The sequence below is a fragment of the Garra rufa genome, chromosome 23 (genome assembly GCF_049309525.1).
Source record: "Garra rufa chromosome 23, GarRuf1.0, whole genome shotgun sequence".
NCBI classification, from domain to species: domain Eukaryota; kingdom Metazoa; phylum Chordata; class Actinopteri; order Cypriniformes; family Cyprinidae; genus Garra; species Garra rufa.
Window position 1 is genome coordinate 14,551,832 of NC_133383.1, and position 72,089 is coordinate 14,623,920.

The following is a 72,089-nucleotide window of genomic DNA, read 5'->3' on the forward strand; positions in this document are numbered from 1 at the left end:
ATTACACTTAGCCTCCAAACCTTGACCCGAGTAAGAAAACACAAAACAAAGTCATAATTTATTTTAAAAAAAAAAGATTTCTACTGATCACTGGTTCAAACTGGTCTAGTGAACACAGTCAAAGCATCAATAGCTATTTAGCAGTCCAACTCAATAAAAAAATCCCATTAAAGACTTATAATGAGATTTTCAGCCTTTTTATAGCATCCCTTTAAATAGCATTTATTACTATGTCCTAATGAAGAGCATTAGCATATGTATTAGGGCTTGCTTTCCATAACCCTTAAGTTTAAACACTGTGTGCTTTAACATTATCGATCAGGCCCATCCTGCCCTTTAACTTGTCCCTAGTTTGAGCACAAAGGTCATTACACCAATGGCCAAATAAAACGCTTTTAATGTATCCTACATCTCAGCCATCTTGCATATAACAGATATTGACTATTTTCCTCATTTAATGCCACAGCGTATTAACGACGGCTTTAAAAACTGCTGAGAGAGCTGAGAAAGCATGACAGCGACTTGAAGACATGACAACTAAACTGGCATCCCTACCACAAAATACCCTATAAGCTTCGAGCCATGAGCCAGGGTGCTCTTCGGCTTGCCGCAGTATAACGCTGGAACAAGAAAGCAGCATTTTTTTCTTGAAAGAACTATTAGCATTGCCCTATGTGCTGACTTGCCATGAAGACCATCCTGGTGGAAATAACTTTTTAGATCTTGTGCAATGAGATCACAGAGCAGCTGACAGAAAGAGCATATGGCAAAAATATCCTTGCATGCATTTGTTCAATTAGGGTGGAAATGCTTCACTAACATCACCTGCAAAGTGGCATTCGAATCAAGCCGGCTAAGAAACATCACCAAGGAGGGAAGTGAATCAAAGCTGAACAACTGCTTTGATGTCAAGTCTCCAAATTACAAGATCGAGGAGGATGAGATTCCACCCACATCCAAAGCCAAAAATCAATATGAGATTGTTGACATCTCTGGGGTATGAGTTTTATAAGCCATTCTAGTCCCAATGAGGTTTTGAATAACTGCTGCAGTTCTGAATGACGCATCTTTTCAAGATGTTCTTTATATACAAAGTCAGCAGAGAATCTACTTTTTAAGATGGAATTAATTCCAGTATTGAACTGTGGGTGATAACAAACTCTCTGAAGCACAAATACTTCAGAGAAATTTTAAATTAAATGCTCATGCTCCCTCTTTAACTTTTGGGAGCAAATCGAATATCTTGTTAAGATAACATGACTTACATTTACAGATAGCACAAAGCCATTTGCTATCTCTAAAGCACTTTAATCCTGTTTAATAGTGCTTTTTATTCTAGTCATTTTTGTAAATTATAGTTTTATAAATAAATGGATGAAGAAAGTAAGGCAAGTTCGCATTAAACTACATTTGCACAGAGCAATAACCGATAGCATTGCTTCATTAGTCACGGTTTAACTACAGGGATTACCAATCTTTTGAAAAGACCTTCTAAAGCAAAAATCAATTTTAAATACATTAGTCCAAAAGAAAAGAATTACAAAAACAAGTTTAATCAGATATGTATGGTCATTTAGCAAATTTAAAAAGCACTGAACTCAAATAAAAACACATGAAAAGATTTGCTTTTTAAATGAAAGGACTGATTCAATTAAGAGAAGTTAAAACAGCTGAATCCTAAGGCGTGATATTCATGAGAGTACTTTTCTCTACGCTAGTTGGAAAATTATAGCATTCTCCTATAGATAGCAGTAAGAGAGAAACACAAAATGTTTGAAAAACTTTGAAAACAGGTGAAACCCCAAGGAGACATTTATTGGTGAATTAAATCAGCAAATATCTCAGCAAGAGTGCAGTCCTTGTTATAAATGTTGTCATTTTTGCTTTCTTGCTGTGAGTCACTTTACACATATAAGCTCAAATCCTGAATGACGCCCAAAACATCCTATTTTCTTTTAGCTCCTTTGTGCTTCTTTTCCTGGCTCTGCTCAACCACCAACAGTAAACGATTCAGGATTTGCTACAGAATACTCCAATTCCAGAACAGAATTGCCTTAAAGGGTTAGTTCACCTAAAAATGAAAATTCTGTTATTAATTACTCACCCTTCAGTCATTCCAAACCCATTAGACCTTCATTTTCATTCATTTTCCACATTCAAGATCCAGAAAGGTACCAAGAACATTTACAAAATAGTACAGTGGTGCAACCGTAATTTTATGAAGCTACAAGAATGTTGTTTATAATCAGCGCGTGCGTTGTGATATTCTCCAATATGGCGCTATTACTGTAAAAAATGACATTGAGTTTAAAGGCAAAAAACTGTAAAAATGCTGCAGTAAAAACCTGTTAAATGGTTAACTAAGTTTTTCTACTATATAAAGTGTAAAACTGTATTTTACGGCAGTATACCGTTTTTGGAAGTGAAAAAGAACGTCCATTTTATAGTGAATAACTGTAAATTGAAATTCCCAGAAATCCCTGCGTTACATTTTCAATTTTTTTATTTTTTTTGGTTGAAATAACTGCTTGTGATGGTCTTTGGTTCATCATGTGACTTTCTCATAACCACCTGCTTTTGGTGGTTATCAGTGTATTACAAAGATACAAAATAGATTTCAGAACTTCAATAGGTTGGTACATTAACATTATATCAGTTAATGAAATTACGGTATTTAAGTGTAAATTGAAGTTAAAACCGTAAAACTTAAAGCATTGCTACTTAAAATTCTGGCAACCTCAGCTGTTGTTTTTTTTTACCATAAATTTCACAGATTTTTTTTTCTTTTTTTTTTACAGTGTGGGGTAAGTTTTTTTTTTTTTTTTTTTTTGTATTCTCATATAGTTTAATTAAAATTACAGTTGCACCACTGATGTCACATGGACTATTTTGTATGTTCTTGGTACCTTTCTGGACCTTGAACGTGGAAGGACCCTTGCTGTCTGTGGAGGGTTAGAAAGCTCTCAGATTTAATCAAAAATATCTTTATTTGTGTTCCAAAGATGAACAAAGGTCTCACAGGTTTGAAAAGACATGGCAGAATTTTCATTTTTGGGTGAACTATCCCTTTAAATCATCTTCTTTTCTTGTTTTCTCAGACAAAGATGCTTGTATACATCATCTGGCAATGGGTACAACAATGTACAAGGACATTCTAGTTTCAAAAAAAGAGAAACCTCAATCAAGTAAATGGAGACTTTCTAGGGTAAATAAGAGTGCTTCTAAACTCACAAAGCTGCCAACTCAATCCTATCAGATGCTGCCAAGCTATCGGAGCAAAATCTTCAGTCTTCAGGGGAGGGAAAAAACCATGATGGTTTAAATTTCCCTTCTGCAAAGGAAAGCATTGGCTATCCCTTGATAATTTAGCACATTTCATTAAAAAACACAGATGGCCCACAGACCTCCTTGTAATAACATAGTTGAGGTTGGTGGTGATATAAATAAGTGCATGAATGACAGATAGATCCTTGTATAAATCAAAAGCTTGAAATAATACATAACTCATTCTAATGTTTGACACGTATTTTCTGCGGCATTAAGTTTTTAAGGCTTAAAGGATTAGTTCACTTCCAGAAAAAAAATTTCCTGATAATTTACTCACCCCCATGTCATCAAAGATGTTCATGTCTTTCTTTTTTTTTAGTTGAGAAGAATTTAAGGTTTTTGAGGAAAACAATCCAGGATTTTTCTCCATATAGTGGACTTCAATGGGAACCAACAGGTTGAAGGTCTAAATTTCAAATCAGCTTCAAAGGGTTCTACAGGTTGGATAATTTTGAAGACAAAATAAGATGAGGAACTAACCAAACGTGATCTTTCCAACATAGAAAGTATATCAATTTAATAAAAAAAAAAGACCGATCACTTCGCTAGATAAGACCGTTATTCCTTGGCTGGGATTGTGTAGAGTCCTTTGAAGCAACACTGAAACCTCAATTTAGACCTTCAACCCATTGGTCCCATTGAAGTCCACAATATGGAGACAAATCCTGGATGTTTTGGTTTCTTTTCAACTGAAGAAAGAAAGACATAAACATCTTGGATGACATGGGGGTGAGTAAATCAAATTTAATTTAGGTTCAGATGCTGCATTTAGTCACAGCTTACGTAGACAGAACACTTAGCTCGCTAGATTTTGGAAGAGAGCTCATGTCTCCACTCCAGAGCTTGTTAGAAGTCCAGGAGGAAAACACATCATGTTTTAACCATAATACATTTTATCCCATTTCTAAACAGCAAAAAACACACCAAAATAATAAATGCGCCTTGAGGGTCTTTAACTGAGATGTTATCTATTTCTTGTTGTTCTCTCTAATTTCCATAGGGCTTTGAAAGTTCACTAAATTCTTCTCTTCATTGTTCCAAGGTTGCTGTTCTTTTTCAGTGCTCACTCGTTCTGCTGTCAATAAGTTGGCACTTGAAAAGACAATGAGGACTATTCTTTATATTGAGAAATTCACCGTGACCAGCCAAATGATGATCTCTGAGCTAAGATGTCTCATTTAGTCCAAGTGGAAAGTTCAGGTTTTAGCCTTAACATGCCTGAGTATGTTCTGGGATGAAACACTATGTTATCCTCCAGCAGCTTAGTCAGTGATATAAAAGGTAAAAAGGGTGGCCGGACAACACGCATGATTAATTCCTACACAAACAGGGATTAAACCATTGGCCGTACATTTGACCCTGTCAATGTGTACTCTTGAGTAAAATATTGCAAGGCAGAAGCTATAAATTAAGCAAACCACAAGCGAATAGAAATTCAGTTCTTCACAGTGTTTTTCCTTATGTACAAGTCCTTAAGTTTAATACTGGAAAATCTAAATCAGAAAGAAAAGCATGACCTAACAAACAGGTGTTAAACTGCTGTTTTTTTTTACGTCTTATCCAAGTTTTCAGAATGAGGAAGTTATAAAAAGTAATTACTGTTGAAAGCACAGAAGTGAAACGCTGATTCTGTGCACCCGAAATAAGTGAAGAAAGTCCTGTGTACACAGGGTTTCTGCAGGTTTTATAATGGTAAATTTACGACTTTTCACAGAACTGACGTTCTTCCTTAGCATTTTTATAAATTTAATTGAGAAGCAAAATGACATCAGACATGAAGTTGTATTTTCAAATTTCTCAGAAAAAGACAATGTTTAAACAATACTGAGATATTTGTATTGAAAACAAGAATTTCTGCTCCAGTTAAAGACCTTGTTAAGCCCTAAAGGGGTAGTTCACCCAAAAAGGAAAATTTGATGTTTATCTGCTTACCCCTAGGGCATCCAAGATGTAGGTGACTTTGTTTCTTCAGTAGAACACAAAGATTTTTACCTCAAACCGTTGCAGTCTGTCAGTCATATAATGACAGTCATAGGGGACCCATGGCTTTGAGAGTCAAAAAAAACATACACAGACAAAACCAAATTAAACCCTGTGGCTCGTGACGATACGTTGAGGTCTTAAGACACAAATCGATCAGTCTGTGCAAAAAGCTGAACAGTATTAATATCATTATTTACCTTTGATCCATTGCAACGTTCTACTGTCCTGAGAGTGTTCACCTAGTTGTAAATAATGCTATAAATGCTGTTTAGTTTCTTGCACAGACTAATCTCTTATATGTCTTAAGACCTTAATGTATCGTCACGAGCTGCATGTTTTAACTTGGTTTTGTCTGTGTATGTTTTTTTACTCTTGAAGATTTGGTAACCATTGACTGCCATTATATGACTGACAGACTGCAACGGTTTGAGTTAAAAAATCTTTGTTTGTGTTCTACTGAAGAAACAAAGTCACCTACATCTTGGATGCCCTGGGGGTTAGCAGATGAACATCAAATTTTCATTTTGTGTGAACTACCCCTTTAATTTGTGAAAGGGTGAGAGACTTTAAGAGTTTTTTTGTGTCATGTTTTGATGTTTAAATACGTTCTTCTATTTCATCTTAATATGTAGTGACAACTATAAAAACCCATAAGCTGATGTTTTCTTTCAAAAGTAGTTATGTGGAACAAACATGTGTTTAGGGCAGGACTATGTGCTTGTAACAACTAATTGAAGACAGGAGGGGTGTTCAGGAGACCCCATTTTGTTTAAATATTTTTTTAAACAAAAAATATTACAACCAATTATTTATGAATTTCCATTTGGTGCTTTAACTGATAAAACATTTGCTTATACCATTACATAAGTTTCACATTTAAAGAAAATGGGAAACAGAACTGAAGCATAAAACCACAAAAACATATCCCCAAGATGCATAATTTGTCAAAACGGTATCTGTAATGCATCAAATGAGACCACTTTCCAAACCATGCGTGGAATATTGTGTCCCTGGGCGTTGTGTTTATTGCCATGCAACATGCTTATAAACAATTTAAACTGTCACAGTAACACCCTCTTCAAGATGAGGTCAAGTTTACTTTCAACTTTTAACTTTTTTTTCTTTCAGTAGTTTTTATTAGAACAAGGTTTTGTCAAATGCACAGAGAGGTGAAATGTGATTCAGCTTCTTTTGTGCATGTATTGACAGCTACATTTCTGTTTTATGGTAGTCTAAATTGTTTTAAATCACTCTGCCTTTACACACATTCATAGACAGAGATTAACAGTGATATATAACGTCGTAAATGGTGCATAAGTATCTCAGGTTTCTTTATTGTAGAACAGACAAAATTATTTATACGTCTAGTGCACAAATAGATATGTATAAGTTTTAAGCTTTAATTTCAATGATCAAATCAAACACCATCTGTTTAACACCATTGTAAAACAGAGAATGTATCCGAAAGCACCCAATTTATCTAAAACCACAACTTCCGTTCATAACAGCATCATCATTATGAATATGACAATTTATTACCTTAAAGGATCTACCAACCTACAAAACATGAAAAAAAAGAACAACCTAGTAACTTTGTTTTGGTAGGCCTTTTTCTGCAAGCATGTACAAAAATGAGCCACTCAGATTTCTATACATATTTATTTACTGTATATTACACAGCTGCCACACAGATCTAATATAAACATGCGATTTCTTTCCCAGCTGTTTACCTTCACAGACATAACCAACTGTTTTTGTAACTCATGTGCGTTTTGAACATAAACGTGTGTGTATTTGACAGTTTAAGTGCAATAAGACATGAAAGAAAACTTAGTTTAGTACTCCATGTGACAGCCGCTTTTGCGTGTTCGCTTCGGATGTGTGCATTTTAAAAAACTTATATCAGAAGTTTAAACTAATAAGCTTTAAAATGCATGATTTCAGCATTATCATCAAAAACAAACAGATGTTTTTTAGCAGAGTATCCGAGGTATGAGCTGTGAAGGCACAGCCTTGTTTCAGAAAAAGGGGCGGGGAACAGCAGCTCATTTACATTTAAAGAGTCATGCACGAAAACAGCATGTTTCTGCTTTTACTCAAAATAGGCATTTTCAAAATAATATAATCTAATAATAATAATCTAATAAAATAATATGATCTGTAGGGTATTTTGAGCTGAAACTTCACAGACACATTCTGGGGACATCTAAAACTTATATTACATATTGTAAAAAGGGGCATTATAGGTCTCCATTAAAGTCAATGTGAAAAAGTCAATATTTTACAAAATATTCAACAATAAAAAAAATAACATGAGGTATGCATTTTAACAAAACATAGGGTACAATTTGATTTCATGCCGCCTTTAAATTCTTCTTAAATGATTAAATTAAATACACTCACTCTAAAAGCTCCATCTACAGCTCCTCTCTTGTCTTTGTGAGCGAGTGTGGTCTTCTCTGGTTGGGCTCTGCAAGCCAGTGCTGGTAGACGGCCACAGGGTTGATGTTCCAGTGTTTGTGGAAAGAGATTGGGCTCTGTCGTGCCAGAAGCTCTTTTACATAATCATGTGGACGGGCCTTTGGTCAGAAAGAAAACCGTGTGGTTACACCAGCAGTTTCACACAGCTCAGTATACAGATGGGACCTCATTTATAGACGCGCAAGAACTTGTCCTAATTATGAATATAATAATTTCCCAAATGTTATCTGGACAATTTATAAAATGATGTACATACATGAAAAAGCTTCCCGCCTTTATTATTGCTTTTGCGACTCCTACACCTTTTAACGGAATATTTCACCCAGAAATTAGCATTCTGTCATAATTTATTTACCCTCTTATTGTTTGAAACCCATATTATGTCTTTCTATTTTAGGAAAAAAATGTATAGCTGAAAATGTAGATAGAAAAATGTTTGCCAGCTGATTTTTTATACAAAGTGAAAGTGATCCCTAGTATATAAAAAAAACAGTATGCCATAATTTTCTTAAAATTCATTTATTTCATACTAAGTATACTTCAAATCTATTAACATTTTTACTGACATTATGCCTAAAATGTGTTTTAATATCACTACTAATAAGGACTGTATGATCTCTGTATAATATCAGTCTTTAAATTAAAGATATTTAAAGTGTACCTGAAAAAGTTCCACTTTAGCACAACTAAATATGTGACCCTGGACCACAAAACCAGATTTTATACATAAGTTCTTAGCAATGCATATTACTAAACAAAAATTAGGTTTTGATACAATTACAGTAGGAAATTTACAAAATATCTTCATGGAGCATGATCTTTACTTAATATCCTAATGATTTTTGGCAAAAAAAGAAAATTTGATCATTTTGATCCATATAATGTATTGTTGACTATTGCTACAAATATACCCTTGCTACTTATGTTTTGTGGTCCAAAGTCATTTAGTTGGACCTCCACATTACTTCCACACAATTAAAATGCATTAATCATAAAATTAGTTGTTCCAGTTCAGCAGACTTTAAGTACACCAGTTTACTATATCAAAAGTATAATTGCAGGGTATTTTTTATAAAGCACATAAATGTGTAAATGTATATACTTAGCACAAAACAAATGTATTTAAAATACATTTTAGTTTTTTTTTCTTTCATTATGGAACTCTTGACAACACTACAAAGTTATAGGGTCAGTAAAGTTATTGTTTTTTAAATAAATTAATACTTTTAATCGGCAAGGATGCATTAAATTGTTCAAAGATGACAGTAAAGATATTTATAAAATTCAGTTTCAAGTAAATGCTGTTTATAAATGGTCTGATGTCTGATTTCTGAAGGATCATGTGGCACTGAAGTCTGGAGTAATCGCTGACTAAAGTTAATCTTTGACATCACAATAAAAAAAAAATCATATTTTAATATATATATTAAAACATAAAACAGACATGTTAAACTCATATTTCACAATATCATTATTTTTACTGTATGTTTGACCATATAAATACAGCCTTGGTAAGAGATTTATTTTAAAAACATTTCAAAACTTTTGAGAATTAAATTTCTCATATAATCATCTATTATATGGCTTCAAACGACTAGGAACAAGTTGTACGGACAACTTTTAGAATGATTTATGGTGCTTTTTTTGAGCTTGACAGCCACTGGTCCACATTTACTTTCACTGTATATACAAGAGCAGTGTGAACATTCCCCAAAACTACTTCTTCCACAGAAAAAAAGGGGTTTAGGGTGAAACAACATGAGAATGATAAACTGCATAATTTACAATCAAATCCATGGAATTTAGGATTGAATGGCATATTTATTTTATAAATGAAGCTAAGGGTTTTGGGATTGCAAGCCAAAGATAAATGGACCTGTCTTCCTGTACTCTAAATTCTGCTGTGAAATATACACAAGATTGCTCTTCACATTTGTACTAACAGGTTTTCTTAACATATTTGTTGTTCTTCTTGGGTGCCAAAACCATGGCACACATAAAAAATAAATCTCTGCCTCATTACTTGGTGTTTTTGCTTCTGGAGAGTGGCACAGAAAAAGACAACATGTGATTCGAGGCTGTGCGTGCGTGTTTGTTACCTGATGGAATAGTGGGCTGTGTGTGACTGGGAGTCCCAGTGTGGTTAGACACATCCCTAACACCATGTCATCAGGGGCATCAGGACTGTGACAGCTGCAGCCACCTGCTAAAATATTCTGCACCGCTACTCTACTGAACACCATCCTGTATGAATATAGATGGAATAAAACAGTTACTCTATGAACACATTCTACAGGACATCATTTGGTTCACACAGACAAATTATAAAACGTTATAATGATTCAAAGCAGCTAACAATGTGACAAGGTTACATGTCCAGTCTAAAGTGGGAGTGAGTCACCAGTGTGAGAGTCATGACACCATTGTGTCTTTAACTAAATAACCACGTTGCAATGGGAGGTCACTGTCTGCTAATTAGAATGCTACATTAGAATTAAGCAAGCAGAAACCTCCTGGGAACAGTTACTAAGCAGCATACTGTCAGGACACAAAGATTCCAAAACCAAACAAATCAGTACTAAACTATTTCACACCACTATTAAACTAAAAACTAAGTGGTGTTTAGCCAAGAGGACGTCTGAACTATGTACTTAAAGGGATAGTTCACCCAGAAATGAAAATTACTCGATGATTTACTCATCTTCAAGCCATCCTAGGTGTATATGAATTTCTTCTTTCAGACAAATAAAATCGGAGTTAGATTAAAACGTGTCATGGCTCTTCCAAGCTTTATAATGGACTGCCAATTAATGGCTGTTAAGATTTCGAAGTCCAATAAAGTGCATCCATCCATCATAAAAAAGTACTAGTGTTGGGGAAAGTTACTTTTAAGAGTAATGCATTACAATATTGAGTCACTCCCTCAAAAACTAACTACATTACTTAGTTACTTTTTATAGAAAGTAATGCGTTGTTACTTTTGCGCTACCTTTTATCTGGGCAGGGCTTGCTTTTTTGTTTTTAAAATAAAAGGTTATATTTTTGGCAAATGTAAAAGCCTTTTCACACCAAAAGTAAATTTACGTCTGTACGGTAGACCGCAGAAGAAAAATAAAAAAAGGAAAACAAATGTTAGATTATATATTTTTTCTTATTAGTATAGATGAATTGGATCATCAAACGGTCGGCAGCAAAGACATCGGTTAATAAAATGGGATTAAACACATTAAGGATATTTGTATTATTTAACATATTTAAGTGGATGTCGTAGAATGTAGACGTAGCGCAAACTCCATTGAGAAGTGATGAACGCAGTCACAAATTAGAAATACAAAACGAGGAACTGTCAGAAGATTTCTAAATAAGACAAAAGGAGACTGGTTTTCCTTTGCTGTAAATAAAACTTGGTTCTCGTGAGACTAGCATATTCTCACCAGAGCTTACGCTACGTCTATGTCCTATGTCACTTGCTGGAACGACACTCGCTCGTGAACGTGTGTATGACAGTTAGCGGAAGCTAGAGATTACGCGTTTATCTAGTTATTAATATGGATATTTTTCTTACACAAACATTACCTTACCTTACCTTACCATTACCTTAGATATTATTACCTTGCAATAATGAACATCTCAGTCTAAAATATATTCACACTGGTGCTTTAAAAGCAAAACAAATTAGAATATAATATTAATAACAATTTTATATTATTGTTATTCCTATGACAGTAATAGCCATGTATTGTAATACAACTGCACTGTAAAATAAATGAAAATGAATATTTCATAGATATATAATTTTTGTTTTACACTACACTAAGGAAAAAATACTTCTTTCCTAATTTCTACACTTAAAAAAGATATTTTGAATTTGGACTGCAGTAACGTTACCCATTCAAACCACTAGTTATCAGCAATTTATACTACGCTTTTAAGCTTTTTTTTGACGGAAACGACAGTAGAGCTTTTATTTTGATGAAAAACTTCAGCTTCAGCCTAAACAGGCTTACAAAAATGCGTCTCACTACAAATCTAGTGAAATGCTGTAATCATCTGCCACAAAAATAAAGCATAACTGGTGGCCGTTGTATTCCAAAACACACTCTGAACAGCACATGCAATAAACGAGTTTACTGAATTCACTGTGAACTGAGCCGTTCTGACATGCGGAAAACACCGGATCACAAGTTGATTGCCTGAACGAAGTGTGTGCTTCGCTTTGAAACGTGCAATGAAAGCAGACTTGATGAAGGAATTAAGTTATATTGTGCTTTCGGTTTTAGTTCGTTTGACAGATACTGCGCAAAAGCATAATGGCCCAAAACATAACTTCAAAGATATTTTATTTTAGAATAAGAAGTTTAAATATATTTTAAAAATGACACTTTTTGATTGGAAGACCTGTCGTCTTATATATTTATGTGACCACGATAATAAGACAGTTTTGCTATCACGATACCACGATATTGATAATACCATTACATCCCAAACTTTTTATGATGGATGGATGTACTTTATTGGACTTCAAAATATCAACAGCCATTCACTGCCATTATAAATCTTGGAAGAGCTAGGATTTTTTTTAATATAACTCCGATTGTATTCGTCTGAAATAAACTCATATACACCTACGATAGCTTGAGGGTAAGTAAATCATAGGGCAATTTTCATTTTTAGGTGAACTATCTCTTTAAGTTTAATACTTGGGGGTAAAGGTTTAGAACAAACCCATAGACCTAAGTATGGGCAACAGTAATATTTGAGCATGCTGTATATGTAACCCACCCTCCACCTCCTGTGATATAGCTGTAACCGTCCCTGAGAAGCCCATAACCGTAACGTTCTCCAACACTCACAGCTTCATTTGGATCATAACAACTCAGCAGCCTTCGGAGTCTGAGTAGACTGGAAAACAGTGGTTATACAGTACATTATATGAAAAAATATGCACAAGGTCATATTTACAAACTAGTGCCATCTATATTTCTCATAAACTGACTATAACAAACATTGGGTGCCAACTTTTTCATGGGTTAATAAAGAGATTTTTCTCATTCCTCTATTTTTTTTATATTTATTTTCTACCTATTCGGTCTGTGCTCAGGCTGTATTGGCACATTTAAATGAAAACACAATACATTAAAATAAACATGGATTTAAGTTGACCTATTTTTAAAAAGACTTGAAAATGTGTTCCAAGGTTATCTATCAATGTTGTCTCCCTTAGTTTTTTATCTTGTTTAAAGTGATGAAAGTCTTTTTTGATTTAGAAAATAGTTCTCAAGTGCCTTGCAAGTGTCCTCTGTGGAGGAGTAAGGAACAGTTAAAGTCTTCCGTTTACTCCAATGTGATGCTTTCTTGTCAGCAGGGATGATCTTACAACATCGACCCAGTTAACAACTGATATATTTGATTTGATATTTGTAAAAACACCAGTATTAAATTATCTTACTGAGAGGTGCCTTGTAGTTTCACGACCCTGCCTACAAGGCTAATAATGTCAAGTTAAGACTGTAAAATTTTCAACCTTGTTACCTTCCTAAATAGCATAATGCAATTTATTAACACTAAACACACCACATACAGTAATATAAACAGAAGTACATGAAAAGATACGCAAAGAGTTCAATGTCAAGGTTTTTGGTTGTATTAAAGATTCCGATAAATCTGTCCAACTTTCTGAGAGTCTTGAGAGATAAAACAGCACATATTTCCCAATAGAATATTCACATGGTTTTGTTGTTCGAAAAAGGTCACAACTAATAAGATTTACAAGACAGACATGGAACGCCCCAATTTTCCTGTTATAAAGGTTGCATTAACGGAGCTAGAATATCTATGGGTGTAATTTGTAAATGCATTTAACAGACTTCACAGCTGTGTGAATCCCAGTCCAAATTTTGCTCAGATTTCAGGATCACGACCTTGTGTGCTCTGCCACACAATGAGAGTATTTTCGTGGGCGTACTTGATTTTCAGGTTTCTGGCAGACTGCTGGATTGTAATTCTGCAGACGGCATGTGAGATTCAAGATTTCCAATTAGGTACGTGCATTTTAATGCAAGTTTTTTTGTAGTCTAGTAGTAAGCTCTCCTATATCAGGTCTGCGAAGAATCTTTTACCAGGTGTAAAGAAATCATTCACCTGATCAGTGTGTCATCATCCACTATGAGCAACCAAGGAGCTTGTGTTACTGTCCCACTCGCAAACCTCCTCAGGATGGCAAATGTTTTCGCACAGTGCCCTGCAAATAAAAGCAGTTTGTAACTCATCTAGACAGGCTTCTGGACAATGTTCCTTTAATATGTTGGTAAAGGAAAAACAGCAGCTGAATGAATTGAAGGAGATATGAGACTCAACTCAACGTGTCTTTATGTTCCGTCCAAGAACTCTGAGCAGACTGAAGACAGAAATAAACAAGGAGACTGTGGGGAATGTCTTACGGCAAAAACCTTATTCTCTTACCACCAGGGGGCACAGAAACAATCATGAAAAGTAGGGAGTGGGGCCTTATAATCCTATAATCAGCCTGGCTCAACAATATAAATTACCTGAACAATAGGTGTAAAATAGTTATTTTTGAATTACCGCTTGCCAGTCGGTACCAATTTACGGGTCTTAAAGCAATTTTTTGCATTTGGTTACAATACAACTGCACAAACAAGTGTTTTAAATACAATACCAGTTCAAAGTTTAGAATAATTCAGATGTTTTTAAAGGTTTTTTTAATGCTCACCATGACTGCATTTATTTGATCAAAAATAGAGTAAAAAGAGTAATGTTGTTTTCTCAAAATATTATTGTGTTCAACACTGATATAAGAAATATTATTAATAAGTGAGCACCGCTAATAATTCTTTATAAGTGAGCAGCAAATCAGCGTATTAGAATGATTTCCAAAGCATCATGTGACACTGAAGACTGAGTAATTATGCTGAAATATCAGCTTTGCCATCACAGGAATAATTTAAATTTATGGTAAATACTTATTTTAAAAATGTTTTACTTTAAAATTAAATATCACAAAATGTTTATATTTATTCATTTTTATATTTAAATACTACTATCATAAAACTATAGTTTTTACTGCATTTTTTTATCAAATAAAAGAAGTCTAGGCTAGGTTCACACTGCAGGCAACTGTGGACTCAGATCTGTTTTTCTCATGATAGTGTGAACAGCACAAACTGCATGGAATCTTCTGTTTTCAATTCCAATTTGGGCCACTTCCATATCATGGATATGTGGACCACAAAACCAGTCATAGGGGTCAATTTTCATCATCCGAATCATCTGAAACCTGAATAAAAAAGCTTTTCATTTGATGTATGGTTTGTTAGGATAAACAATATTTGGCCGAGATACTACTATTTGAATATCTGAAATCTGAGGGTTCAAAAAATCTAAATATTGAGAAAACCACCTTTAAAGTTGTACAAATGAAGTTCTTAGCAATACACATTACAAAACAAAAATTAATTTTTAATATGTTTACCGTAGTAAATGTACAAAATATCTTAATGATTTTTGACATTAAAAAAAATCCATAACTTTGACCCATACAATGTATTTTTGGCTATTGCTACAAATATACCCGTGCTACTTAAGACTGGTTTTGTGGTCCGGGGTTACATATCACATACTAAATGCAATACAGGTCAGATGTTTTGCAAAGCGATCGCAGTCTGAACAGTCGTATCGGAATTTATGCGACTTTTACGTCACTCTATTTGACACGATTCTGCACTCATGGGAGTTACTTCAAAGAACACACTCAAAGTTATGAAGACAGTTGCAAAAGATAGTCAGTGTAAGTACAGTGATGTATCCAAACTCATAAGTATTACAGTGACAACTCCATTTACAAGCAAAACATGAGGGCTTGTATCATAAAAGTTAAAAAAAATCTGCTCTCTTGTGTCACATCCTTGTCTTTATTTTTCATATTGCCTGTGTATAATTTCACTGGCTTCTGCAGCAGATCACACAATAAATAAACACATAATCACTTACTTTGTGTTCTCTGTGTTTACTTCCGTATGACAGCATGCTGCGCAGGTCTTGCCAAGTCCACAGTTTTCTCATGGAATTGGGTTACTTTTTCACTGTTGCTGCGGGTTGTTTTTCAACACTGTGGGTTGAAGCGACCCCACTAACGCTATATTGACTAGTTTTGAGAAGCAATTGAGCGGATTTTGTTGCGAAAACCTGGCAACCCTGTTTGCATTGCATATGGGTCGGTTCACACTGGAAATCTGATATAGAGTGTTTTCACAACGCGTCATCAAACGGCCATATTGGCGACAGTAAACGTAAACAATGCCACTGAACCGAATGAAACTAGCATATTTTGCTGATTACTGCTGCTGAAATGGTTAATTATTGTCATGTTTTGGGCTTTACTAATCTGTTGGACCTGGGAAAAACATTTGGAGAACTATAGATTATAACAAATCAAGGAGAAGAGTGCAAAAAACTGTCTGAGGAACAAAAGGTGTTTGTGGTTGGCCAAACTGAACCAGGATTTCAACATTTGTGTTTGTTCTTATCATTTCCAGTCCGGTAGGTGAAATATTAAGCTAATATCTTAATTAATACTGCTCTGGAGACTTTCGGGTTTCGATATGAGGGAGTAGCTTGCACTTCACGACGGCTCTATTAAAATCTTAATTAACACTGCTCGTACCAATCTTTACACCTATTAACTTTTAGTTTGTCAAAATATTGCACCCTTTCCTGCTTACTAAGTCCTCTTCTCTATATTATTTAGCAGCATTCACATGTTTTTTCCATGGTTTAGACAGCATAAATTAGCAAAATATCATACCATCAGTAGTACCTTAAACGTGCAATCCATGCTGTTGTTTACATCTGAGTTAAATGGCCAATATGGCCGCGCATCCGGGTAACTGATCAAATCGTGACGTAAGTGCAAACCCTCTATTGGTCACATTAAAAACTAAAATGTGAACAGCTAAAAACAAAAAAATCAGATCTGAGCAAAAAAATCCGAATTGAGCACCAAGGCTCGCAGTGTAAGCGTAGACTTCTTTCACAAACATTTAAAAAAAAATCGTAAACATAATCAACACCAACAAATTCATACCTGCTGCAAAACAAACTAATCAAATTCAATGAGTAAACACAAAAGATCACAATCAAGTCAAACTGGCTGTAATCATGAGCTTGGCCTACCACTCTAAATATCCCCCTCACCATGAGATCCCCGCTAGAGATTTAACTGGGCCTGAACAACAAACAACGACAACAATACCACCATTGTGGTTCATTCCAAATGCCCTTCTATGACTTTTCTGGAACGACTGCATCCTCAGTGGTTGGAAACAACTGAGATCAAGAGAAGCTCGAGCTACCTACCACACAACATGCCTGGCTCTTCTACTTCTTCACTGCACTGAATTATGCTATTTTCTTGATACAAAAAGGCCCTGATGTTCGAAAGGACTATCAGGAAAAAACTGCACAAGAATGAATCAAACATGAGGTCAATCATAAAATGGTGCTTATATTAACAGTATGCCATTGTTCAGGCACATTCCAACATTTCTGTGGTCCATTACAGGATTTGAAAGAAACCACAAGGATTAGGCTTAGCGTGGTTTATAAAGCCCTAACCTTCCGGTCATTGTAGATACGTATCAGCAAAAATTGCCTGGATGTACGATTTTCATCCAAGAACTCAGGGGAGATAGTGCAGAAAATCCTTTCTGCTCTGGTTCAGGAGGTTAATAATGGCTCTGTGACACTGCAAGGATGAGTAAAAGAGTGGTATAACAGAGCGGCAGAGGGAACGAGAGGTGCCGCAAAAGCTTTGCAGCACCCATGAAAGGGAAGTTCTCCTATGACAGTCGAATGAAAAGGTCAGCCAGACATGGGCTGAGAGCTGGGGAGCGGACAGGATAGAACAAAATATACTGAAAGAACCTCCGGAACACAGACTCTCTGGATCTGTGGGAGTAATGTCCGACCAGTGCATTACCACAGCACAGCTGCCTGAGCTCTCCTGCACACACACACGCATACATAAAGAAAAGACTGCTCACTCCCCTAGACCCTTAGCTTTTCATCCTGGTGCAGAGTCAAAAAGAAACTGAGAGAGACAAAGCAGGCTGCAGAAGTCTAATTTAGGGGACAGGTGTTGAGAGTCCTCAGGGACTATTCTCAGCTTCTTTATCAATAGCGAATTTCCTGGAGATCGACACTGGATATATGAAGTTATTGAGTTTTGGCTCCAGGGGAGTTTGTGAAAGGAGTAGAATGTCTCCAGTCTGACGGTGCAGCCAGGTAGATTGTGTGTTTGAATGAGCATACTTCAAAATTAAGAATGTCCTACGTTTAAGAGTCAAGCAGCATGACTAATTAAAACGACTGTCATGAGCAGTCCTGGGAAGGTTACTTTGGAAAATGTAATAGGTTACAAATAACAAGTTACCCTATTTAAAATGTAACTACATTATAAATAACACTTGATTATTTTTAGATTACTTTTCTAAATGTCTAACAAATGTTTTCAAATTTTAAACATTTTGAAACATTTAAAGCACGCAGGGTTAACCTTACAGTAGTACGCAACACTGACTACTACCAGACTTTCAAAATCGTTTATTACTTGCATTAAGATTATAATAATTTAATTTTAAAGCTTTTTAAATCAAATCTTTGCACAGATTTGACAGGAAACACTGTCATCTTACAATGCTTTGGAAAAAACGGTTAATCTTAAAAAATAAAGCATATCTATCCATCTATCTATCTTTCAGTGGTGTTCTGAAATGAGAGAAAGTCCTCAGTTTTTTTAATTAAATGTAAATCCGTGACCCAGTCACATTTTCTTGATTAAATAAACATTACTTACACTATCAGAAAAAGAAAAAAAATGTATCGCATTAACTAATCACAGCCAAACATATCCATTCATATGCAATCATATCGTAATGGAGGCATTGCCTCCTCTCACGTCACTTTTTCCTATTCATTCTCTATTACACCCCCCCCCAACGCATACTTTAGGGGTTCTGTTAAAACTCAATGGGATCGGGGAAGGCCAGAGAAGCAGACTCCTGCTGTTGGACAGTGTTTCTTTAGAAAAACAAGTGATTTATACACTTTCTAATGATATATAACATTTAACAGTTAACATCTATCCATCCATCCATCCACAGTCTATACGTCTTTTGAAAGAAGGCTTTATTATTTCTGCCTTTGCAGCTAATTTGTCAATCACAAGTCCATTACCAAATGCATGTAAACAGCAGAGGAAAACTGCAAGGATAAAGGAATATTTACTGCGAGGGGTAAACTGAAGTCAATCGACTGGAAGCAACCAATGCCTCATCCATTAGGCTTGCCGCAGTCAGGCTATGAATAAAACAAATTCTCTGACTTCACAAAATTGGACGTCGGGTTGTCACCATGGCACATTTTGCACATCACAAAGACAAGAGGGAATGATCAGTGCATTTAAATGATCCGTTTCAGTGACTCTGTACTTTTATATTGCTTTGGCTCGCAGGTGGATACAACGCGAGCCACCTTCTTAGAGGATACAAGGACATTATGACAAAAATGTCTTGCTTTTTTCAAAAAAATCCCACTCGTAATGATTTTTTTCACGGGCATATTCCTGTATGAGCTCAGCCTGAAATTCATTTTGACAAGTTGATGCTTGTTGGAACACAGTAGTTGATTAGAAATTTTATATTAAGATATGCTGCATGTCCCTCGGAGATTATGATGGATAAACGATCTCAGTGGAACACTGAACCTGTGTCATCCCAAAATAAAAAAATGAAGAGACAAACCTCTCTCCGTGTTAGGGACTCCCAAGTGGATTGTGGGTATATATGGGTCTGCGATGTCACTGTAGTATTCCAGCAAGGCAGCTTCTTTTTCCCATGTCTGTTTAACTAAAGGAACTGAGAAGATACATACTGTTTAAGACTGTTAAACATTAGGGCTGGGTAAAAAATATCGATTCTCCGATTTTAATCGATCTTCAGTTTAACGCAATGATATCGATTCGGGAAATCCCCGAATCGATTCTTAATGCACGTGCTTCACGTAAGAGGATATGAATATTCCCCTCTCATCCTGAAGGTGTCACTAGTGTTCCTGCTGAGAGTTTTCTCAACCGCTGGTGATCTAATCACAGTGCAAAGGAGCTGCCTTAGATCAGATCAGAACATGTTGATCAGCTGCTTTTTTTTTTGCAGAAAAATCTGGTGATCAAAAATTTTTAGGCTGTAGTTAAGAACTGTTAGTTTTATGGACAGTTAGAATGTTTTGTATACGCAGACAAGGGCTTTATGATGGACCTGTTTTGAATTTAGAAAAATGTTTTATTTCTTAAACATGTTTGAAGTTCTTAATAGATTTCACTGTTGCACATTTACAGTCTTTTTATTTTTTTACAGTAATGTGCATTTTGCAGTTTGTTTACATGGTGAACAATGGATGCACATAATTTTGAATTCTTGTTACAGTGTTCATTTAAAATAAAAGTTGTTTAAAATAAACAATTGTGCACCCTATTATTAATGTTGATGTGTATTTCAGTAATAAACTTAAGTAGGAGAGTTTCAGTTACCAGCATTTATATCAAAATATGGATCCCATGTCTGCAAAACTAAAATTTTAAATGAAATATTGATAGCTAATCGATATCGAATCGAATCGAATCGAAATCGAAATCGAATCGAAACCATAAAAATAAGAATCGAATCGAATTGCCAAATTGGTCACAATACCCAGCCCTATTAAACATCCATCTGAAGAAGCAGTAAGACAAGCAAGAGCAAGTATCTTAGTTTACTAAAAATATTCCAGTTTCAAATTTGCAGCTGTTTTACCTACACTGATACTGATGATCTTTTTCACCACACACAAAATGTTGTATCATTTAATGCTGCCTTGAGACTGTTTATAAAATCAAACTCTAAACATAATCATGCAAATCGATGCAATTATGCCTGACCAGCTGCAAAATGGAATTTCTTCCGGAATATAAAACAGCATTTATACCTGTCCTATTATACAGTACAGAAGGGGAGAGGAAAGAGATTTGTCTTTGCCACGATGGAACTTTGTGGGACTACAATCAATGTCATCAATTCACTGTCAATTACAGACATCACACGTAGGCTGAGATGCAAAGCGACTGACGGCTGTAATTATTCCTTTGTATTATTCTCGATCTGTAATCCTCTCAAAGCATGGTTTAATGGGCTCTTTCTGCTTTGCTGAATTGCATGGGCTTACTTTTTTAATCAAGATGGAATGATCCAATTCAACTTAAACACACCGCTGCTCATAATCTAATTTAAAAAAGAGCTAAGCTAAATAAAACATGCAGTTACAGATATTTGTAAGAAGCAAAGATTTCCCTCTCTTTAAACAGCATATAGTGTATCTCAAAGTGATAGTTTACCCAAAAATGAAAATTACCCCATGGTTTACTCAACCTCAAGCCTTCCTAGGTGTATATGACTTTCTTCTTTCAGATGAATACCGTCAGAGTTATATTAGAAAAATGTCTTGGCTCTTCCAAGCTTTATAATGGCAGCGAATGGCTGTTGAGATTTTGAAGCAATATAAAGTGCATCCATCCATCATAAAAAGTGTACGCCTGTTCATGAGAGAGTTGCATTCCAGCAGCTAACAAATATGTTTTATTGTATATTATGTTAACTAAAATGCACTTCACTTTTAAAGTTTGAAGTTTGATCAGCGATGATTCATTGATGGTCTTTATCTGTTTTTGAAAAACAGGCTTAATACACCCACCTCTGTCTCCATGAAATCTTTGACACGTTTTAACAGCAACAAAGATGTCCTCCTTCTGCACAGGGTTTCCCTAGGAAAAACATACAGTGAGGGAAAAATTATTTGATCCCCTGCTGATTTTGTATGTTTGCCCTCTGACAAAGAGATGATCAGTCTTTAATTTTAATAGTAGGTTTATTTGAACAGTAAGAGAAAAAACAACAACAAAAAAATCCAGAAAAATGCATTTCAAAAAAATTATAAATTGATTTGCATTTTAATGAGTGAAATAAGTATTTGATCCCCTATCAATCATCAAGATTTTTGGCTCCCAGGCGTCTTTTATACAGGTAATGAGCTGAGATTAGGAGCACTCTCTTACCTGTATAAAAGACTCCTGTCCACAGAAGCAATCAATCAGATTCCAAACTCTCCACCATGGCCAAGACCAAAAAGCTGTCAAAGGATGTCAGGGACAAGATTGTAGACCTACACAATGCTGGAATGGGCTATAAGACAATCACCAAGCAGCTTGGTGAGAGGGTGATAACAGTTGGTGCACTTATTCGTTGATGGAAGAAACACAGAATAACTATCAATCTCCCTCGGTCCAGGGCTCCATGCAAAATCTCACCTCGTGGAGTTTCAATGATCATGAGAACGGTGAGGAATCAGCCCAGACCTACATGGGAGGATCTTATTAATGATCTCAAGGCAGCTGGGACCATAGTCACCAAGAAAACAGTTGGTAACACACTATGCCATGAAGGACTGAAATCCTACAGCGCCCACAAGGCCAATCTTAAGTTTGCCAATGAACATCTGAATGATTCAGAGGAGAACTGGGTGGACGTGTTGTAGTCAGATGAGACCAAACTTGAGTTCTTTGGCATCAACTCAACTCGCCGTGTTTGGAGGAGGAGGAATGCTGCCTATGACCCCAAGAACACCATCCCCACATTTAAACACGGAGGTGGAAACATTATGTTTTGGGGGTGTTTTTCTACTAAGGGGACAGGACAACTGCACCGAATCAAAGGGACGATGGATGGGGTGAGAACTTCCTTCCCTCAGCCAGGGTATTGAAAATGGGTCATGGATGGGTATTCCAGCATGATAATGACCCAAACCACACAGCCAAGGCAACAAAGGAGTGGCTAAAGAAGAAGCACATTAAGGTACTGGAGTGGCCTAGCCAGTCTCCAGACCATAATCCTATAGAAAATCTGTGGAGGGAGCTGAAGGTTCGAGTTGCCAAACATCAGCCTTAAAACTTTAATGACTTGGAGAGGATCTGCAAAGAGGAGTGGGACAAAATCCCTCCTGAAATGTGTGCAAACCTGGTGGCCAACTACAAGAAACATCTGACCTCTGTGATTGCCAACAAGGCTTTTGCCAAAAAAAGTCATGTTTTGCAAAGGGGTCAAATGGACAGACTCTCTAACCATTAGGCCATGACTGCCCCACTGCAGTTTGTAGCAGACAACAAACTGCTTTATGCAAGTGGGACTTGCATAAAGCAGTTTGTTGTCTGCTACCAGCTTGGGCGTTAACAGTATTTGGTTGAAAACCAGAGTACCTCCTGTTCTTACTTTAAGACGTCGTAGGACTTCCATTAAGTTATTACAGTATGTCTGTGTGTCAGCTCTGAGAGGACACTTTGTAAAGGTGGCTTATTTTGAGGAATATGCACTCATACGCATCTGATTATCACTCAGAAAGAACAGCAAATGCAAAAAGCCACAAGCAGGAATTTGGGGATCATGTTTAAAGACTGTCATTTATTTGGGCATTAGAGCAGGAGAGTTCACTGACAACTGACTGTGAGATATTAATACAGGTTGACTTTCTCTTGGCAGTCTCTTCTGAACAAAACGGTTTATCATAGTTTCATTAATTCACATGCCTGAGAGCTTGTATAAATCTCTTTGAACAATTGTAGGGATGCTTTAGCTTTAATAGTACTTACACAGGCAGACAAGTAGGTGTTGACGGTCATAGCACAGTCTCCTGTTGAGGACGGGCTGTGTGGCTCTGAGCAAAACTCATTCACCGCAGTCAAAACAGGACCTCTTCCTTCCTCCCAAATGTAGAGGCCAATCTGAAACATCAATAAAAGAAACAAAGCATGACTTCTACTAGGAATCAATGACTATTAAAAGTTGTACTGAAGAAACAGGGCGTAATTAAAACACAAGAGTTCAAATAATGAAGCACTTAAGAGAACAGAGAAAGAGAGTAAGTATCTTGTAAATGAACAGTTCACCCAAAAATTAACATTCTGGGATCATTTAGTTACCCTCATATCATTCCCTTTTTACTTTCATTTTCAAAAAAACACATTAAAAAGCAGTCCATACAACTATTATTGCTATTATTTAAACTATCATTATATCCAGTCATAATATGAATTTAAATCAAAGGTTTTTTTAGAATAAAGATTCAACTGCACTTTTAATACTGGCTTTTTGGAACTTGACAGCCCCTGGTGACCATTTAATTTTTATTGTAAGGAAAAGAGCAGTATGATATGGAAGCCAGTTTCTGCCACTAAATAAAAAATAATAAAAGTAATTTGCGATTGCGATTTTTTTATCTCACAATTCTGACTTTTTTCCTCAGACTCGCAATTCTTAGAAATATAGTCAGATTTGAGAGAGATAAACTCACTATTGCTAGTTATAAAGTCAGAATTGCGGGACATAAACTCGCAATTGCAAGAAATAAAGTCAGAATTGCAAGATAAAAAGATAATTCTGACTTTCTTTCTTGCAAATGCGAGAAATTGTATCTTGCAATTCAGACTTTTTTTGCAAGTTATAAAGTCCAATTCTGAGGGGGAAAAAGACTAAACTTGCAGTTTTGTGTTATAAAGTCAGAACTGTGAGTTTTAAACACGCAGTTGCGAGTTATGAAGTTAGAGTTACGAGAAATAAACGTACAATTCTGACTTTTCTCAGAATTGCTCGAAAAAAGAAAAAGCAAATTGCAAGAAATAAAAGACTTCTTTCTTGTAAATGCAAGTTCATATCTTTCAATTCAGAATTTTTTCTTGCAATTGCAAGTTATAAAGTCCAATTTTGAAGAGAAATAAAGATGACAAATAAAGTCGGGGAAAAAAATTGATATGTTCTCAGAATTGCGAGTTTATATCTTACAATTCTGACTTAACTCACAATATTGTGTTATAAAAAGAGAGAATTGTGAGATTTAAACACACAATTGCGAGTTATAAAGTCAGAGTTGCGAGAAATAAACTTACAATTCTGACTTTTGAATTGCGTGATAAAAACAATTGTGAGAAACAAAAGACTTTTTTCTAGTAAATGCAAGTTTGTATCTTGCAATTCTGACTTTATTGTCGCAATTGCGAGTTATACAGTCCAATTTTGAGTGGAAATAAAGATAATAAAGAAATCAAGTCGGAATTGCAAGATAAAAACGCAATTCTGATTTTTTTTCTCGCAAAAGAGAGTTTGTATCTCGCAATTAAGATTTTTTTCCCTTGCAATTACGAGTCGCAATTCAGACTTTTTTGCAAGTTATAAAGTCCAATTCTGATGGGAAAAAAAGACCAATATGTTCTCAGAATTGTAAGTTTATATATCACAATTCTGACTTAACAACTCACAACTGCATGTTATAAAGTCTGAATTGTGAGAAATAAACTCACAATTCTGACTTTTCTCAGAATTGCGTGATAAAAACTCTTAATTCCTAGAAATAAAGTCAGAATTGCAAGATACAAACTCACATTTTCAAGAAAAAAGTCAGAATTAGGAGTTTTTGTTTTGCAATAATGGCTGTATGTTGAGTTATTTTCAGAGGACAGTAAATCTATACTGCTATAAAAGCTGCACAGTGACTACTCTAAAATATATCAAAGTTTCATTTCTATGGTATTGTCCCTTGAGAAGATATACTAAAATGGTTGCTAAAATGTGAGGGGTGTACTCACTGTTGTGAAATAATCTCACGTTTCTGAGTTTTTGTTCTTGCAATTGCGAGGTTATATCACAAACTTTTGAGAAAAAAATCAGAACTGTGAAACTACTGACTTTATAACTCGCAATAGCAAGTTTATGGGCTGGCTGCAAAAACTGCTAAAAAGTCAGTCATTTAATTTGTTTTCTTCAAGACTTGTCATGAACAGTTACAAACATTAGATTGGCCCAATCTGACTCAGAAAATAAAGACTGGTCCTCTTGGCTAACTGCTAGTTGGTCAAACTAAAAAAAGATCAGAATTGTAAGTCTTTATCCCACAATTCTGAAAAAAAAAAGAGTCAGAATTGCGAGATAGAAAGTCGCAAATTTTTATATTTTTTATTTAGTGGCAGAAACTGGCTTCCATTCTGATAAACATCTTTTTTGTGGTCTACAGAAGAGAAGAAGTCAGATTTGGAAGACATGACCAGTGAGTTAATGACAACAGGATTTTCATTTTTGGGATAACTATCCCTTTAAGATCCAGACAGATGCCTATCAGTAAGACCAGAGGGTTCTGAGCAGACTCTTAGAGTACTGCATCAATAGAGATCACTAAAGTAGCACTGAGAGTTCTCTCCGGAACATAAAGTCTCATTTTTATCAGCGAGAGAAGCAGAGAGAAGCAATGGCAAAAGAAAGAGAGAGAGTGAGCGTCATTCAATGTCACACAATTCAAAACACTTTAATGATGACAGCTCCTCCATAAAAAAATCAGTGAGGATTAATATATACACAGATATTCCCATATGTGGCAAATTATTTCAACAGGAGACGCCAGACACCCTGAATTGAGACGTGACGTCGAAGGAGAGTATAGATAAAGTGCAATTCAGAAGAGCTATGATGATAGATCTGGATGAGGGGAAAAAGTCTATTATCTGTGTCTGGGTTATTTTGGAAAATAACGTCTTTGGTGAAGATGCTGATGCATCTAGCTGATGCATTAGTGCTACTTTCATTTCAAATTATTCATATTTATTACAAAAAAAGTAAGCACTTCCATTACCAGATAATGAATATTTAACAAACGAAAAAAAAAGTATATAAAATGCTTCTAGCATATGTAGAAGAACATTTACACCAAAATATTTTGTGATCTTTCTCACCTCATGTTGAAGGTCAATCGTGAAATCCGATTTGGCCGGCTCATAATTCACACGTTCTGCAGTTCTGAGACACCAGATCAAATAATATCTGTTTTAAATATGTAAAGTAGCAGCTCACAGCAGATGTACACAAAAAGCACAGAGATGAAATCTGACCGCTTAGCCAGTGGGCAACTGAGGGCCCAGCCAGCCATGAAGTCAGGATAACTGAAGCTATAGGGGTCCTCTGAGAAAGCGTAGTGGTGGATAATTGTTGGCTCATCATCATGGAGGGGTCTGCCCAGAAACCACTCCTATGGAGTAAAAACACTTGGATAAGAAACAAGATTTACCTCAAATCTGCAGAAGATGGTTTTATGTATTGCATTGACCTATCTACTGTTTCTCCAGGGAATGTTAGTTTGTGAAGAAGTAGCACTTTGAAAGAATCGATGGTGCTTTAGTTTCAGATTAAATTCACATGGCCTAAAAAACATTATCCAAGATGTTGTGGCACAACACTTTGTTTTAGTTCAGCAGCAAAGAGAGTCAAGAATATATCAACAGGGAGGACAGAACAGCCAGTCCTGTTTATAATTTATGTGTAAGATCCAAATTTTTGTGTCGAAGATCCAAATCCTTAATGCCCTCGCATTCAATTTTTTTTGTGCACTGACATGATGTTTGGGTCTCTAAGGGATGAAAACAGTACAGGTGACATTTCACACAATCAAGAAATATTTTACGAGAGGACAGACCTCTAAGGGCTTCCTCGCAGCTGCTGATGATTAAATGTCTAAAATTAAAGTGACAGAGAATTTCAAGTGCAGTGTGTCCACAGATTGAAAAGCACATTTTGCTGAGAAAGTAACTATTACTTGAAATTTTGCACGTCCAGTCTCAGTGACGTGATTTATGATCAGAACCTCAACCAATGACATGCACTGTTAGTTTTCCTGATTTATATACAACGATTGCTGCTGTAAGAGTGCCACGCTAAACCAGGCGTGAGGTCTTGATATTGCACTTTTGCAGTAACAATTGCTAAAAGACCTGCCGCTCACCTTTCTTGCGCTGAATTTGCTCAGCACCTGCAGAAGGTTGTGCAAGTTCACGTTGGTTTCTTCTTCCAAAAATACGATCCATGAAGATGTTTGACAGTACTGTGAGACAAGGCTGAAAACAAGAAAAACAAGCATACAGCTGCATAAAATGTGATTAAGACCACTTTTTGGATAAACACTTGTAATTCTGACATGTCAAGAGGTGGAGTACATTCTGTGTTGTGTTTGTTTTTGAGTTTTACCGTGGCAGTGCTGGAAGAATGCTCCAGTTCCCGTCATAGTCTGACAGCTTGTGAAGAAGCACAACATTTGATGAACTCTGCAATACAGCACATAACATCTCAAATGAGTGACACCCTTTTAAGTACTTTTTGCACAGCATTATTCATAACCCAATGCATTTTGAAAGGTGCTATTAAGTCTCAAAGCAGGTCCTCATGCAGGTAACAGAATTAGCATTGAATGCTGCCAGGTGACTTAAAAATAATCATTGCAACAATTGATATGCATGAATTCACAGTTAATCCAATTGTAAAGGAATTCATCATCCAAAAATGAGCATTCTGTTGAAATGGAAAAACAGAAGGGTTTGGAATTACATAGGGATGAATACATTTTTACATTTTAACTCCAAATAGCATCAAACCAGCCAATTCAGAAGTTCACATCTTGTACTCCTCTATATGTTAATGTACATTGCAGCAAAACAGTTGCTGGATCATGTGGATTATGACCACAGCTTTACTAGACTTGTTTGAACTTCACATTGGCCTTTACACAGAAAGGTCAAGGAATGCAGATATTGGACGAGAAGAGGTAGGAGTTATGGACTGCCGGAGGGTATTTGTATGCACCAAATGTGCTTAGAAAACTGAAACAGTAGCTTATTTAGATGAAGAATGCGACAGCAGAGATTCAAAATGTGCTGTAAAATTGAACAGATGGAAGATCAAAAGGACAACATTTGTGAGAGTGTGGAGAAGGAAGCTTTTTTAAATTTATTGAAATTCAGAAAATGAGAACACCCCACATGCCTCGCTGTTTAAAAAAAAAACTATTTTGTTTAATTAAAGGCATGTTTGAAACTTTTCAAACTTTTATGTTGAATGTTACATTTCCAGACTACTTTGTATAATATAGGCAACACACTCCTAAAGGGATAGTTCATCCAAAAATGAAAATTGTGTCATTAATTACTCACCCTTATGTCATTCCAAACCAGTAAGGCCTTCGCTCACCTCATAACACAAATTAAGATATTTTTGATGAAATCTGAGAGCTTTCTGACCCTCATAGACAGCAATGTAACTGACATGTTCAAGGCCCAGAAAGGTAATAAGGACATTGTTAAAATAGTCCATGTGACATAAGTGGTTTAATCATACTGTTATGAAGCTATGAGAATACTTTTTGTGTGCAAAGAAAACAAAAATAATGACTTTATTCAACAATTTCTTCTCTTCTGTGTCAATCTTTGACGCTCGATCATGACAGTACCACAGTGTTTTCGTATTTCTTCGAAAATATCTTAATTTGCTTTCCGAAGATGAACGAAGGTCTTATGGGTTTGAAATGAAAGCAATGTGACTAATTAATGACAGAATTTTTATTTTTAGGTAAACTATCCCTTTACAGGGGTCATCGGATGCAAAACTAACTTTTACATGTTGTTTGAACATTAATGTGTGTTGGCAGTTTGTGTACACAATCACCCTACAATGATAAAAATCCACCAAGTGGTATTTTTTTAATCTTTAAAAGTAATATCCCCTTTTTAAAATCAGGTCATTCTCAGTTTCTTGTCCTTGTGACGAAACACAGTTGATTGACATGAGCATCTTACCTTAGCTGAAACAGTCCAAATACGATCGCCATTGTGTGACTCAGGTGCAGAGGAAGACTATAATTGAGTGATTGAGGTGCTCTGTTGTTGGATGTAATAATGAACACTCAACTCAACTCAACTTTATTTATAAAGCACTTTACAACACACAAAGTGAACCAAAGTGCTGTACAGCAAACTAAAAACTCACTAAGACATAACAGACATAACAAATAAGAACAAATTCAACAGGTGTCAAAGGCCAATGAAAAAAAATGGGTTTTAAGATATGATTTAAAAACAGACAATGAAGAGGCCTGTCTAATAAACAGAGGCAAAGCATTCCACAGTTTAGGTGCTGCTACAGCAAAGGCGCGATCCCCTCTGTGTTTGCGCTTTGTTTTGGGCACATCCAAGAGCAACTGATCAGCTGATCTAAGAGAACGAGATGGCGTGTATGGGTGAAGCAATTCAGAAATATATACTGGGGCAAGGCCATTTAAGGATTTAAAAACAAATAAAAGAATTTTAAATTGAATCCTAAAATGTACAGGCAGCCAATGAAGTGAAGCGAGAATGGGGGAAATATGCTCAAATTTACGTGTACCAGTTAAAAGACGGGCAGCACCATTTTGCACCATCTGCAAACGGGCGACAGAGGATCCACTAACCCCCACATACAATGAGTTACAGTAATCCAGCCGAGTGGTAACAAAGGCGTGGATTACTGCCTCAAAATTTTGCCTGGGGAGAAATGACTTTATTTTTGCTAACTGCCTTAGCTGGAAAAAACTTGATTTGACAACTGCCCCGATCTGTCTATCAAGCTTTAACTCAGAGTCAATTTTCACCCCTAAGTCAGTAATGGTTGGCTTGATGTGCTGAGCCAGAGTACCCAAGTCAGCCAGTAGGGTCTCAGTGGTGCCACCAAAAACCATCACCTCTGTCTTTTTATCATTAAAACTTAAAAAATTCAGAGCCATCCAGGCCTTTATGTCATTTAGACAATCAATTAGCGGACCTATAGTACCACCCTTTTTGATCGGTAAGTAAATTTGACTATCATCTGCATAAAGATGAAATGACAAACCATGCTTCCTGATTATTGAACCGAGGGGGAGTAAATAAAAAGAAAAAAGAAGAGGACCTAATAATGAGCCCTGCGGTACTCCACAAAAGAGTGGGGCAGAGGAAGACATAGAGTCACCACAACTAACACAAAAAGTGCGTCCATCCAAATATGACCTGAACCAGTTAAGTGCTACGCCCCTTATGCCCACCCACTGCTCCAAACGAGTTAGCAAAATCTCATGGTCCACAGTGTCAAACGCCGCAGTTAAATCAAGAAGGACAAGAACAACAGAATCACCAGAATCAGTGGCTATAAAAATATCATTTAAAACTTTTAAAAGTGCAGATTCTGTGCTGTGTAAAGTTTTAAAACCTGATTGATATATTTCAAGAATATTTTTATATTTCAGATATGTCATTAACTGGCTAAAAACAGCCTTTTCGAGGATTTTAAAAAAAAAGGGTAGTTTGGAAATAGGCCTAAAATTTGAAGGATCCGATGGATCCAGACCTATTTTTTTTATCAAAGGCTGCACTACTGCGTGTTTAAAAATTTGCGGGACCACACCAGAGGACAAACTGCTATTTACAACCGCAGTAACAGATGACCCTATAGTAGGAAAAACCTCCTTAACAAGTCGAGGAGGAACAATATCAAATGGAGAACCTGAAGGCTTTAAATGGCCAACAATCTCCTGCAACATAGACACAGTCACAGGCACAAATTTGTCAAAGACATTAAAACAGAAAACAGTGATTGAAGGGTCATGATCAGAAGGTGAAATAAGAGCCCTTGTGGAGTGGACCTTACCAATAAAAAAGTTAAGAAAATTTTCACAAAAGGCAGGAGACGCATCAACAAACCCAGCTTGTGGGACATTAAGAACTGAATCAATAGTCTTAAATAAAACACGAGGCTTATTCCTGTTTGACATTATGATATCAGTAAGATAAGAACTTTTAGCGTCTTTCACAGTTTTCTGATATTTACGCCATGAGTCCTTTAATATTTGAAGTGAAACATGCAGTTTGTCCTTTTTCCATTTGCGCTCTGCTTTGCGACACTCCCGTCTAACAGCACGAACCGTGTCGTCCAGCCAAGGCTCAGATTTAGTTTTTGGCTGCCTGATTTTTAAAGGAGCCACAGTGTCCATCACAGATTGGCAGGTAGAGTGCAGCCATGAGCTAAGCTCATCTGTACTGTTGCATATAGACTCCGAAATTGAACAGTTCTGACTAAAAACTGATGCAAACTCAACAGCAGTGGAAGAGTTAATGATGCGGCACGGCCTAACGGCAACTCGAGTTTCAACAATATTATGATTAATAGGAATTTCAAATAAAACCGGCATATGGTCAGAAAAAGCTGCATCACATATCTCTATACCAAAAACAGGCAACCCAAAAGATAAGACAAGGTCCAGTGTATGTCCGCGTTCATGTGTGGGACCGGACACCAACTGCACAAAATTAAAAGAATCAATAAGATTGCATTGCATTATCACTGCAACACACATGCACATTAAAATCTCCAATAATTAAAACACGATCATACTTAGGCATAATATCAGCCAAAAACCCAGAAAACTCATTTATAAAATCCTATAAAACAAAGCAGTAGTCATTTCCTCCCCACATCTGAGCCGCTTAAGAGGCAGAGGACAACGTTACTTTCGTTTTTAAAAGGAAAGTGCAGATCCCGATCTACATATGCAACTATGTTCGAGTGAATCATTCGTGATGCAGCTTCACCCACAGCAGAAGTGAGTACAAGGGTTTTTTAATGCATCTTTGCAAATGGCCTTCCTTAATAATGTGCTTGTTGGCAAGTATCGCTGATAAACGCAGCTAAAGTAAACATTACAGCTCATAATCCCTCAGCAGAGAGGGGCGGGGCGAGCAGAGCTCATTTGCATTTAAAGGGCCCATGCGATAAAATGAGCTGATATTTTGCAGAGCTGATTTTGGTAAAAGGGTGTTTTTTTTACACTACTGTTGAGAATTTTTAACCAAAGTATATTAGAGACTTTTCATTAGACCCTAAAGAACCATATGAACTTGTGAAAAATGGGTATCCGATGACCCCATTAAGTTCCTCCGACTAACTAAAATAGGTTTGCACAAAGACTTAACGTGTTTAATTTCTGTGTTCCAAACATCACCAAAGGAATTAAATTTGCTTTTAGCCACAGCTTACTGAAATGCAAATAAATCCACGATTATTGTATGAGTGAGTGAGTATGTGCCCACAACTAGTAATTTGTTTAAAATGCGCCAAAACCACTTCCATGTTAGAACATTCTGTACAACCTCGCTGCTCACTTCTCTCACTCTCAAGGCTTCTCTCAAAGCGTCTCATCTGAGAGCATCTGCTACAAGACTGTCAAATAAAGCAGTGCGCCATTTCAAAAAGAACAGCTTTTGTATGAAAGTGAATGAAGCATTGTTTACAAACAGGTTTCCAGAGCATTATTTTGGCTCCTTTCCCACTTTTCAGGGACATCAACCTACAGATGGCTTTCTTATAGTTTTCTTTGCATGTTACAGTGAAAGGAGAAAGTATTTTAAGATCACAAATTGCACTCATTATCTTAAGCGTAGAAGAACAAGTCTGTGTTTGAAAACATCCTGAAGAACACTGAAAGTTCACCCAAAAATGAAAATTCTATCATTAATTACTCACCCTCAAGTCGTTTCAAACCAGTAAGACCTTCACTCAACTTTGGAACACAAACATATTTTTGATGAAATCCAAGAGCTTCTGACCCTCCATAGACAGCAACGCAACTGCCACGTCAGAAAACTCTCGGATTTCATAAAAAATATGTTAATTTGTGTTCTGAAGATAAACAAAGGTCTTACAGGTTTGGAACAACATAAGGGTGATTAATTAATGACAGAATTTTCATTTTAGGGTGAACCACCTCTTATAAAATGATAAGTTAAAATGTACTTTTTGAGGATTACGGTTAACGAACAGCACCCGAATGTCAAAATGTAAAATGATGGACTGATCTTTGAAGGCTTCCAGACAACTGCATTTTGAAAGAGTGACAAAAGTAGCGTGGTTGCCCAACTCGAGTGCCAGTTATGCTGCCAACAGAAAGATGCTGTAAGATGATTATGACAGAATCCAGAGAGAAGGAAAACAATGAGGTGGAAAGAAGTCCGGTCTTTTGAATTCATGCAATGGAAACACTTCCCAGATATGGTTTCTAATGCCAAGTCACAGCCAGTCAGCGGGCCCGCCCCTGCCAGAGTTTCTCGACCCAGCACACGGTGGTTAATGAGCAAAGCTGATGTGTCAGACAGAGCAATGTTTGGGAAACCTTCTCCACATGCGGTAGCCCGAGGAGTCCTGCCGATCAACGGGAGGTCAAGATGCCAACTGGAGCGTTCTCACCTTCGCGCTCCATAGCCCCAATCTCCCCCACTGTGAAAACAGCCTTCTAATGAGCCTGACTACCAAAAATAAGTCTCTCAACTTTCAGAAATCAGCCGAAGCTCATAGTGAAGGTGGGCTCATAGTAAAACGGTGCAAAAGAGAGAGTCACCTAGAGCCTTATTACCTGGTATGACTCACAGAAGGTGAGATTTAATTCAGAAATGTCTGCTTTCGGCTGCTTTAAAAAAAGAATATGTTGGGAGTTCAGAGCTAATTAGCCATGATAATCTTCTGAATATAAAATATACATCAATGAGAAACTGAAAACACTTAAAAGTGAGAGGCTGGGAAACAGATGGCTTGATGAAACAAAGAAATATCAAGATAAACCAGTCTGGAAGAACCTCACCTGAGAAAATAAAAGGCATAATAAAAAATGCTTACCTAAGGCTCTAGCTAGAAAAGCACTTTTTGCAAAGACTGTACAATTTTTCATGTTCTTGCTAGGAAACAAACACCCATCAGAAGTCATTTTCAAATGCTAGCTGTTGTTGTAAAACACAAAATGATCAACATTTACAAAACAGACAAAAGCTGTTCTCTGCAACACAAAAGTGTACCTCAGAAGTCAATGTTTGGGGAAGCCATATGTGACCCTGGACCACAAAACCAGTCATTAGGGTCATTTTTTAAAAATTGGGATTTACACAACATCTGAAAGCTTGATGTATGGTTTGTTAGGATAGGACAACATTTGGCCAAGATACAACTATTTGAAAATCTAAAATCTAAAGGGTGCAAAAAATCTAAATATTGAGAAAAACTCCTTTAAAGTTTTCAAAATGAAGTTCCTGGCAATGCATTTATCGTCAGTGTCGTATGTTATATGCACAAGCTAATGTACTCCTTCGGAAATTTGGTTATTGTTCTGATGATGTTAAATTAACTTTGTTCAAAGCATATTGTACTTCTCTGTACACAGCAAATCTCTGGTGGAGTTACAAAAAAGCCAGCCTTCAGAGACTACAAGTGGCTTATAATGATGCACTAAGACTTTTGTTAAAAAAGCCGAGATGGACTAGTGCCAGTGACTTGTTTGTGTCTGCTCGAGTTAACACATTGAAGGCTGTTTTGAGAAACATAATGTATAAGTTCATTTGTCGACTTAATGAGTCTGGAAATAGTGTCATTATGATACTGATTAACACTGAACATAGTGCCATACGCTATACATCTAAACTATGGAGACACTGGTATGACTGTCTCCTGAAAGGATAGAATAGATTTTTTTTTAATATGCGTTTTTGTTTTGTTTTTTGATTTTGTGTTGTTTGTTGTTGTTGTTGTGAGCTATGGACCATGAGTCTGCAATAAAGTCTAACCAACTAACTAACATATTACTACTCAAAAATTAAGTTAATATATTTACAGTAGTAAATTTGCTAAATATCTTCATGGAACATGATCTTTGCTTAATATCCAAATGAAAAATCGATAATTTTGACCCATGCAACATATTTTTGGCTATTGCTACAAATATACCCATGCTACTTCAGACTGGTTTTGTGGTCCAAGGTCACATATTTGGTCTCCCAAAAAGGCTGGTCATTCACATAAGACAAATGCACGAGAAGACAGGATAATGCAGAGATTTCCAATGGGAAATCGGTTTAATACTGCAGCTGGAATTGCTTGCCGGTTCAGCGCTGAATGATCCAACGATAAAGCATCAATCTATCCATCTAGAACTGTATACATTTAAAGTCTAATTCTAAACGCATTATAGCTCTTTATTGAATAACATGGTCATATGTACAAATGTTCTGCACAGATTTCTTTAATTTTAAGCAAGGCTTTGTCAAGCAACTAATCTAACTTAGATTTACTTAGATTTTACTTCTAGATTCTAATTTCCATGACTGTGACACATTAAAAGACATGCAACTCAGGTACTGTACACTCATGCACACACAAACACTTATATTTCCCTTCACTTTTTTTGTTTTGTTTTTAATGCTATTTACACAAATTAAAAATGCTGCACTTTCAGAAATGCATCCAATTTCTCTTTAGTGAAATTGCTTGTATTAACTAGAAACTAAACGTCTAAATAACAAGGGTGCATTTTTCATGTCAAATTTGATCTCTCTAAAACCTTACCAGTCAGGTTTTGGGCAACAAATATGCACACATGCACAAGCTCTCTCATGCTGGCAGACATAAAAATGCCACATAAATCACACAACAGACACATGCTGTGTCTTTCCACCCATCTATTTCAGTAATCACACTAGCACAAAAACCTGCAGAACTGGACACTCCTGATTGATCTAACAAAACGAAGAGATCTATCGTCACACACGCCATCACACACACTGAAATGGATGCTGTCACGCATACACTTGACTTTTACCATCTGTAATCAAGAGGCAAACACAAAAAGTAGCACCCCAGTGAGTAGTCATTGTGACAGACAGACGGAGACACTTTGAAAACCACAAAAACATCTGTTAATATTGAAGCGCAACGTTTCACATAATCCCAATTTTCCTAAAACAATAGTGCCATCATGTGGCTAAAAGAACAAGCATTCTGAAAGCATAAATCTTTATGGTTTATTATATTGTGCCAAATTTACACTGCAAAGATGGCATATAAGTATCTTTACACAGGCTGTTTAATGCTGCTGGTGTTATAAATTAATTTCCTCATAATTAATGTATAATTTGATATATGGGCTGAGGTGGGTCTGAGCAGGCATAATACAGGTTTTATGCAGCTTTGCGCCTTTAAACTACATTTTGAGCAGTGACAGAGCAGTCTCTGAATTTATCCATCTATCTATCTATCTATCTATCTATCTATATATATATATATATATATCCATATATATACAGTGGTGGTCAAAAGAATTAGAACACTAGTATTTTCACCAGCTAAAAATGGTTTTAAGTCAGTTATTTCTATCTTTTGCTGTAGTGTGTCAGTAGGAAATATCAGTTTACATTTTCATACATTCATTTTACCATTAATTGTAATAATCCAGTTAGATTTTTGTTTGCACAAGGAGTCTAACAACAGCCAGTGCTCCACAGAGAGATCTGATCATCAGCATCATCTAGTCTGTCTGGAATGACATGAAGACACAGAACAAACTGAGAAAAACTAAATCCAGAACAACCGTGGCAGTGCTTCAAGATGCTTCAAGAAGCCTACCTGCAAAGCTACAGTACTGTTAAAAGTTTTAGGCACTTGTGTAAAAAATGCTGTAAAATGAGGATGTTGTCAAAAAATAATGTCATGAATAGATTTTCTTTATCAATGAACTTATATTAACTAAATTAAATCAACATTTGGTGTGACCCACCTTTGCATTTAAAGCAGCTTTTGCCCTAGGTGCACTTGCGCATAGTTTTTCAGATAGCTTTGATTTTTGCTACTGACACACTACAGCAAAAGATAGAAATAACTGACTTAAAACTATTTTTAGCTGGTGATAATTTTGTTTTGGGGGTTATTAGTTATTTCGAAAGGACACATGTATATATTAACCAATGCACTGAAAACTAAGTATGCTAAATTAAATCCAAACCACATTTCACAGACTTACTTGTGCAAATAGTATCCCATAAAACTACCTGGTTTAGGATTTGAGCCTGACGGAGAAGCTCTGCTCTTCTTTGTTCAGCCCTGTGGGTATGATATGAGTTTTTCTGACTCCGTATCACAAATACCACATCCCGCACTTCTGCAATAGAGGACGAGAACAAGGAATAGGGAGAAAAATATCACTCTATAGTGCCTAGCAAAGTTAATACATTTTTCATACACCTGTTTCATAATCTGCTTGATATACAGAACTTGTGAACTTTTCTTTAAAAAAAAAATACAGCGGAGATCAAAATGTGAACAACCTATAATTTGATACATTTCAAGATCACTGTTTAGCCCTATTTGAAGTTATTCAAACAGGAGTAGAATGGCAGTTTATTAAGCATATTTCATTAATGGTATTCTGAAGGACTGTATGAAAAACTTAAAATGAGAAAAAAAAAAGTAGTGAGCACTTACAGATACCTCCAAGTTATTGGTGTTAATCTGGGACCTGGTGCTAATTTCCTTAGTTTTATGACAAACCTTATTTAATTGGCAGGATTCCTCCCATTTTCATTGAGATTGCAAGATGGTGGGCCGCTCTAAGGTGACTGAAACCCTGTAACAGGAGGTTATCCAGATGAAGGCCAAAGGGATGACCCTATCAGCCAATGCAAGAGAAGTTGGTCATTCCAAATCTGTGATTTCTTGAATACTGCAGATTTACAATAGCATTATTCATTCAAGTCCACCAAAAAGGCTGGTTGTCAATGCAGAGACTCTCAATGGGGAATCGGTTCAACACTGCAGCTAGAATTGCTTGCCAGTTCAGCGCTGAACACAGTCTGTATCTGCATGTTTGAGAGAAGTCAGAGTAAAAGCGCATTCTGCAGACACCAAGCCTCTAATCAGCAAAAAGAATCAAAAGGCTAAGCTCACTTTTGCTGAGGAGCATGTTGTGTGGGGAGAAAAGTGCACTTTAGTGATGAGAGAAAGTTTAATTTATTTGGGTCTGATGGAAACTTGAGGAAAGACTGAAGCTCAAGTGTTTAAAGAAGTCAGTGAAAGGTGGAAGAGGAAGTGTCATGGTTTGAGGGATGTTTTCTGCAGTAGGAGTTAGGGCTCTTATACAGATACATGCCAGGGTGAATACATGTTTATCAGAACCTGCTTTAGCAACATGCAGTTCTTTCCCGGCAAGCATCTCCCAATCAGCCTGCAATTTTCATGGAGGACAATGCCCCGTCACACTGCAAAACAGGTAAAGCAGTTATAGCTAAGAACAGGCCAGAATCCTGATCCCAATTGAAAATCTCTGGCTAAGAAACCCACTACAGTTACCAAAAGGAGAGTGAAAGAAGAATGGACCAAAGATCACACCAGCGCAGTCTGAGAAACTAGTGATGTCCTGTGGCCGTAGATGTGCTAAAGTCATTCAAGGAAAGGGACGTCTACACTTCCTACTAATTTCTGACAGCTAACCCTCCAAAATTTTAGTTGTATCTTCTTTCATGCTAGTCTGGTTACTATTCTGTAATTTTGATAGCTGTGTTTTCCACTAAATAAAGGGTTTAGTTAAAATTCCTTGAATTAAACAAGTTAGTAGATCAGTGGCATACCTATAACTAATATTCCTTCCAATTTTAAGCAGTGAAGATTAACAATATTTCAGAAAAAATCAAGTATTTATAGACTGCTCTCTAATTTTGATCTCCACTGTACATTCGAACAAGAGATATGTTTGTATATCTTCTGTGTGTAAATGCACTTACCGCATGCAAATCTGGTTAATTTCCACTGTAAAATAATCAAAAAGAATAAATCACACTGTGCTACTCACCAGTAAACTGGTCAAAGATGTGTGGATCACTTCTTTCCTGTTTCTGTGAGAGTGACAATATGAAGCATTAATGTTCCTCTAATAATGTGAATTCATTCTGTACACATTTCATGCAACTTGGCCAATTGCTTAAAATAGAAAACGAACATAACCAAAGTGCAAATGCTCATATTTATCAAAGCGACAGCGTAAGCTTTCAAAGGTTAAATAGTTAATGCGAATTTGCTTTCAACATGTTCAACATGACTTATTGTCAGCTATATAGAGAGATGACTTAAGTGCATTAAATGGGGGAGTTTTTAAAATGGGCTGTAAATCATATCTCTGTCCAAGCTGCTGTTATGAGATATGAATGTGCTCTACTCTGCCGGACACGGTGGCCTTGAGTTAAAGCCAAGAAGTGAATCTCAGGATGTTTTTCTAACATAGCCTACTGATATAAATATTTGGAACGTGAAGTGATTTACCATGCTAACAATAATTCCCAACTACTGTTTTACCTTCCTGGCGATAGAAAATGTCTGCATAAATGTCTATCTACAGTTGAAGTCAAAAGTTTACATACACCTTGGAGAATCTGCAAAATTATATTTGACCAAAATAAGAGGGATCATACAAAATGCATGTTATTTTGATTTAGTACTGAGCTGAATATGATATATTTTACATAAAAGACGATTACAAATAGTCCACAAGAGAAAATAACAGTTGAATTTATAAAAATGACCCAGTTCAAAAGTTTACATACGCTTATTTTTCTTACTTCTGACCTTCCGTCGTTGAAAGCATTGCAAGAAGGCACTGAGGGGAAAAAGAAAGTTTAGCTGTAAGCATCTACAACATAACATTTCTTTAAAAAAAATACAGTTAATGTAATTGTTATATTTTATTAGGTCCACTAGACACTAGACAGAAATTTTGCTAATTACTTGGGCAAAATGACAGGTGTGTGTTTTGACAGAAACGCTCTCGTTTGGCTAACAGAGGCCAGCGTTGTTTATTATGCTGAGAATGTGTATATGCCGCCGACTCACCAAAGGAGAGCAGATAACAGCAGAAATATATGACACTGTATCCAGCAGTGTATCCAGACATAGCTTAAATGTGGGTGCTTCAGCGTGCTAACAAGCTCGTGGGTATATCACACTGGCTGCAGAATGATACAAATACGAACAAATACGAATACGCCAGAATCGAGCAATAAAGCTGGTAATGTGTGCCCTCTGGTGGTCAGCGGTGGCATATAATAATTACGTCTACGTCTGTGGCATTGATCGCTTGCTCCAGGTAAATATTTATTTAAACAAGGCAGGTAATGAGATGGCCAGGATCGTAGAATTTATTGACATTTCAATGCAACAGCTTATGTATAATGCATGCAAAACAGAGGTCTGATAGCATACAAAGGATGCTAACACAAAGGTCGGACAACAGGCTATTCTGATTCTGGTCTGGTCTTTCACCTTATGTGCCTTCAAGCAAGTAAAATCCCCCGCTATTGGGGATTGGAGCTTTCAATGAATGCATTCTCTAAATGATAGATACAGCTGAAGTCAAAAATTTACATACACCCTGCAGAATCTGCAAAATGGTAATTATTTTAGCAAAATAAGATGACCTGAATAAGATATTTCACATAAAAGATGCTTACATATAGTCCACAAGAGAAAGTAATAGTTGAATTTACATACACTTGATTCTTAACACTGTGTTGTTACCTGAATCATCCACACCTGTGTTTCTTGTTTACTGATAGTTGTTCATCACATTGAGTCCCTTGTTTGTCCTGAACAGGTAAACTTCCTGCGGTTCTTCATAAAAGTCCTTCAGGTCCCACAGATTCTTTGGTTTTTCCGCATTTTTGTATTTGAACCTTTTTCCAACAATGACTGTGATTTTGAGATCCATTTTTTTCACACTGAGGACAACTGAGGGACTCATATGCAATTATTACAGAAGGTTCAAACACTCACTAATGCATTAAGAGCCAGGGGTGTAAACTTTTGAACGGAATGATGTGTACATTTTTCTTATTTTGCCTAAATATCTTCTTTTTCTTTTCGCATTTAGTACTGCCCTTCTGAAGCTACAGAAGATATTTGCATGTTATCCAGAAGACAAAATAATTTAAATTTACCATGATCTTCAAATGCCAAAAGTGTTCACCCCCCAGCTATCAATGCATTGTGTTTCCTACTGAATCATCAGTGAGTGTTTAAACTTTTGTAATGGTTGCAACTGAGTCCCTCAGTTGTCCTCAGTGTGAAAAGATGGATCTCAAAATTATACAGTAATTGTTGGAAAGAGTTCAAATACACAAAAATGAAAAAACAAAGAATCTGTGGGACCTGATGGATATTTCTGAAGAACAGCAGGCATTTTAACTGTTCAGGACAAACAAGGGACCCATGAACAACTATCACTAAACAAAAAAACAAAAAAAACAGCTGTGGATCATTCAGGTAACAACCCTGTAAGAATCAAGTGTATGTAAACTTTTGAACAGGGTCATTTTTATAAATTCAACTATTATTTTCTCTTATGGACTATATGTAAACGTCTTTTATGTGAAATATCTTATTCAGGTCAGTACTAAATAAAAAAAATAACATGCATTTTGTATGATCCCTCTAATTTTGGTAAAATAATGAACATTTTGCAGATTCTGCAAAGTACAGTCGTGGCCAAAAGTTTTGAGAATGACACAAATATTAGTTTTCACAAAGTTTGCTGCTCAACTGCTTTTAGATCTTTGTTTCAGTTGTTTCTGTGATGTACTGAAATATAATTACAAGCACTTCATACGTTTCAAAGGCTTTTATCGACAATTACATGACATTTATGCAAAGAGTCAGTATTTGCAGTGTTGGCCCTTCTTTTTCAGGATTCGACTGGGCATGCTCTCAATCAACTTCTGGGCCAAATCCTGACTGATAGCAACCCATTCTTTCATAATCACTTCTTGGAGTTTGTCAGAATTAGTGGGTTTTTGTTTGTCCACCCGCCTCTTGAGGATTGACCACAAGTTCTCAATAGGATTAAGATCTGGGGAGTTTTCAGGCCATGGACCCAAAATGTCAACGTTTTGGTCCCCGAGCCACTTAGTTATCACTTTTGCCTTATGGCACGGTGCTCCATCGTGCAGGAAAATGCATTGTTCTTCACCAAACTGTTGTTGGATTGTTGGAAGAAGTTGCTGTTGGAGGGTGTTTTGGTACCATTCTTTATTTATGGATGTGTTTTGCGGCAAAATTGTGAGTGAGCCCATTCCCTTGGATGAGAAGCAACCCCACACATGAATGGTCTCAGGATGCTTTACTGTTGGCATGACAAAGGACTGATGGTAGCACTCACCTTTTCTTCTCCGGACAAGCCTTTTTCCAGATGCCCCAAACAATCGGAAAGAGGCTTCATCGGAGAATATGACTTTGCCCCAGTCCTCAGCAGTCCATTCGCCACACTTTTTGCAGAAGATCAATCTGTCCCTGATGTTTTTTTTTGGAGAGAAGTGGCTTCTTTGCTGCCCTTATTGACACCAGGCCATCTTCCAAAAGTCTTGGCCTCACTGTGCGTGCAGATGCGCTCACACCTGCCTGCTGCCATTCCTGAGCAAGCTCTGCACTGGTGGCACTCCGATCTCACAGCTGAATCCTCTTTAGGAGACGATCCTGGCACTTGCTGGACTTTCTTGGACGTCCTGAAGCCTTCTTAACAAGAAGTGAATCTCTTTCCTTGAAGTTCTTGATGATCCTATAAATTGTTGATTTAGGTGCAATCTTAGTAGCCACAATATCCTTGCCTGTGAAGCCATTTTTAAGCAACACAATGATGGCTGCACGCGTTTCTTTGCAGGTCACCAGGTTAACAATGGAAGAACAATGATTTCAAGCATCACCCTCCTTTTAACATGTCAAGTCTGTCATTCTAACCCAACTAAGCCTTGTGCTCGTCAACATTCTCACCTGAGTTAACAAGACGATTACTGAAATGATCTCAGCAGGTCCTTTAATGACAGCAATGAAATGCAGTGGAAAGTTTTTTTCGGGATTAAGTTCATTTTCATGGCAAAGAAGGACTATACAATTCATCTGATCACTCTTCATAACATCCTGGAGTATATGCAAATTGCTATTATAAAAACTTAAGCAGCAACTTTTCCAATTTCCAGTATTTATGTAATTCTCAAAACTTTTGGCCACGACTGTATATGTAAACTTTTGACTTCATCTGTAGGACTGTTGTCCTACATGTTCTACATCATATTACCGATAGAGGGCCCAATAGACCTACTTACCTTCATTTCTCTGTACGTCGCTCGTCTCATGACCGCATGGTAATGTAAACAAGCTCCAGGCTAGCCGGGGTGTGGTGACGCAATAGTGTGTCTTATTAAAAAAAAAGAAAAAGCCAAACTTCCATTGTTGTGGAGGTCTATTAATCATGTCAGGATAGTCATCGCCGAGAGATTACGAATGATGAACGAATAAAAGCCAAGGGCTCTCATTTACAAATCACGTGTGTGTATGATTAATGCAATTTAAGTAATTAATTTGAAAGAACTGAAATAACATTGGTGGTCTTTCTGTTATTATTTTGTATGATAGAGTTTCAACTAGATTAAAAACAGTCTGAGGCTTATTTGTTATATATTATATTATTTGGTATATTTGTTAGAATATTGGCAATAATATAAAATGCTTAAAATATTGAAATAGACAAATCAGAAAACAAATAGGGTACGGTGATAAAGAAATAAGAGGAAAATAAAAGATGTTTATGTAATAAGTGTGATTCTACCTAATACAGGGAATGTCATTAGCAAATTTAAATCAGTGCTCTACAACATATGTATGACATCATTGCATAAAACGTGTCTGTGGGTATTAGCATCTCTGATATTTGAATGAATAATCGATAGATAATTTAGCCGCGACCAATAGGTCAGCCAAAAGCGGTCTACGTAAACCATCACCGGGGAAAGCTGATAGAAATCAAGTATCACGGCGAGTCTGACCCCTCAGCAACATGCTCTTTGTTGTCTAGGTAAGCATGAGTGAGGGGGCGGGGCTAATTTTACAACTCGGGAGAGGGCGGGGCCTCTGGTCGAGACGCGACCACCGATTGGTTTAGATTTTAGCCCGGCGACTGAGAAGGGATTTTCTAGCAAATAAGAAACACCCCCACCCCGTGCCGGGAAACTAACTTCAAATAACAAATGTGAGAGACTCGGCAGTCAGACACTCACTTACTTGGCACACAGATGCAGAGAGGTGCTGGAAAGCTTTATCGTACACCGACGGTGATTGATCATTTGATTTAACATTAGATTAGGACCGAGCGGCTTTATTAATTATCCCATGACGAATGCAATACGTAAATCTATTATAGTCCTATAGTTTGCGCATTGACAGCCAGCTGAGCCGAACAGGTGGCGAGTGTGTCAGTGTTTAGTATTAAGGACAGGGACTTAGATGTCCCATTGAATAACGGGAAGATTCAGAGGACAACAGGTTTTGTTCAACAGGCGCAGGGATGCCCGACGCTGGAACAGACATGGGCATGGATAGCGGGAGGATTTTCGGGGTGAAAGCTCCGGCTCCCTCAACCACAAACACAGAAAACACCCCTCCTTCGTCTCTGAGCAGCGGTCCTCCAGGTGACATCCTCCGAAACTTTTACCACACGAAAAGAGTTGGGAATTATCTGATCGGGAGGAAGCTTGGAGAAGGGTCGTTCGCCAAAGTGCGAGAGGGGCTTCATGTGACCACCGCCGAGAAGGTGAGAAGGTTCAGTGTGACTCACTTTGTTAGCTTACTCACCTCTGTATGACACTGTAACACTGCATATTGATAGTGTTTTCAATATACAAGTATAGTTTATTTATTTGTTCTATATACCTGTATGTACATTTTGTTCATTTTATAAGCAAACGAAAACGAAGGCACAAAGCATCCAGTCAGAAACCTTGACTTGAATGCCCTTGCATATGTTATTTACATTTAGTTGATCTATTTGTTCATGTCATTGTCTAAATAAGAAAATGTTAACACAGTTGAAGTCCAAACTGTTGAAAATTCAGCCAGTGCATGACTTGAATGTTGTTGCATTTATTATTTACTACTGCTAGTTCATCTATTTGTTCTTATTGTTTGAATATGAAAAATGTAAGTTATAGAGAAATAACAAATGTCTAAATTGTTTTGGTCAAACCTCCCCTCAGTGCCTCAGTGCAGGCAAAGGCAGTCTATGGACCATGTCTTGAATGTTTGTATTTCTTATTTGTGGCAATGGACCACAAAACCAGTCATAAGGGTCAATTTGAGATGTATACATCATCTGACAGAAGAATAAATAGGCTTCCCATTTATGTATGGTTTGTTAGGACAATATATGGCTGAGATGCAACTATTTTAAAATCTGGAATCTGATGGATCTGATGGAAAAGATTGAGTTATCCAAATGAAGTTCTTAGCAATTCTTCTTAGTATTTATATTTACAGTAGGACATTTACAAAATATCTTCATGGAACATGATCTCTACTTAATATCCCAATAGTTTTTGGCATAAAAGAAAAATCCATCATTTTGACCCATACAATGTATTTTTGGCTATTGCTACAAATATACCCTTGATACTTAAGACTGGTTTTGTGGTACAGGGTCACATATAGTGATTTATTCTAAGATAAATGTTATGTCAATGTTATTTAAAAGATTTTCTTTTAAAAGCACCCAGATGTCAGTTTATGTTGTCTTCTGTGGCAGAGAATGTCATAAACACCATCCCCTGATCATCAGGTTGTGTTGAGATGTTTCTCACTGGTCTCATGTTCCTCATCACGAAAATCAAATTAGGTAACAGAGACAATCCTTGCATTAAACCTGTTTGCATTCAGGTGTCTGTATTAATCTCAGATTACCCCAGAGAAAGTGTTCAGCCATTCAGAATGAATGGAGAAATATTTCTTAGCAGTCTTCACTTCTGTAGAAGTGCATGCTGAATATGTGCAATCTAGGGTGTGTTTATTTATCAACTCATGTTTGTAGACTCGAAATGTCACTTTCTCTTTAAGTGGGGCGTGATTTTTCTTCAGAACTGGCTGTTGTCTCTTCCTTGGAATGACTTGCTATGGGGTGCAGCTATATTTGCAAGTAAAACAAAAGCTGTTTGCTCTTCCAGTGAATGACCTGAGATATCTTCTTAGCATGTCAAGGATTTTTTTTAGCCTTTTCTTGCCTCCTCTCACTGTTGCTGTGGGAAGAAGAAGAGGTCTGTCCCGGGCGATGATGCAAACGCTAGCAATCACAAAGAGAAGCGAGGCAGCCTCGTGCTGCTCTTGTCTCCTGCCTCGCTCTCGTTCTCTGACATCACCTAGAAAAACAGACAGGGTGGGGCGGGGCTCACGATTGGTGGGCGACAGCACATGCTTCCTCCATGTATGTTGTGAACGTATCTAACCCACTTTCACCCTCGCCGCCTTTGTCTGCCGGAGAGAAAAACAACACACTAGTCTGAGGCTCTGGGGGTCCCCGCTGCCACCCCTCCCTCTTAAACATCGACCACCATTGGCCCTCATCAACAATGCTGGCAAAACACGGCGGTTAAGATCCAGTAATGTCGGATTAGCTTTTTAGGGGATTGTTTAGGGAGGAGACTCCCCATTTTCTTGGTACGTTCAGGTTGAAGTAATTGATCCAATTATCTTCTCAATTGGCCGTGTATGACTGGTTTGCTCAACAGTCGCTTTTTGTGCCTCATGATTTGTGGTGGCACGTCAGGTCACCCCTTGAACCCTCCTCAGGTCACGCTCGGGGGCTCTTTGATCAAGGGCGGAACAAATAGCATCAGGCTATTGTTACAGCACACAGAGGGACTTTCAACCCAGGACAAAGAAATCCTGTTTGATAAAGAACAAAGACCCTCCCCTCCCATCTTAATCGAAAAACACAGTGATGCTAATTCTCTTACATATATGGTGTGTTACCATGAACATATGTTTTTTGAGAGGGCAGATCTCAGTGTTTATACAGCATTAGTGGTTTACGACATGTTGGTGACAAATGGATGGCATTAACAAGCCATTTGGAGCTTCATCCTTCAGTTGGAGGCGTTTGAACGGTCAGTCATTTGTCCTTATCCCTCCCCCATCGAGTCCTCCATGGGAGGACATACAACCCTTGAGACGTGAGGAGACAGGCAAATGTGAAATAAGAGTCCTGTCTGGCTTGCCTCACCTGTTCTGTACACCCACTAAACACTTCAGCTGTGTTTTATGTATTGGCTAATTCTCCTTTTTATTTTGCCCCACAGGTGGCAGTGAAAGTAATTGACAAGAGGAAGGCCAAAAAGGACTCGTATGTCACAAAGAACTTGCGGCGTGAAGGACAGATTCAGCAGATGATCCGACACCCCAACATTACACAACTGCTGGACATCCTGGAGACGGAGAACAGCTACTACCTCGTCATGGAGCTCTGCCCTGGTGGAAACCTCATGAACCATATTTACGAGAAGAAGAGGCTGGAGGAAAGAGACGTCCAAAAATATGTACGCCAGCTAGTCATGGCGGTGGAGCACCTGCACAGGGCAGGAGTTGTTCACAGGTGAGAAACGAGATGTTATGAAACCATGTGTAGATACTCTGGCTGGTTTGAGAAATTAAGGTTGTTTAAATACATTTTTCTGACTTCAACAGAGACTTAAAGATTGAAAATCTCCTCCTTGATGACCAGGACAACATAAAGCTGATCGGTAAGCATTGTTTCTGGAAGGTTTTTAAATGCTACTCAGGGTTCGCAAAATTTCAAAATCTCTGGTAGCCCTTTGGGCAGGTACTCTTCAGGTTTTGGTAGCCCGAAAATTAATTTAACTAGCCCAAATAAAAAAAGACAGATAGGAGTCTAAACTTAATCAAAATGTTTTCAATACACAAATATAAACAAATAACAAGGAAGGAATTTTATTCCACTATTTGGTGTATCTGCAAAATTTGTAAATATCAATTTAAGGCAATTTATGACCCTTTGTAAGAGCTGCACAAGTAAAATGAACAGTATGAGTAGGATTGGACAATGTACGGTAGAATATTAAGCCATAAAATGGCATGATTTATAATTTAAATACAGGTTCACACAAAAACAAAAGCGATTTTGCGAGCCCTGCTACTCAAAGAGTAGCACAAAGTCTTAAAGTGAGTGACATGGAAGTGCTCATCTTTAGCATGTGGTGAGGACTGATTGAGCAATCAGTATCTCATTAAAAACAAATGACCTCTCACCTCTTTGTGAGATGGCCAACAAATGCATGGCTTTTAGTTAGCAGCTGTGTGTGACAGACGGGGTTAGTGTTGGGCAGCCGTAAACCCTTTTGCACCCCTCCTAGTGGGAAGGTCAATTGCTTCAAATGTTATCTTACACACAACCCTCTCTCTGTTTCTCTAATACAGATTTTGGTCTCAGTAACTGTGCGGGCATTCTAGGATACTCCGATCCCTTCAGCACACAGTGTGGCAGCCCAGCTTACGCCGCCCCTGAGCTTCTCTCAAGAAAGAAATACGGCCCCAAAGTGGATGTCTGGTCAATGTGAGTTCACGAAATGTAAAGCATCATGTTCTAAGTTTGCATTTGGTAGATTTTCTAAATTTGACTCTGTATTTGTTTTACTGTAGAGGGGTGAACATGTATGCTATGCTGACCGGTACCCTACCATTCACCGTGGAGCCATTTAGCCTGAAAGCCCTGCATCAGAGGATGGTGGACAAGGATATGAACCCTCTACCTCCATCTATCTCCTCAGGTATTGAGAGAACTACATCTCTGACAGGTTTATAACCACAAAGGTCACATTCGAACAACAATTACAAGCTGAAAATAAGCTTGTGTCCTCTTTCCAATTAGGTTCTAATAGGGATCATGCTGCAAATGTTAAGCATGAATGCAGTCTTTGTGAAACTGCATCTTTTTTAGTCTAGTATGGTTTTGAATGCTAAATTGAAAACAATAGCAAGGGTCTGGTGTCCATTGGTGTTTTAAACATCTCAGGAGATGAAAGCCTACATAATGATTTCACTGGAACTACCTTACAACAGAAGTTATGCATTTACCTGTAACCATCATGGTTATTTTTAATTACAACAAATACGTGCATACTCAAGAACTCATATTTTAAATTCTCAGTGCAATGCCGTTGGCTCAAAAACGCTGTGTTTATTGCAAACATGCCAGACAACCACAAGAAAAACTGGTTTTAGTCAGAAGAATAAATTATAGCACTTGCTGTGTTCTGATTTCTTAACGGCTTTCTTAACCACAGAAGTATGTACTTTTCCATAGTATGTCTTTTAGTAGTTATTTAATCATTGACTGATATTATGCAAGCAGAATTCCTGATAAAAATCTTTTAAGAAGATGACCTGTAAACAATGCGGTTAATCGCATTCTGTTTTCCATTGCGATATACTTACATGAGTGTTCTAAAGAATAGGTGATTCACTTACTACTAAATCTGTGAGTAGGTATATTACTACAAGATGATGCAGTGTTGAAATGAGATTAGCCTCATTATATAACACCTGGATTTAGCGTCTCAAGGACGCAAGGCTGTGCACTCATCCTTTTACTTATGTAATACATAGGAGAAACTACTAAGGAGTTTTTTTTAAATGTTTTCTTAAAGTAACATAGCACAAAGGCCTCACGACTTCCTGTCTGTGTTCACAGCTGCCACCTGTCTGCTAAGGAAACTTCTCGAGCCTGACCCAGAAAAGAGACCCAACATCCACCAAGTGATGGCTGATCAGTGGCTGCAGTTGGGCAATCCTCACACTGGGGTTCCTTACTTAAATAGGTTAGTCATCTGAATATGCTTGTGGGTCAAAGCCGAATCTTGTCAACTTGATCTTTTATGACTTATTATTTAAAATGTTTTCAGGATCCATATTGAGGAGATCAACCACACTGTTCTGCTCCACATGACTGAGAAAATGGGCTACAAACACAGTGAGGTTCTGAGCGCGGTGCTTACTAACAAAGCTTGCCACACGCTGACCGTGTACTTCCTCCTCAACAAAAAGATGAAGAGACTTTCCAAAGAGTACAGAGTAAGTATGAGAAAACTTACATGTCCTCCATAAACCATTTATGTTTTGTCTCCTGAGGTTAACGTTCTCTGGTTCTCACAGGAGAAAGAGTACAACATGGAGTCGGAAAAAAGGAACGAGCTCTTCCAGACCCAATGGAGAAAGCATGTTGAGAAGGTTACGATTCCACCCAAGCAGACGCCCGTGTATCTCGCTGCAAGCAAAGACCCCACCAAGAAGAAGCAACCCAGAAATGGTGAGAGCCTGAAACTACACTATAGACATGCATGAACTAATCATGTGGTTGAGATGTGATTTAGGTGTAAGTGACAATCTGAGAATGAACATGTATATATAGTAGTACAAATTAAAAAAAATGTAATATAGCTTTTTGGCAAAGGCAGCTTTGAAATAAGCTCTGATACCTGAGGGATAGTTCCAAGATTTTTACTAGGGTGACAGTAAATCAGTCGGAGACAAATGTAAACCCTTTAGGGCTGTACAAGTTGTTATCGTGTAGAACGATCACACAAGTTTGAAGTTTAAACATGACTTCATCAGGCACATGCAAAACATGTTTAGTAAACCTGTTCCTCTCACACGTACTTGTTTGCCAAATCATGCGAATGTACTAAAATATTCAGAGCCTCAAAGACACTTTGAAAATTAAAGTGTTTGTTTGTCCATGCAATCAAAATTAATTGGCTCCAATGTTGTTTTGGCTGATTTACAAACTAAACTGCAAAAGACATTCTCCAGCCCAGCAAACTTGCACTTTCTGCATGACAGAGTAATCGCAAGATGAATAGAAAACGTATTAGCGCACAGTTTAGTAGGGATGTAACAATAACAAAATCGCGAAGTGAGGTTCAAGATATGATATTTATTGTAATATTTAAAAAAAAAAACACTAATAAAAAATAGAAAAAAAATATATTTTGTACATTTTGAAGATAAACTCTATCTAATCCACTTTGAGAATTCAAAATAAGAGCCCAACCCATGTTCCTAACTAAGAAAAGTGAATTGACTTGTACCTGAACTTTAAAGGGGGCTCAACCCTCTTTTTATTTGTGATATACTGTCTCAGTCTAATTTACATTTACACTGGTGTTTTAGAAAGCCAAACAAATTACATTATAATAATAATAATAACAACCACAATGACAGTAATAGCCATATATTGTAAAACAATTGCACTGCAAAATAAATGAAAATTAGTTTATATAAATATATTTTTTGCTTAACACTACAGTAGGGAAATTACAATACTTATTTCCTCATTATTACACTTGAAAGAGATGTTTTGAATTTGGACTGTATTTAAACCACTACCTTACAAAAACACATCAAAAACTACAAAATAGTAAAATGCTGTAATCATCTGCCATGAAAATGAAGCATAAATGGTGGCTGTTGTGTTCCCGATGCACGCTAAACTTACAGCACATGCAAAAAATGAGTTCACTACATTTATTCACTGTGAACTGATCCACTCTGAGGCATGGAAAACACCGGATCACGAGCTGATCGCCTGAACGAAGTGCGCACTGAAACACATAGCGAAAACAGACTTGATAAAGGGATTAAGCCATATATTGTGTTTTCTGTTTTAGTTCATTTGACAGATACTGTGTCAAAGCATAATGGCCTAAAACACAACTTTTAAAGACCTTTTATGTTAGAATAAGAAGTCCTATACACGTCATGTGGCCACGACAATATCAACAGACAGTTTTGCTATCGCTGTGTTATACAAATAAAGACAAGAGTTGGATCTGTTCTGAATCAAACTCTCTCTCGTTTTCAGGTCTCCTGAAAGCTGTGACCGGAGGTTTTAAAGATGTTTACTCAGGACGTGGTGGTTGTATCACCTCCTCATCTCTGGAGTACATGGAGATCCACCCCCTTTACCCGACCCCACAGACGACCCCACAGCCGACCCCACACCCGACCCCAACCCATCCTACGCCCGAGACCCAGCCAGCCCAGAAAGACAGCTCCAAAGATCGCCCAAAAGCTGTTAACCCCTCTCCACGTCCGCCTTCCTCCCTTGGCTCTCATTCCTGGGCTTCCGAAAGAAAGGAACAAAGCGAAGACCCTCCACCAGTGCCATGGTTCAAGCTGACCAATGGAAGGCTCTCTCCGCCTCGACACGTGTCTGCTTTTCAGCCCGAAAGCTCGTACTTGAAGAAGGCCACGATCCCTAGTCCACCTGTTTTCATCGTCACACCTCAGCCCAAGAAAAGCGTTCCCGATTCAGACTGGTTCAGCTCAACAGATTCAAGCGGAAGCCCACCCAGCAGCGGGGCTAGCGAGGGACCCGAGAGTCCTCAGTTCCGCATCAAGTTCCCTTCCATGGGCATCGGACAGATTTTAAAGAAAAAGGTGGGGCCCTTCAAAATCCAGATGCCCCAGTTCAAACCAGAGCGTGTGGTGGAAGTGGAGTCTCCGACTCCCTACCATATGCAGACTTTGCTCTGTGCCACAGGGGCTCTCAAAACCCTGTTATGAGGAGCAACTTTTCAATGACAAAGTCAGATGTATGCAGTAACCAACAACGCTCGCAGCTCGTACAGCTGGGCTTCCCACACGTATTGCTAGACCCACAAGGGCATTTTTTGGCATGTGTCATACACATAGCTTGAGTGAAGGCTTGCAGAGCACATATAGGCTCTGAACACTGTGTAAAGTTAGATCTTGAGGTTGCATAGCCCCAGGACAGTAGACACTGAACTTCAAGTTCACATGCAGCAGCACGTTCAACATGCTTCTTAGTCCAAGTGCCATGTAGCAGCTGAGCCACAACCTTTAACGCACAAAGCTGTCACTGCCCACAATAATGTGTGTACTAATATGTGTACTAATAAGACTGTTAATGAACATCTGGAGGGGTTTTTGATCAAACAATGTTAGTGATTTTTAAGCTCTTACTTTGTTCAACCTCAAATTGTAATGACACTCAGGTCAACGATGCTGAACTTTTCCAATAGCCTCACTTTTAAACCTGTAGTCAATATTAAATGGGAAGATGACATTCCTCTTGCTTTTCCTCTTTAGGGGATTGCTGGCATTTTGTATAGCCTTAACTATCTTGCATCAGCCTTTGGGCTGCACTGAAAGATTTTCAGCATTTTTTGAACTCTTAGTGTATAAGATTCATTACAAAGCAACATCATAATAGATTGTGCAATATTGTGTGTATATATTTGACCAGGGTGGTGATTCAAACCCACATGTACATAGAACATAAGTGTCTTCATTCCATGTGTTTAACGGTGATTCATGCTGTCATTACACATTAGATTTACAAAGCAGACCTCCTTCACAGTCTTCACGTGCACAGAAGACTAAGCTGTGAAAACTTGTTTTTCTTCAAATCTCAACTATTTGCATGCTCACCAGGATTTAAAAGAAAAATGTGATGTCAGTTTTTGGTGACACGTCTTTGTACTTTTGTTACGGTGAAGATGAATTTGAAGGTCTTTTGTAGGTTTTGTAATGATTTGCTTTTTGCCAACTTAAAGATTTTTTAATGCTGTAAAAAAGATTTTAATATTTATATTCAAAAACTATTATTTCTGTTCTGAATTTTCTATTTTAAATCGGCATGTATTGCTTTTTTGACACACAAATAAATGCACAATACCTAAATGCAGATTTGTCTTTCCTTTTGTTCACATATGCACTACCAGTCAAAAGTTTTTTAATGTCTGTGTTTATTTGATCCGAAGTACAGCAAAAACAGTACAGTTTTGAAATATTTTTACTATTTAAAATAACTGTTCTATTTGAATATATTTTAAAATGCAATTTATTTCAGCGATTTCAAAGCTGAATTTTTAGCATCATTATTCCACATGATCATTCAGAAATCATTTTAATATTAATAAAAAAAATAGGTTTCTTTGAAGAATAGAAAGGTCAGAAGAACAGCATTTATCTAAAATTAAAATCGTATGTAACATTATGTCTTTATCATCACTTTTGATCAATTTAAAGCATCCTTGCTAAGTTAAAGTATAATTTCTATAATTTCTTCCCCCCCCAAAAAATTATATTGACTATGAGCTTTTGAATGTTATAGTGTATAAATGATGATCTTTGGAGCTTTCTATTTATCAAAGAATCTTGAAAAAAAAAGTACTCTACTGTTTTAAATATTAATAATAAATATATCTGCAAGCAGCGATTACTGGGCTTTAAGAGCTTTAAGGCATTTAAGCACATTAAAAAGACATTACTTGAAAAAAGACATTACTTAGCATAAATTTGGACAGGCCTTTCCCTTTCAAACGTTTTGGTGTCCCTTTGCAACAGTGAGTCGAAAGTTCAACTTTTTTTTTTTTGATAATTATTAATATTCACTATCCAGAGAATCTTTCTGCACTGGTTTGGTTCCGATCGGACAAAAACCTAGGTCTAGTTCGCAAAAGTGGGTTGTTCAAAAAATGTGAAATACCCCAAAATTTTGCCATGCTCACGATCGAATTTGAGGCATGGGTTTTGTCTGCCATGAGCCAGGATTTCAGCTACATAAGACACTTGAGCCTGCGACTGACGGTTTAGAAATTATGAGTACAATTTTGTACTTTTGTTTACGGTCTGAGTATTACCATCCCTCCAAGTCTCTACAACTTACGGTTTGATCTTCTCGATTAGTTTAACATGGAGATTGTGATCCGTGACCATTCTAACAATTACAATACAGCAGATCAGCATATTAGAATGATTTCTGAAGAATCATGTGACACTGAAGACTGGGGTAATGATGCTAAAAATTCAGCTTTGAAATCACAAAAATAATTACATTTTAAAATATATTCAAACAGAAAAGTTATTTTAAATAGTAAAAATATTTCAGATTTTTACTTTTTTTGCTGTACTTCAGATCAAATAAAGGCAGGCTTGGTGAGACTTTAAAAAAACAAAACATTAAAAATCTTACAGTTCAAAAACTTTTGACTGGTAGTGTGCATGTCTCTTTTTTGATGGTATTTAAACAATTTGTCACAGAATCTAAATTCTAACAGTTGTTTACAGAGAAACAGGTGACTTGGTGTAACTCTGTACGCTTTTCCCACGAGAACCCAGCAATAACCATTAAATGAGTGACAGCTGAAAGACCCAGTGTCAGATAATCCAGTCAGCTGCACCCTCACATGCACAAACACTCATATTATACACCCTCTTGTGCCCCCATACAGGAGACGAAGAAGGGGGGGGTGACCCACAGACACGCACACTCAAGCCCAGATAAGTCTGTGCGGCTAAGCTGATAAAAGCTGAAGGACAAAAGAGGCTGCAAAGTATATTAAAGCAAAACTCCTTGTTTACAAAAGACGACACTCATCGAAAATCTTTTGCCGCTCAAGCGGCGAAAACAAGCTATGATAAAATCCCCACTGCTTATCAAGCATCTAATCTGGAGGAATAACAACATTGGCTGTGAGATGATGCAGAACAAACCTGAATTTGACCTCAATGTTTTAGCTCTCTGACTGATTCAAGTACATCCATCAACTCATACAAAGAAGTACTGTGACAGTTCTGTGGTAATATCAAACAAATCACAAAGCTCAGTCCCAAAACGTCCAACAAAAAAACTTAATTGCTGTTCATTACTCTAATGGCTTTGATAGACAAATGATGTTTGTGTTTTGGGGGTGTCGCTATACTCTTCAGCTGTCTAAGCTTGACACAAGACTAGAAGGGCTCCACAAATGTCGAGTCAACCTGCTGACATTATAACCTGAGCAAATGGAAGTATAAGGTAATCGAGGATATCCTCTAGTGTCATCAGCGTTGGACTACCAGGCCATGTTAATGGGGCACTGTCACAATTTCAAATCCCTATAGACAGGGTGTGTAAATCACTGTTTACTGTTGTTACATGGCTAAGACCATCATTAGAGTCAAAGTCAAATAAAGGCCCTCTTGCTGCGTTTAGACCTCTCAATCTCTCAATCTGTTCGGGCTTAGACCCTGATTGAGACTAATCCTGTTTTCAATAGGTTTTTTTTTCAGCTCGGGAATATTTTCTTTGTGTCTGAAAAAAACAGACGATTAATCTAGTGTCCTCACAAGTTTCATTTTGAAAGCCAGTTTTTAGACACCTTAAAGTTTTGTGTGGAGTCACAATAAAACTATTAATATACACTACCAGTCAAAAGTTTTTGAACAGTAAGATTTTTAATGTTTAAAAAAAAAAAGTATTTTCTGCTCACCAAGCCTGCATTTATTTGATCCAAAGTACTGCAAAAACAGTAACATTTTGAAATATTTTTACAATTTAAAATAACCATTTTCTATTTGAATATATTTTAACATGTAATTTATTCCTGTGATTTCAAACTGAATTTTTAACATCATTACTCTAGTCACATGATCCTTCAGAAATCATTCGAATATTCTGATTTGCTGCTCAAAAAACATTTATTATTATTATGATGATGTTGAAAACAGCTGAGTAAAATTTTTGATAAATAGAAAGTTCAGAAGAATAGCATTTATCTGAAATAGAAATCTTTTGTAACATTATAAATGTCTTTAGCATCACTTTTGATCAATTTAAAGCATCCTTGCTCAATACAAGTATTCATTTCTATAATTTTCATTAAAAAAAATCCTGAAAAAAATGTACTCAACCATTATACATATATCAACTGATAATAATAATAATGAACAGCAAATCGGCATATGATCATGTGACACTGAAGACTGGAGTATGCTGAAAACGTAGCTTTGAAATCACAGGAATAAATTACATTTTAAAATAAATTCAAATAGAAAACAGTTAATTTAAATAGTAAAAATATTTCAAACTTTTACTGTTTTTGCTGTAGTATAAATCAAAAGCAGGCTTGGTGAGCAGAAGAGACTTCTTTAAAAGCATTAAAAATCTTACTGTTCAGAAATGTTTGAGAGGCATCTTGGACTTTTCAGCTGTATCTATTGATAAAACACAAAACATTGATTCATTGCAATGTAAAAAAAATATTATTTTGACAAACAAATATTTTAACAAATATATTCTGTAACTGTATTACTTTTAAAACACATGTGGCAACTTACTTCTAAAACAAATTATATTACAAATTATATTAATTATAAAATTCATTTTTTAATATATTAAAAAATTATATTGTAATTTTGGTTTTGAAGTTACATAATTATTTTACAATTACGAAAGAGAGGTTTGCACTACATTCAAAGAATCCAAAGCATTTCCCCTGTATAATAACATTTGAATACTTGAATACAGCAGTTTTAAAAAAGAACATTCTATGCACGTCAGGAAGTTCAACATGTCACAATTCGTTGAATCATACCTCCAAGTAAAAGTATAGACTTATGAAGCGGCAGCTGTTTTACACAACATTCAATTTGTATATTAGCAAGAACGAACTGGCAAATCCTGTTTTGAGCTCTGCTGCTATTGGAGGGTTTGTCTCTACAGTCCTTGTGTCGATTGCCTCACTGGGTTATTTGCAGAGAAGTAACCTTCGCTTAATCAGACTGTCTACATTATTGATTACAAGCCCACCAGTCCTCCAGGACAAAGTGTGCGCGCGCGTGTGTGTGTTTATGTCTGGACACTGAGAGGGAGTTGGATGGGGTGGGTAAGATCATACTGAAAGTGCAGCGCATCAGCACTTCAGTTCAAGTGAGATACACTCTGAGATTGCAGCCAGCGTCCATTAATCAAAATGACAGCGGCTGGCGGAGCAGGTGAAAAAATTAGGCTATGGGAGGAAAAATACATAAATTAAAAATCCAGTAACAAAGAGAACAACATATGCACCCACCGGAGAACAAATTAGCGTTTTTGAATCTTTTAACGAAGCGAACGCCCTTTGAAGGTTCATATCTACCTTCTTTTTTTCTGAATTTCCATTCGAAAATTTTATGGAGCTTTTGGACTTATCTGTGTCCAGCTATTTTTAGCTGTAAAAACAGCTGGTTTTGCTGCTTGATATTGCAAATTGGTGTGTCTTGCCATATTATATTAATATATTATCCTTATTATGAACACACTGCTTTGTAGTGCGAACAGTTTTACCGTTTACTCCACATTGTTATTTTTCTCGTTAATTCTCTATAGCGGCTAATTTACCAGAAGTCTCGCCCATAGGCTTATGTGTTGAAGAATAATGATATTTTTAATTTGTTTCGTTTTTCCTTTTGAAATGCGTGGCTGCTTTTGTGCGAAGACTCAAGGTGTTGTGAAGAAGCATTTAATTTTTTTTGGCATCTGACCAAATTTATTCAATGAACTTGTTGATTTTAATTTTAATGCAGTAATGAAGCAGACATGTAGTTTGTTAAGGAAATTAACCAGATAACTGCTCAGTAAAGGAGTGTTAGCACTTTGTACTATCTCATGACCAATTTGTGTGTATTTTACAAGGTGGCGCATTTGTACAACCTAACTGGACTGATGTCACGCAAATTTAATAAATAAGTCTCAGATTCAGTCTTGTTTCAGAGATGATTAACTAAAGATTCAGAGATGTTTAACTAAAAAGTTGAGCGAATGATTCAATGATTCAGAAGACACAAAAAACACACACACATCTAAAGCAAATTACGACCCAAGATGTCTGGTCAAGGTTGTGTTTTACACAAGTGTGTTTTCGTTTTAAAACGCTTAAGTTTTGCTACGGTTACGCCTGTCGTTTTCATTATTCCAGCATTTTTGACCCTTAAAAATGGAGACATTCGAAAACACTGCAGGCCCTACGTTTTTGTTTTAAAGGTGATTTAAAATGAAAATGATACTCGTCTACACTGGTGTTTTCACTATGTTTTAGAATCTCCGTCTACACCACAGAACCGAAAACTTATGTCACATGACCATTCAGGTTGAATCGGTCATCAAGAATGTTTTCATTTAAAGTTCAGTTCAGTTCCAGAGCAAAAATGTATAGATAATTTACCCCCTTGTCATCAAAGATGTTCAAGTCTTCCTTTCCTCAGTCATAAAGAAATTATGTTTTTTGAGGACAACATTTCAGGATTTCTCTCCATATAGTGGACTTCTATGGTGCCCCTGAGTTTGAACTTCCAAAATGCAATTTAAATGCAGCTTCAAAGGGCTCTAAATCCCAGCCGAGGAAGAAGGGTCTTATCTAGCGAAACGATTGGTTATTTTCTATATATATATATATATTTTTTTTAAAAAAGTATATAAAAGTATATAAATAGTAAATTTTTTAGAAAATAACTGATCATTTCACTAAGATCCTTCTTCTTTGGCTGTGATCATTTAGAACCCTTTGAAGCAGCATTTTAACCACATTTTGGCACTATAGAATATGGTGCACTATATGGAGAGACATCCTGAAATGTTTCCTCAAAAAAAAAAAAACATGATTTCTTAATGACTGAAGAAAGAAAGACATGAACATTTGGGATGACAAGGGGATGAGTAAATTATCTGTACATTTTTGTTCTTGAAGTGAACTTCTTCCCTTTTAAGAGACTGACTGTTATTTCTTGGGGTATAAAAATACTGACATTTCTTTTTTCACTTTGCAATTTAATGGTTACTTTTCTTAAATGAGCCTCCAAAATGAGACCTAACAAATGAGCAATCCACTCCATCGTTTTCAAAAGTCTCTGTTTTGGTCAATTTACACTGAAATGCAAACCTGGAGTTTTCCAACTATAATGAGGTCTGCAGCATTTTCAAGGGTCAAAAATGCCAGAGTAGTGTAAAAGACAGGCTTAACCATAGCAAAAGTTAGGTGTTTTAAAACTAAAATGCACTAGTGTAAACATAGCCTGCAGACCCTGTTTTAGCTTAAAAATGCTTTCAAAATGGAGACTTTTGCAAATGATGGCATGGCTGCCCACATTCGCTCTGCATATCCGTGACAATTATGTAAACCAGGGCCTCCCAAATTCAATCCAGGAGGGCTGGTGTCCTGCAATGTTTAACTCCAACACCAATTAGACACACCTGAACCAGCTAATCAAGCTCTTACTAGGCAGAGATTGTCTTACTATACGGAGATGAGAGTCTGTATTACTTACTATTGGAGAAAGCATAACTTTTAGCCATATACTGAATCCCACCTGTTGCAAAAAGTCAGTGACTTCTCTTATAAAACATGCTGAAGCAGATAGGCTGTTGATTCATTAAATGATAAACCGTTTCCTCTAAAAAGATGTTTATTCAGCGTAGTACAGCCTCTCCTCTAATGATATCCATTTAAAAAAATGGTAAGATGGAGCTAAACTCTGCAGGTCACCGGCCCTCCAGGCCTGAGTTTGGACACCCCTGATGTAAACACCATAATGCTCATTATGAATGGTCATGTGAGCCCTGAGTTTTTGGTTGTATAGTGTGGATGGAGATAGTTTCTGAAATGCAGTGAAAACGCCAGTGTGGACAAGGATTGTTTTAATTTTAAAGTGCTGTTTTAAAACAAACGCATTAGTATAAACAGGGTTAAAGAGCACTTCATCTGGAAAGCATCTGCTGTGTACAAACATCTGATAAACGTCTTTAAGATGTCAGTTTTACATACATTCTAAATTATAACGTCTTATAGACATTTTCTAAATGTCTATTTAAAGGAAAGGAAAGGAGGTGACGTGAGGCCAAGTATGGTGACCCATACTAGGAATTTGTGCTCTGCATTTAACCCATCCAAGTGCACACACACAGTAGTGAACACACACACAGAGCAGTTGGCAGCCATTGCTGCGGCGCCCGGGGAGCAGTTGGGGGTTCGGTGCCTTGCTCAAGGGACTCACCTCAGTCGTGGTATTGAGGGTGGAGAGAGTGCTGTACATTCACTCCCCCCACCTACAATCCCTGCCGGACCTGAGACTTGAACCCACAACCTTTGGGTTACAAGTCCGACTCTCTAACAATTAGGCCACGGCTTTCACATCTGGAATCGTCCTAGATATTCCAAACAAGCAAACACTCTATAAAGTACATCTTCACATAAGAGTAAATTTCATCTAAGAGTTGGGGGGACAATAAACATTACATTTCTCAAAAGCAATTTCTGAAGGAAACAAAAATAGAGCCAAAATTGTACTCATAAGGATAAGAGTACATACAGGAAAGCCTTACTACTATTGTTAGTGTAGTAACAGTTGCTTAAATATGAGTTAGGTTCACCATGCAGTCATATTATAATGATCTTGCATCATCCACATTCTTTGTCATGACTAATGTATTAATGAATCAGCATCATCTGTATTAAACAGAAACAAATCACTTGTTTAAAGTGAATAGCCTCGAGAGCCTACTTTCTGGATTTCCACAACTACTGAAGAACTGTATTCTCTCTTACCGGAATCATGTGTGTGTGTGTGTGTGTGTGTGAGCACTGTGAGGCAAGGGAGACGGGACTCAAAAAGTCCAAATTGCAGTTTCAATGCAGCTTCAAAGGGCTCTACATGATCCCTGCCGAGGAATAAGAGTCTTATCTATAGTGAAACAAAAATTTTCTATGAAATATACAAATTTTTATACCTTTTAACCACAAATGCTTGTCTCGCACTAGCTCGACTTCACACGTGACAAAGAAAGAAAGACATGAACATCCTGGATGACATGGAAGTGAAAAACTTCTTTACAAATGTTTATCAGATGCATTCCAGATGAAGCGATCTTTAACAGACATCTTGCAGACGTACATGTGATATCTGGGATATCTTGAGTGCGTTCTCTGAACTCAACAATAATCTTATTCTAAGACAACAGGAAAGTTCACACATGTATAAGGTTAAACGACAAACTGACAAATTATGGCAAATAAACTGCGGCAATCAGAATCCATGCAGCTTTAGTATATTTATGAGCAATATCAAACTCGTAGACGTGAGATATGGCTGTATATCGGAAATGCAGTGATTCGGCCATAGGCATAAGGCTGAGTGCCGTAGGTAATCACAGCATGCCGATATACAGCCATTATCTCACGACTAGGTGTGTGATATTGCATTTATACAACAGTTTGACAGCACGAGTGTGTAAATACATCAGAAACAACAGCGGAGTGTCTTTAAAACCCCTCTTTTGTGCAGAACTACTTCCTTCTACCATGGATTCACATCTCAATTTGAAAGCTGAACAGCTAAGCACAAGCCTAAATTACTAATTCGAAAATGTCACTTTAGAACCAGCAACGAAGGAATGTTGAGTTGCTTCATTGAAAACGTATTGTATTGTTGTATTAAAAGCTTACTATGTAGAGTTTCATGATAAAGAGATGGTCTGAGTGATCGTGATTACCTGCATCTAATACAGCGTTCATTCTTCAGCTCAAAAAAAAACAAAACATTAATTTGAATATCCGCTGAAGAAAGTGTCCTCTTTGTGGTAAAGTTAATATCTATCGTTAGATGGTTTCTGATGACAGCGCTGCTCAGTGCATTTGTTAGGTGTGTCAAGCTGTTGTTGAAACTAAAAATAACTTCCGTTTCTAATTTTTCAGTATAAAAGTCTTTACCTCTGACTCGTAAAACAGTCTTGTCGCTATCTAAAGGCAGAACAATGTAACTAAAATCACCATCACAAACACACGCACCGTTTCTCAATACTAAATACTTTTAAATTACTATTATTTATATAAAATATTATTTATTGAATAATAATATTTAATAAACAACAACAACAGCCATTATAAAAGTTGCTTGGCGATTCAGTAAAACGTACAAGACAGCACTCCCTGTTGAAAAAACCCCCAGCTAAAACCAGCCTAGGTTGTTTGGCTGGTCTTAGTTGGTTTTAGCTGGTGGTTTCCCAGCCTGACCAGCAAAGACCAGCCTGGCCAGGCTGGGAAAGTGGCCAAAACCCCTCTAAAACCAGCCTGCTGACCAGCTAAAACCAGCCAACCAGCCTATGCTGGTTTTAGCGGGTTTATCACCAGGGCTCTGATATACAGCATTGAATTTACATAAACATGATAAGATTTTGCCAAAACTATTTTCTCTGGAACAAATAATAATTTAATGAGACCAAAGCATACCTGTTAGATTTACCCAAAACAAATTATATCTCATGTTTAACCACTATTGAAACATCAGAGCCAGCGGTAAATGCTGCTTGTGCGGGTTAATGAGTGCAGAAAGTCCGCTGACGATCCGGAGCTCTCATGTCCGAAAACTTTGATGCAAATGTTCAAATAGGCGTTATCTTTAATAACAAACTGGATATTTGAACTATAAACAAGTACATTCTAGCCTGAAATCCTCTTAAAACTTCATCCCGTGACACAAAAACAGTAATATTTATAAAATGATACTGGATTTGGGCGTCTCCCATGACACTCGCTATAAGAAGTACCGCAAGCGGAGTGATACAATTGCAATCGGCTGTTGGAGTTGATATATCGCACTCCTATCAGCCTATCAGATTCAAGGACCAGAAATTACTGTTGTATAAATAAATACATATTCTAAATTAGTGATTCAAATTTCATAATGTGGAAGTCAATACAGATAGTTACATTTAACGTTCTTGATGTAAACTGGTCTTTACATGGATTAATCTTCACAAACTTGTACAGCTAGAAATGATACATATTTTGCCAAATGTAGAGTGATGTTTCCCTCTGGACACAAACAGTAAACATGATGCAATGATATCATGTGCCATACGCATGTTTTACCTCTTGTTCCTATTTTTAACTCTACTGGGTTTTCAGGCAGAACAAGGAGTTCAAAGGCGCGAGAATGAAGATCTCTCTGCGGGCGCGGGAGACGGACACCACACCCCTACGAACGACTGAAGCGCGACGTCATCAGGCTGACATACCCCCCTCGCAAGCTGGTTGGCTGACTCGCTGGCCGGCAAATAAGGAAACGACGGATGCGATGGCAACAGGCTCTAGCGACAGCATGTGTGCTTTGTTTCCATGGCAGCATGCCCCTTAGATACAGCTCTTTGGTTGGTCCGAGGCGCACGGCTTTCTCTCAGCCGCTGTTGTTATGCTACCCCAGCATTCGGGGTTGGGGGTGCGCGCCTTCAGGGTCTCTACGAGTCTTTTCCCGCCTCCTGGTGGAGAGTGTTGCTAGGCACATTACACAGGAACTGTAAACAACAAAAAATGGCTTGAACCGACATGCCCCCCTTCTCCCGCCATCCACATGCGTGTTACTGAACCAGATTTTTCAGTGGGCTGGGCAGGGATGTTTTGATGCGAAAGATGAAGGATCAAAAACAAGCAAGTGGAGGGAAAAAACAACACGTGTTTTGCTTTATTTAATTTTTTTATTATGCATGTTCACCCACCCCGTGTGTATCCTTGTAAATACTAGCATCACATGAGAAAACAACACAAGGATCATACCTGACAAAATATGAGATGCAGACAAACGTGTTTTTTTTTCTTAACATACAGTACAATATCTTTTAAAGAATACAATTTAATGTTATAACATCTAATATGTCCATCTATATCCAATGACATCTCTTAGAATGTGTGGTAAAAGTAAATTACAAGTGTCACTTGCATACAACTATATAGAAAATACATATAAATACATAACTGACAGACAGAACCTCATTTACAACTATAAAACAGACAGTTCATTTTCATTCATTTTCAAGAACTGCCCTGGAGGTTATTTTCAATCTCCAGTAGGCGTTGTCCTATTATCACTGATAGAGATTTTATCTGCAAGGTACATTAGAGAATATGAAGTCAAGAAAGAAAATTGAGAACATGACTGTAAAATATGGTTTTATTAATGAATTAATTAAAATCATAGTTAAACATTATCCCACGAACATAAAGAACAAATACATTATGGATAATTACTAAAACATTCCCTCATAGAAGACATTTCATCATAACCCACAGGAATCCTTTTGTTAATCTTATTAGAAGGTTTTGATTTACTTGACAAGCACAGTCAAGGAAGATGAAATTAAAACACGAAAATATCTCAAATAGACTAGCTGTCAACATCCTTTTCTAGAACAAATTCTTCAACAGCTCCTAATATCTATTGTTTGCTGGATTTGGTGACCAAACAAAGAGCTCTGGCAGAACCACAAGAGCGCCATCTGCTGTTAACTTGTGCGTGTTAAAAACCACAAATGAAATGTCTTTTATTTACACCTTTAAATTAAATTTCTCCTGTGTACCCTAACCCATACTCAAACATTTATTTTAGACTTTTGTTTTAGAATTAATTTATTATTCATAAAAAATGAAAATTAAAAATTTTGATTCTATGGTACCTATTCTGCAATTAATCTCCCCTCATAAAGACTATATAACAGATTAAATATTCTTTTTGACGATATCTTCTACGCATTCAGTATTGCCATTAATCTCTGCAGTGGAAAAAAAAATTGTAGTGGAAAAGAGCTTATTTTTAAACAGAGAGAATTACACAGGTTTACATCATGCTCGCAGATCAATAATTTAAACAGTCTCTAGACGAGCTACTTTACCTCTGTCATCTGCTGTTCCACAATGTTCTGGTACTCCAGGGTCACTGGTTTGCTTTCTCTGTCCAATTCTGGCACCCGTTGACTTGGACTGCCAACTACATAGCTACAGAGAGACACAATCATGTCCTCAATGTGATAAATGAGGTTACGCATTGGCAATAATTACACACCAAAAAATGCTACTTACCTTTCAATATTTTCAACATTAAAGCAGAAAAGAGATCTCTTGTAATCAAGCTTTTTAGGGGTTGATATGTACATGATTCCTAATTCTGAGCAACAGCCGCGGCAGGTGAGATTCACAACAAGACTGAATGTGAAAGACAGATTTTCAGAGAGATGTCATGCTTATGATTCTACATACAAACATAAATTAATAAAACAAATATCTCACCATCCAAGCTCCTTTCGGGTACCAGAAACAAAAGGATCTTTGTCTATGACAATATTGTCAGTGATCCCTGAAAATCAAGATGCAAATGACTTTAAATGTGCCAAAAAAAATGTTACTCTAATACTCCCATTATGTTTGGCATAGTCACCGTTATCAGTAAATACAGTTGAAGTCAAAAGTTTACACACTGGGGACAACTGAGGGACTCACATGCAACTATTACACAAGTTTCAAACGCTCACTGATGCTTTAAAAAGAAAAATGATGCATTAAGAGCCAGGGGTGTAAACTTTCGAACGGAAAGAATATTTGCATAGCATATTTTTTTCATTTAGTACTGTCCTTCAGAAGCTACAGTAGATACTTACATGTTCCCCAGAAGACAAAATAAGTTAAATTTGCCGTGATCTTCAAATTCAAAAAGTAATTGTTGGAAAGGGTTCAAATACACAAAAATGCTAGAAAACAAAAGAATTTGTGGGACCTAAAAGATTTTTCTAAAGAATAGCGGGCAGTTTAACTGTTCAGGACAAATAAGGGACTCATGGACAACTATTACTAAACAAAACAAACAACAACAACAACAACAAAAAAACACGGCTGTGGATCATTCAGGTAACAACACAGTATTAAGTATCAAGTGTATGCAAACTTTTAAACAGGGTAATTTTTATAAATTTTATAAATTATAAATAAACTATTATTTTCTCTTGTAGACTATATGTCTTTCAGGTGAAATATCTTATTCAGGTCAGTACTAAATAAAAAAATAACATGCATTTTGTATGAAACCTCTTATTTTGGCAAAATAATTAACATTTTGCAGATTCTGAAGATGTATTTGAACTTTTGACTTCAACTGTACATGCTTATATTTCGATTTCAGCCATGTTTAAACTGTTGTTATCCACAATTGTATTATGGCATTCTAATCCAGCTAAAACAAAAAACAGCCTAAAATGGTTGGCTGATTTTAGCTGGTAATCCAGCCTGGTCTTAGCTGGTCAGCAGGCTGGTTTTAGAGGGGTTTTAGCCACTTCCTTAGCTGGTCAGGCTGAGAGACCAGCTTCAACAAACAAACAGCTTAGGCTGGTTTAAGCAGGTTTTTTTCAGCAGGGAACAAATGCATGCAAAGTAAAAACTAGGGTAAAAAAAAAAAAAAAAATCACAATATTTCGAAATGCATAAGAGTCAACAGATAATAAACACTACCATTTAAAAGTTTGAGGTCAATGAGAAAAGACATCTCTTATACTCAACAAGGGTGCACTTATTAGATCAAAAATACAGTAAATCAGTAATAGAAGGTTTGCACTTACATCACAATGTGGTCAGTTACCCGGATGCATGGACATACTCGGATATAAACAGCATTGCACGGATGCAAATTGGTTGCATGGTTAATGTACTACTGAATATTTTGTTCTGCTAATTTATTCTGTCTAAACTATGGAAAAAGCATGTGGAAGCTGTTAAATCATATAGAGAAGGACCTACAACCCCTGGCAAAAAGTATGGAATCACCTCACTTAGATGTTGTTCACTCATTTTGTTTACGTCATTGCAAATAAACAAATCACAGATATGACAAAACTATTTTTGTTTATTAATTCAACATTGTGTATATGTGAAACATACCTCAAACTAATGAGATTAAGCTCTTTTAATTAATGGAAAATTATTTTCCATATATCAAGTAGGGAAAAAAAATATGGAATCATTCAATGTTGAGGAAAAAATATGGAATCATCTTGTAATTTGTATTTCTGAAATAAATATCTAAACATATCTAAAACGCTAATTAGCCAGCAGTTAAAAGAGAGTGCTCACAGACGTTAACAAGCTGTTGAACTTGGCTAATTGTAAGGAAACATGTCCCCAACAAGAAAGCTGTCAGTTGAAATGGAAAGGATTATAAAACTCCTTCAAGATGGAAATACATCATGGAGTGTGGCAAAAGAAGTTGGGTCTAAGTTGGAAATTGTTTCTAAAATTTGGTGTAAGTATTACCAAAATGGAGACCAGATCAAGGAAGAAATTAAAGCGTGAAGATAGAAAACTCAAAGCAAATTGCCTTAAAAATAGAAAATGCACAACGAAACAAATGAAGAACAAATGGGCAGAAACAGAAGTCGATGTGTGTGACATAACTGTAAGAAACCAGCTGAATAGAAAGGCCAAATAAAAACCAGCATTGACACATTAACAAAAGAAAACAAGATTAGAGTGGGCCAAAGAGAAGAAGTCATGGAGTGTGAATGATTGGATGAAAGTGATATTCAGTGATGAATCACAAATCTGCAATGGACAAGATGATGCTGGATCTTTTGGCTTGTGCCATTCTAATGAAATACATAAAGATGACTGCCTGAAGAAAACGATCAAATTATCCAACTCATTTATAATATGTGACCCTGGACCACAAAACCAGTCATAAGGTTAAATTTGACAAAGCTGAGATTTATACATCATATGAAAGCTCAATAAATAAGCTTTCTATTGATGTATGGTTTGTTAGGATAGGACAATATTTGACTGAGATACATCTATTTGAAATCAGAAATCTGAGGATGCAAAAAAATCTAAAAGACTGAGAAAATCACCTTTAAAGTTGTCCAAATTAGGTTCTTAACAATGCATATTACAAATCAAAAATTACATTTTGATATGTTTACAGTAGGAATTTTACAAAAAATCTTCATGGAACATGAACTTTACTTAATTTCTTAATGATTTTTGGTATAAAAGAAAAATCAAAAATTTTGACCCATGCAATGTATTTTTGGCTATTGCTACAAATATACCCCAGCGACTTAAGACTGGTTTTGTGGTCCAGGGTCACATATGGGGTTGCATGTCAGGTAAAAGACCAGAGGAAATGGCAATCTTTACCTAAATAGACAATTCACAGGTTTGCATTGAAACTTTGGACACTTTTCTCATTCTCATTCTAAATAGAAAAGAAGTTTGGTGATGATTTTAGTATGATAATGGACCTTGCCACAGAGCAAAGAGTGTTAAAGCTTTTCTTCAGTAAAGGCACATCAACTCACTGACATGGCCAGCAAACAGTCCGGATCTCAATCCGATTGAAAATGTATGGTGGAAATTGAAAAACTGGTCCATGACAAGGTTCAGTCTCGCAAAGCTGATCTGTCATCCGCTATTCAAGAAAGTTGGAGCCAGCTTGATGAAGAATATTGTTTTTCATTAGTGAAGTCCATGCCCTAAAGAATTCAGGCCATCATAAATGCCAGAGGAGCAGCAACAAAGTACTAATTGTGTTTTTTGGTTAATGATTCCATATTTTTTTCCTCAACAGTGAATGATTCAATCCTTTTTTCCTGTACTTGATATGGAAAATAATTTTCCATTAATTGAAAGAGCTTAATCTCATTTGTTTGAGGTATGTTTCACATAGCCAGAATGTTGAATTATTAAACAAAAATAGTTTTGTGTCATTTCTGTGATTTATTTGTTATGAGGTGAAAAAAATGGATGAACAACGTCTAAGTGTGGTGACTCCTTATTTTTTGCCAGGGGTTGTAGTAAGCAGGAAAGGGCACAATATTTTAACAAACAAAAAACAAAAAAGTTAATAGGTTGTAAAGATACGTACGAGCAGTATTAATTAACATATTAGCCTAATATTTCACCTACCTGACCAGAAACGATAAGAACGAACACAAACGTTGTCAAGATTCTTGCCCTGGAAATCCTGGTTCAATTTGGCCAGCCACAAAAGCCTTTTGCTCCTCAGACAGTTTTTTTGCACTCTTCTCGATTTGTTATAACTTTTGGCAGTCTATAGTTCTCCAAATGTTTTCCTTGTCCGACTGATTAGTAACGTTACAGCCCGAAACATGACAATAATTGACCGTCTTCAGCAGCATTAATCAGCTAAATCTGCGAGTTTCGTTCGGTTCAGTGGCCAATATGAGCGTCATAAAAACACTATTCTAACTCATTCTAATATGATAATTAGGTGAGCAAGAAACATTTCTTAGTTGTTAGTGTCGAAATTGTTTTTGCTGCTTGATATTTTTGAAGAAAGGTGGTTCAAGATTATTTGATTAACAGATTAAGTTTAAAATAGTTTTTATAACATTCTATATGTCTTTACGTTCACTTTTGGTCAATTTAATGCGCCTTTGCGACATGTAAGTATTAATTCCTTAAATAATATATCTCACAGACAACCGCAAACTTTTGAATGGCAACGTACATTAACTCAAGACATCATGTTATAACCCGCATTTTACAGACAAGAGCAATACAACATAAAAATTATTTACGTTTAAGCATGATTTGGTTCTGCTCGTCATCGCTGCCTGCCCAGGACAGACTGTCACCGATGGGCAGCTTGCATTTGCCGCACATAAACACCGCTGGACCGTCGCTATCTCCGTCTTCCTCCACTCTGCTGCTGCTGCTATCAGCGGCACTCTCGCAAACAGAGTATGTTTTATAACTGCAGTCCTCCGTAACTTTAATTTTGCCCGCCATTTGAGATGGAATATCAAAATCGCTCACCTCAGTATATGTTTTCACTACTATTAAAACGTCTTCAAACGTACGCGGGCAGCTGTACTTCTGGGGATTTGTAGTGAGCGCAGATAAAACGACAAGCGCACTGCGCCCCCTGCTGCAACGGAGAAACAGTTTAACTTTATTCACTTCATGCTAGGTTTGATTTTACAATATCATAAACATTCGCAAAAAGACATAAACAGGCAATAAATACATTTCTAACATAAATACACTTACACACACATGAACAAAACATTTCTTGGAAGGAAAGGTATTTTTAACTATATTTAAATTTGTATTTAAATAGTCCAGAAAAGTTTGTATTGGAAAGAAAGCCGCTTAACTTATTAATGATATGAATGTCAACGCATTTTAATCATACTGGTTATTATAATACTGTTGTCAGTGCCCCTCAACTCCTACCGCACTGCCTATTTAAGGCATTTACCGCCACGCCCCGTTCAAATGCGTTATTCCTTAACATCCTCCTCAAAAATCACTTTCTGAGTGCCAAGAAACCATTTGCTGCTTCACCAAGGACCTTAAAATCACCAACAATGGAATGAATAATGCGAATGTTGCCGCTTTCAGGCAACACAGACTTGTTGCGCACTTGTTATTTCCCTATAGGCTCCAACTCAGTGACTGCGTAGCTTTGAAATGTTTTCTTTTCGTGTTAAAAACTCTGACGTCTATCTAATCAAGGGAGAAGCGATTTCGAGGAAGAGTTTGGCTTGAAAGGACTGGGATGTCAAATTCGCGGTATGAAAATATACTTTAGCCGGGTAAAAATCCCTGGCAGGTGAGAGAGACGGGAATTCCTGACAGCGTTTCTCCAGCACGCGCTTGAATGCACGAGCTTTGATGCAGAATAATAGAAGGATTTGAACATGATCTTAGCGCGGCACCTGAGAAGCTGCCGGGCACCTGGGCTGTGTGTTCAAATACTTTACAGTGTACTCATACTGTGGACCAAAGAAATGGACGGACTCTCCGATTTCTCAAGTGAGTCGATAATGAAGAGCTCAAATATATTATGGGTGAAATGTTCACTAATAATGAGAAAGTAAGTTAAAATATTAAAACAGTATATAAAAAGCAGTATTTTTCCGGACATTTTGTTGAATTTTTTCAGCAATCAAAAATAAATACGTAAACATGAACTGGTCAGTGACCAATTTTTGTATTTATTATGGTTTGATAATTATTTTACCAAAATGTTATTTTTTATTTAGTA

The 72,089-nt window shown here is 36.9% G+C and overlaps 4 protein-coding genes across 4 annotated transcripts in view; 2 read left to right on the top strand and 2 right to left on the bottom strand.

Annotated features, from left to right (window-relative positions):
- Window positions 1–6,545: 6,545 nt before the first annotated feature.
- On the bottom strand, window positions 6,546–43,744 carry b3glctb (beta 3-glucosyltransferase b). Its single transcript, XM_073829235.1, has 14 exons — window positions 43,715–43,744; window positions 39,421–39,463; window positions 37,625–37,734; window positions 27,951–28,027; window positions 27,709–27,820; window positions 26,822–26,958; window positions 26,666–26,729; window positions 23,540–23,671; window positions 21,592–21,661; window positions 19,611–19,724; window positions 13,933–14,032; window positions 12,574–12,693; window positions 9,891–10,035; window positions 6,546–7,889 (listed from the first exon to the last, which is right to left on the bottom strand). Exons 1-14 carry the CDS (start codon window positions 43,742–43,744, stop codon window positions 7,728–7,730), a joined length of 1,416 nt encoding a protein of 471 aa, XP_073685336.1. The 3' UTR covers window positions 6,546–7,727.
- A 937-nt stretch (window positions 43,745–44,681) lies between these two features.
- hunk (hormonally up-regulated Neu-associated kinase) lies at window positions 44,682–54,132 on the top strand. Its single transcript, XM_073829952.1, has 9 exons — window positions 44,682–45,198; window positions 47,732–48,024; window positions 48,117–48,172; window positions 48,867–49,002; window positions 49,089–49,216; window positions 50,140–50,266; window positions 50,351–50,519; window positions 50,601–50,754; window positions 52,309–54,132. Exons 1-9 carry the CDS (start codon window positions 44,953–44,955, stop codon window positions 53,010–53,012), a joined length of 2,013 nt encoding a protein of 670 aa, XP_073686053.1. The 5' UTR covers window positions 44,682–44,952; the 3' UTR covers window positions 53,013–54,132.
- Window positions 54,133–64,752: 10,620 nt separating this feature from the next.
- mis18a (MIS18 kinetochore protein A) lies at window positions 64,753–70,867 on the bottom strand. Its single transcript, XM_073829006.1, has 5 exons — window positions 70,618–70,867; window positions 66,323–66,389; window positions 66,116–66,238; window positions 65,929–66,031; window positions 64,753–65,143 (listed from the first exon to the last, which is right to left on the bottom strand). The coding sequence occupies exons 1-5, from the start codon at window positions 70,826–70,828 to the stop codon at window positions 65,072–65,074; spliced, it is 576 nt and encodes a 191-aa protein (XP_073685107.1). The 5' UTR covers window positions 70,829–70,867; the 3' UTR covers window positions 64,753–65,071.
- Window positions 70,868–71,369: 502 nt separating this feature from the next.
- Window positions 71,370–72,089, top strand: part of eva1c (eva-1 homolog C (C. elegans)) — a 7,271-nt gene continuing 6,551 nt past the window's right edge. Inside the window, exon 1 of the mRNA XM_073829554.1 lies at window positions 71,370–71,857. Coding sequence (XP_073685655.1) covers window positions 71,743–71,857 — 115 coding nt within the window. The 5' untranslated portion in view covers window positions 71,370–71,742. The remainder of the gene's footprint in view (window positions 71,858–72,089) is intronic.

What these genes read in the sequence shown, in the direction of transcription:
- b3glctb (XM_073829235.1), bottom strand. Translation starts at nt 43,744, where the DNA reads ATGAGACGAGCGACGTACAGAGAAATGAAG. An exon ending in ACACCTACTTGTCTGCCTGT is followed by an intron (nt 21,662 to 23,539) that starts GTAAGTACTATT and finishes TGTTTTTCCTAG; the next exon opens with GGAAACCCTGTGCAGAAGGA. An exon ending in ACAGCCCACTATTCCATCAG is followed by an intron (nt 7,890 to 9,890) that starts GTAACAAACACG and finishes TTCTGACCAAAG; the next exon opens with GCCCGTCCACATGATTATGT.
- hunk (XM_073829952.1), top strand. Translation starts at nt 44,953, where the DNA reads ATGCCCGACGCTGGAACAGACATGGGCATGGATAGCGGGAGGATTTTC. An exon ending in GGACAACATAAAGCTGATCG is followed by an intron (nt 48,173 to 48,866) that starts GTAAGCATTGTT and finishes TCTCTAATACAG; the next exon opens with ATTTTGGTCTCAGTAACTGT. An exon ending in GACTTTCCAAAGAGTACAGA is followed by an intron (nt 50,520 to 50,600) that starts GTAAGTATGAGA and finishes TGGTTCTCACAG; the next exon opens with GAGAAAGAGTACAACATGGA.
- mis18a (XM_073829006.1), bottom strand. Translation starts at nt 70,828, where the DNA reads ATGGCGGGCAAAATTAAAGTTACGGAGGACTGCAGTTATAAAACATAC. An exon ending in GAACCAAATCATGCTTAAAC is followed by an intron (nt 66,390 to 70,617) that starts GTAAATAATTTT and finishes CTTGATTTTCAG; the next exon opens with GGATCACTGACAATATTGTC. An exon ending in ACCCGAAAGGAGCTTGGATG is followed by an intron (nt 66,239 to 66,322) that starts GTGAGATATTTG and finishes TTTCACATTCAG; the next exon opens with TCTTGTTGTGAATCTCACCT.